The 60948-nt window shown below is 51.3% G+C and overlaps 2 protein-coding genes and 1 long non-coding RNA gene across 24 annotated transcripts; 1 reads left to right on the top strand and 2 right to left on the bottom strand.

Annotated features, from left to right (window-relative positions):
• Positions 1-4918: 4918 nt before the first annotated feature.
• On the bottom strand, positions 4919-18935 carry LOC120597805 (uncharacterized). Its single transcript, XR_005651455.1, has 4 exons — positions 17105-18935; positions 12372-12544; positions 11388-11500; positions 4919-5958 (listed from the first exon to the last, which is right to left on the bottom strand). It is a non-coding gene; the product is annotated as an uncharacterized LOC120597805 (long non-coding RNA).
• On the top strand, positions 13673-16839 carry ISLR (immunoglobulin superfamily containing leucine rich repeat). Of its 3 annotated transcripts, XM_039856480.1 has the most exons (3): positions 13675-13832; positions 13938-14023; positions 14831-16839. In XM_039856480.1, exon 3 carries the CDS (start codon positions 14839-14841, stop codon positions 16123-16125), a length of 1287 nt encoding a protein of 428 aa, XP_039712414.1. In that variant the 5' UTR covers positions 13675-13832; positions 13938-14023; positions 14831-14838; the 3' UTR covers positions 16126-16839. The 3 variants fall into 3 exon arrangements, with proteins under 3 accessions (XP_039712415.1, XP_039712414.1, XP_039712413.1); XM_039856481.1 differs by lacking the exon at positions 13938-14023 and having other exon boundaries at positions 13673-13832; XM_039856479.1 differs by lacking the exons at positions 13675-13832; positions 13938-14023 and adding an exon at positions 14508-14633.
• A 396-nt stretch (positions 18936-19331) lies between the features above and the next one.
• STRA6 (signaling receptor and transporter of retinol STRA6) lies at positions 19332-58321 on the bottom strand. 20 transcript variants are annotated; one of them, XM_039856657.1, is made up of 19 exons: positions 47438-47713; positions 42501-42592; positions 41446-41621; positions 36478-36544; positions 36080-36165; positions 34801-34940; positions 33831-33997; positions 32453-32575; positions 30225-30292; positions 29964-30040; positions 29491-29552; positions 28396-28558; positions 24750-24825; positions 23596-23729; positions 22305-22422; positions 22121-22222; positions 21206-21369; positions 20782-20931; positions 19332-20159 (listed from the first exon to the last, which is right to left on the bottom strand). In XM_039856657.1, exons 3-19 carry the CDS (start codon positions 41553-41555, stop codon positions 19990-19992), a joined length of 1977 nt encoding a protein of 658 aa, XP_039712591.1. In that variant the 5' UTR covers positions 41556-41621; positions 42501-42592; positions 47438-47713; the 3' UTR covers positions 19332-19989. The 20 variants fall into 20 exon arrangements, with proteins under 20 accessions (XP_039712591.1, XP_039712590.1, XP_039712584.1 ...); XM_039856656.1 differs by having other exon boundaries at positions 41446-41602; XM_039856650.1 differs by having other exon boundaries at positions 41446-41576.
• Positions 58322-60948: the final 2627 nt, after the last annotated feature.

The raw sequence follows: 60948 nt of genomic DNA, 5'->3' as shown, positions 1-60948 counted from the left end.
TCACACAAACAGCATTTCAGGGACAAACAGCGTTTCAGGGAGAAGCCTGCACTGAACTGCCTGTCTCCTGCACTGCAGTCCTGACATCTGAGCCAGCCCTTATAAGGGAGTTCATGGAATTGTATTTTCACCAATAGAACTGAGGCTTTTCTCCTTGAATCAGAGCTGTGCAGCTATATTTCACATCAGCATCTTCACTGACCAATCAGAGCAGATCTATTCGAATCAATCAGGACAATGCCTTCTGGACCAATCAAATGTCAAGTATTTGGAGTCCTCATTTGCATGAGGACAGACCAATCATGGACCAGGGGTGGGGATTTCTGTCTATATAAATTGGCTCCCAGGGCGCTCCAATTGTACACTGAGCAGTGGAGCTTGTATTTACTTGGTGGGTGCTGAACCACCACTCCTGCCCACAGCCCGTCCCCACCGCCCCCATGCCCCAGTTAAAAAAAATAAGGAACACCAAAGAGGTCTCAAAGACATCTCACTGCTTCAGACCACAGCAGGGCAGAGTAGAGTAGACTGGAGTGGAGCAGAGAAGGCAGAGCAGAGGAGAACTGAGCTGTGGAGCCAGAGAGGGGCCCCGCCCAGTAGTCCCCTGTAACACTGTTGAGCTGCTTGCAGTGAATAAAGTTTTCTTCTTGGCTGCACCCCAAGTTGGGGATTCCTGCTGGTGTTGAACTGGCACTGAAGAGGAATTTTCCATTCAAATGGCTAACCTTGTAACTAGCTCTTTGTTTGCTTCTGTAGACATACTTGCCACATAGACCGAAGGGCAGGGTGACCTTGAGATCAACTGAAGACTTACCCTCCCCTTTGCTTGTTCTGTCTAGATAACAGATGCATTGCTTTTGCTTGTTAAGCCCTATAAAAGTAAGGTTACCCCTGAGCCTGGGGCCCAGATCTTTAGAGCGCTAGCTCTTCTGGGACTGTTGGCATAATAAACCTGAGTTCTCCAACTCTCGGAGTGGTGCTTGGTTTTTGCCAGTCTGATTTTTCTGCAATAGCATCAACAACCTTCAGATGACAATTTCTACAAGTCTAAAAATCTGCTGATGCTAGTAAGTAAAATCCAGCGTATTCCATGCTCAGACAATTTTGCTGAGAGGGCATTTAATTTGGTGTCATCTAGTGAACTGATTCTAGGAACCAGTGTAATGTGAACTTGAGAAGAAGCAGAGCTTCAAGTTAAGCTGAATTTTACATTGATCTCTATTCAGTTTTACCACTAAAGAAAAGAAGGATGTTCTAAAGGCTGCAGGCAATTCAGAGAAGTATTGGGAAAGAAAGCTGAAAGAGTGAAAATATCCTACCATGGTATGGGACAGAAGGAAACATGTTATTACTTTTAAATTAGGTAATATCTGTTCAATACTATTACATTTACATTTTTCTTTTTGGAAGTTTTACAATGATGTATCTTAAGATATACAGTAATTAGCCTATGCAACTTAAATATCCAACAGAGTTTAAAAAGTTAAAATAAATTGCCATATTGGAGGATAGAAACTATAAAAATATTGTTACATATTTTTCTCACACATATTATATTTAATTAGTCCTTTTAACTAGTACTAATTGCCACTGTTAAATGTTTAGTTTAAATAATGGCATTTATGTAACAAAATAAATAACAGAATATGTAATTCATATAAACACTTATTTTTCATATTTGTGTGGTAACATTTTAAAAGTAATAGTGTATAAGTGTATAATTTATTTTTCATTATATTATGGATTTTGAGGGAGATCTGGCATGGCATGGCCATGTCTTGGATTGTCTTTGTGAAAAGTAGGTCAGCTTTATTGTCACTTAGCATATTGCTTCTGAGATTCATCCATGTTGTGTGTATCAGTAGTTCAGTCCTTTTTATTGCTAAATAGTATCCCATAGTATGGATGTACAAGTTGTTTTTAAATCCATTTACTAGCTGGATTGACTTCATGTTTCTAGTTTTTGGTGATTACAAATAATGCTATTATAAACATGTGTATATACGCTTTTGTATGAACGTTTGTTTTTATTTTGTTTACTAACTACCTAAGAGTGGAATTGGTAGGTTTTAAAGTAAATGTATGTTTCACTTTTGTGAGAAACTCCCAAATTTTTTTCCAAGGTGGCTGTACCATTTTGCATTCACCCAGCTGGATCCCAGCTAGCTCTTGAAAATTTCAGAGTTCAAATATTTTTTTCTTTGTCATTCTGGTAGATGTATAGTGGTATTTCATTATTTTAAAGTTTCACAGCAGCCATTTTGATGGACATTCACAGCTACCTCAAATGGAACTAAGACAAAAAGAATACGTGAAGAAAGAAAATTCCTCCTGTGAAACTGAAGGATGGGACAGGTGTGGAAAAGCTCCTGGGAAATGTGTGTGACTTTGAGCAAATTCTTGGTAAAGAATCAGCGTTTGGCCCAAGGGAGAGTGGGAGGGAGATCAGACTCTCCCTTCTCCCAGAAGCTCCCACCAAGTTTTCCAGAGGAAAGAAACAGTGGGGGAAGGAAGGGGAGTACTCTTGCTCAGAAAGGTCATTCTCAGAGGGTGGCAATCATGTGAGCTCTGGGAGGGCAGTCTGCTATCAACTTTGTCCCCTGCTCTATACCAGAATCGGGCTCACTGCTTGTCTCATAACAGAAGCCCAGGAGATACTGTGGGATCAATGAATGACTTTAGTGTATGTTGCTCCCTCTCACCGACCCTTTGAGCACACCACCCAGAAGCAGTGACTGCACTCCACCAACATAGGGGAAGCCTTCTTTGCTTACCCCAGGCCCAATTTGTGGCCCATCTGGTGTTTCCTCATGATCTCTCACATCAGTACATCCCACTGCTTCTCCTCTGGCAACTGACACAGCCTCCTAACAACTCTCCCTTTCTAATCTACCTTGTCTAGATGCCGAATTCATAAATCCCAGGTCTTATCCTATATCTCTTACATCCAAGCACCTGCACTAGCTCCTAGGTGCCCACAAGAGAAAAGCCAGTGAACAGTCTGGCCCTGGGCTCCCTTCCTGCATCCCAGCTCCCACTGGCCATCTGTGGGACTTGGGATTTTGGTTAAATTCCACCTTCATGTCTTTTATCCTGTCCCGCTGAAGCCACACCCTATCTAGCCAGTAAGGCCCCTTGAGAATAAGACAGACATGAGTTTGAACTCCAGTCCTCTTGTTTCCTAACCAAGGGAACATCAACAAATTCCTTAACCTGAACCTCAGTGTACCCTTTTTTAGAATGGACAATTCAGACACCTTCCTTTTGTGTGGTAGGAAGGAGATGGTATGTATAGAGAGACATAGTAGGTATTTAAAGAATAATAGATATGATTTTTGGTAATTCCTGCCCTAAGAAAAGAAAGTTAAAAATGGGGGTATAATTAATTAACTTTTTTCTAATCTTCTCCCAGCTCAAAACCAAAGTATTCTTCCCTAAAAACATCAGGGGGAACTGCCTGGGAGAGATAGAGGTTCAGGTGTGGGTGTTTCTGCCTCTTAAGTCCCCTCAAGGTGGCATTTGGGGTACCATCAGCCTAATGACTCACACATCTAAAAAGAATCTGGTCACTCAAGATGCTCCCCCAACACCTCTCTACCCCTTTCCTTCCTCCCAGCCCGTCTTTCTCCTCGGGAGAGGCCTCATGAGTTAAAAGGCCAAGTGGACGACAGGAAGTATAAACAGGGAGGGAGAACTTCCATTCTCCAGTGTGGGCATTTGGGGCCACCTTGTGTGTGAGCTTCATGAAGGAGGAAAAGATAATAAACCAACAGAACATGGTCTCTCATTAGCAGCTCTCTGAGGGCAATCCCTGAGCTGGGACTGGGCACAGAGCTGACCAGAAGAGACAAATGATGGTGTAAGTTCTTCCAAGAAGGGGACCCTCCAAAATTCTCCAAAGCAGTGGGCCTCCTTAGAGTAGAAAGTTTCCCGGCATTAATGGTGTTCTAGAAAGAACATTACGACTGAGTATCAGTTCCTTCCCGTGGACTCTTTGATTAGATGACCTCTCAGGCCCCTGGCCTCATTTTGGGTCCTACAACCAAGAAGGCCTTGGGATTTCAAAGGGATTCCAGCTGCTTGAAAAGCAAAAATAAACAGAAGACGCGCATATGTCAAGAAAGCAAATAATTAAGAAAATTAATACCAGGCAATGTCAGCACCAGAAGACATATACAAAGTCAGTTTTAGAACAGAAGGTCCTTAAGTAATATTTCATTATAGCACTGATGAGAAAAAAGCATTGATTCCTAAGAGGGCCACTGTGTGGAGTTTACATGTTCTCCCCATGTCTACGTGGGTTTTTTTCCAAGGACTCCAGTCTGAGTGTGGGTGGCCCTGCATTGGAAGAGCATCGTACCCAGGATGGGTCCTGCCTTGTCCCCTGAGCAATCGGGAGAGGCTCCAGCCACCTGTATATGTATAGCTTACATTTATGTCAATATTAGGTATTAGAAGTGTATTGGGTCTTTATTTAGAAGTTTGGTAATGTTTTTGTGACCAAAAATATTCTGTGAAAACTTAATTCTTACTTCTGTCAATTAGCCTGTGGTTTCCTTATATGTCGTTGCCCTTAAAATCATAGTTTCCAAGAACTTATCTGCTACATTAAGTAAGGACTTACTATATTTGGTGAAGGCACATTATTTTTTGACAATATAATAAAGAAAGCAATTAGAAACTTAAGGAAAATCAAAAGCTGTACAAAAAAGCCATTGCCCAAATATAAAGCAAACAAAATACAGCATGCCTTTGAGCAATTGATGGAGCTTAAGAAAATTTAATGCATTGGACCTCGATATGTTCTTAGCCATCCTTTAAGTGACCTGGGCATCATGACATTGGATTTGAAGGGGAAGACATGTAATCCTTGTGTACATACTCCTTGGCTCAGCAGCGAACTATACCACACAGGCCATGAGCATAATATAGGTTTATTGATTTTTTAAGAATTTTTAAAATCAATCCATGGACAAAATGCAACTGTTGTGTAATTATGATTTCAAAACAGTATTTAAATATTATTATCTTTTAAAATATAAAAGTAAGGCTATTTCAGACAGGTTGAGAAGTAGAAGAGTGGGGAGGGGAAGAAGAATGATGGGAGTGGCAAATTTCTCATTTTCTCCTGTGGGAAGTCATTAGATCCATCCTATGGAGTGGGAAGTCAGGTGTATTGTTTAGAGCAGAGGTCCCCCATCCCTGGGCCTCGGACTGGTACAGATCAGTGGCTTGTTAGAAAATGGGCCACACGACAGGAGATGAGGCAGTAGGCTAGCTAGCGAAGCTTCATCTGTATTTGCAGCCACTCCTCAGCGCTAGCATCACTGCCCCAGCTCCACCTCAGATCTTCAGGCATTAGATTCTCATAGGAGCACTGGTCCCTGGTGCCAAAAAGGTTGGGACCACTGGTTTAGAGCACAAATGTAACCAACAGAAGAACCAAGAAGCTCAGGATGAATAAGGGAAGGAAGAATGAAACATACAAGTAACTAAAAGCTTATTTTTCCATACAAGAGTGTGTTAATTTCCTGGGGCTGCCATAATGAAGTACCAAAAAACTGGATGACTTCAACAGAAATTTGTCACACAGTTTTGGAGGCCAGAAGCATGAATTCGAGGTGTAGGCAGGGATGGTTCCTTCTGAGGGCTGTGAGGGAGATTCTGTTCCATCTCTCCCTCCTAGTTCTGGTGGTTGCTGGCAGTCTTTGGTGGTATTTCCTGGCTTGCAGACGTACCACTCTAATATCTGTCATTTTCACAAGACGTGTCTTAACATTGTGTTCTTCTGGATTCCTTTTCTATAAGGATACCAATTATATTAAATTAGGGCCCACCCTAATGACTTCATTTTAACTTGATTACCTCTTTAAAGACCCTATTTCCAAATCAGGTCATATTCTGAAGTCCTGGGAATTAGGATGTCAACATATGTTCTAGGAGAGAATACAATTCAACCTGTAAAAGAGAGTCATTTGTTATTGTCTAAAGTTTCTAATTAAGACACAGTAGTCTATGCACATAATTTGATGTTTGCAAGTCAATGTCGCTTCATTCTAGGTGAGGTTCCTCTGCCCTGAGCCCGGATGCCTTAGAGGGCTCTACCCTGGCCCTCCTCCGGCCTAGAGTTACCAGATTTGGAAATTTCAGACAAAGAATGAATAGAGCTTTTTTAAAGCATAAATATGGCCATTGTATTACTTGAGACGTACTTATACTAAAAAATTATCGTCCTTTATCTGAAATCCAAATTTAACTGGGTGTCCTGTATTTTATCTGGCAATCCTACCCTGGCCGTGCCTTTCCAAGGGGACCTTTCTAAGGGGACTTTTCCATCTAGAGCTTGCATCCCCACTTCTGGACCCAGTTTCCAGGACCTGGGACCCTGGAATTCTCTGCCCGAATAAAATGGCCTGAGCCTGCTTCCAGGGCCTCTGTAAATCTTTTCACCCTGACTCCTCCTCCTCAGGGAGGACTATATCAAGGTGTGTGTACCCCCAAGGCCTGAGTCAGTTTGAGGGAGATGGAGGCTGTGGAGAGAGCTTGAGTGTGAGGGCTGGGGTATCTACCTACGTAAGCATGGGGCCCCTGGTGATGTAGGATGGAGCCTAAGGTGGGAAGAGAAATAGAACAGCTGCGCAGGCTGGAGAGCTGACTCTACCTGTCTGTAGTTCTGGTGAAGGACTCTGAGGAGTCCAAGAACTCACGATTTGAAGTTGGCCTTAAAGTAGTCATGAAGGTGCATTTGTCAAGGTTGGACAATAGAACATATTACGTAGTTTGCAGGATTTATAACTTTTAAATACTTAGGCATGTGGTATATGCACCTCCAAATGTATCCTTGCCTCAGGCCCTGCACATGTTATGGGCAGACCTGAGATGTGTAACCACTGCAGAACTAAAAACAAACCATCTGAAGTTGTTGCCTCTGGGGAATGGATGGGGGAAGAGAAAGATGGGGGACAGAGAACTGCGGCACTTCGTTATAAGCCTCTGTGTCAATTCGATTCTGTTTTATCATTTGCATTCTTTGTTATGAAAATTATTGGAGTTCCCAGCTCCTCTATCAAGTCTTCCTGATCTTCAGCTCTCACTTCCCTTCTTGGAACTTCTACTCCCCTCGTTGCTCTGCTGCTTTCTGTCCTGCCTGGGCAGCTCTCCCAGAAGCCTCTGCAGCCAACGCCCCATCCTCAGGCAAACTGGCCCCTTTTCTCCCCTGAGAGGTTGCTTTGGGCCATGGCCTTGTGGCCCTGCCTTGCCAGTGGTCATCAGCATCTGGTGGAGCTCCTCTCCTCGCTCCATCTCCAGCTCCCACTTGCATCCGCAGGGTGGGGAGAAGCCTGAAGGCCAGCTTGCAGCCTCTTTTCGGTGGTTGATATGAGGCGCTGTTGCATGGAAACTGCACTGCAGCTTGACTTGTTGATAAAAAGCAGGTGTCTGCTGTGCCAAATGGCTTTCTGCTGTCAGCAAGATGCTCAACCTTCCTCCTGGCTGTCCCCGCCTTTCCCATTTCTGTTCTCTTCATGTCTCAGTCTCTGTCTGCTCCTCTCTCTGCTCAATCTCCCTGTTTCTCCTTTGGTCTCTCTTTTCGCATTGCTTTTTCATCTTCTGCCTATCTCGATTCTACTTTCCCTACAAGGCACAGGGACCATTGCTAACTCTCACATTCCAGACTCCGGACCAGCTTCATACATGGGATTAAACTACCCTGCCCCACCCACTAAACCTGCACCCACATCTAATCCTAGCCTTTCAAACTGACCCTTAACAAATGGCCCTTGCCCCATTCCTAGCACCCCACAGCTAACAAAGGGACTGGGATCCTGACCCTTAACTCCAGCCCCAGTCTAGAACTTTAATTCAACTCAATCTCATAACATTCCCCAATCCTACCCCTAGCCTTTGGGAGGGGCTGGGGCTGAAAGTGGAGATCTGCTATGTGCCCTGGGTGTGTGGCCAAGGTCTGAATTCCTAGATATTGTGAGCTCGACAATATCTGGGAAAGAACAAAAATAATTTCTGTGAAATATGCTCCAGTTAGTGCTGTTGCTAAAAAGAGTCCCTTTGGACTAAGGGAAAGGTCAGGAGAGGGTAGTGAGGAGGGTACAGAGTGAGGAGGGGACAGAAATGGTAGCTGGAGAGGGACCAGTGAGAGGGAGGGCAGTGCCACATGGAAGGGAGGGGGCTGGCCAGTCCCTGGGCAAGTGGAGGAGGGATGGGGCCAGAGATTTCCTGCTGGAAGCACAGGGATCATTCTTCATCCCACAATTATTTATTGAGCACCCACTTAGTTGCTAGCCCTTTGCAGGCTTGGGGTAGAGCAATGACCAAACCAAGAGCCCACTCACATGGAGCTCACATTCAGATTAGGGAGATGGACAAGAAATATGCTCACAGATATGTCAGGGCAGGTGTTGAGAAGAGGAACAAATGAAGCAACGAGAGGGAACAGAGAGCGACAAAGGTTGTTTATATAAGGTGGTCGGGGTAGGCCTTTCTGAGAAACTGACATTTGAAAGTCTCCATAGATAAGAGGAAGCGAGCCCTGCAAAAACAGGGGAACGGAATCCAGTTCGAGAAAAGAGCAAGAGCAGCAGCCCCAAGGTGGGAGCAATGATATTCGGGGCTGGTTACGGTGGGCAGGAAGAGATGAGGCCAGACCACATTTCCAAGGTCTGAGGAACTGAGACCCAGAGAGGTGGGTGTGGAGAGCAGATTGTAAACTGACAAGGTCCTTGCAGTCTGTGAGGTCAACCAAGGGTTGCCTCACCTCAACAAAAATTAATGGAATGGAAAAGTAACAATGCGGGCGTTGCTCTTAAGAATGGAAAAGTAACAAGGCGGCGCTGCTTCCAGGCAGGGAGTGTGCTCATAGCGGGAGCACACGGAACTGCAAAAGATCATAGCAGGGTGTGAACTGAGTGATTGTGCAGAGGATGATCTTATCATAGCCAGCAATTGTATGCTCTTGTATAAAAGCAGCTTGCAAAAATAAAACTGCGCCATTGTCTACCATCAGTGGACAGTGGACCTCCTGATCTCAGCTTTCTGTCTTCTCTCTTTTCTCAATCTCCCACAGTTCCCACTCAGGTTTATTTTCCAGGGCCGCATTGGACATGGCAGGGTTTACCACTTGCTGGATGCAGCAAGTGGGAGAATGAGCCTCACACCTGAGTGAGGGAGAGGGGTGTGAAGAGGAAGGTGGAGGATGGAAAAGGGAACAGAGAGAAAGGGCACCCACTGTGGGGTCAGCCTGGGGCCAGGTCAGCTCTGCCATGGCTGGGGCCTCTGGGCTAAGGCTGATGCAGGAGAGAAGATGGGGCCTGCCCTGCCACCCCTTCCCACAGCTTCAGGTGCCTACGCAATGAGCTTGTACTCATACCACCCTATATACACGCAGGTGTGCACGCACTAACAAACACATGGAAAGCAAGCGCATTCTCATATATGTGCAAATAGAAATAATTGTGCACAAACACATGGGCGCATACAGACACTTCTTGTAAGTGCAGATATTAGAAATTCTAAAATGACAGCCTCAGGGCCAAAAGGCATTAGCCCATCTCATCCAGCTTCCACATAGGACTGAGAAACTGAGGCCCTAGAAAGGGAAAGACTTTCTCAATTCCCATAATTTGGCAGTCTGGGCAGATCTCAACATTCCCCTGACCCACCGTGCACGCACACGCTCACATGCTCCAGCAGAGTTCCGTCCATAGCCTCATGTTCTCATAAGCCATGAGACCCACAGGCTTAAATGAGTCCCTCTCAGAGTATTTGAGCTTCCTCCCAATTATTCCAACAAGCTGTGTGAAGGGAATGTGGGGTTGAGATCAAGACCAACCTGCCCCTCTTGGCATGATGGCAACAGCACCACAACCACAGCCGGCCACACATCTGAGTGCTGCTGTCTCTTCCCTCTTGGAGCTTATTTTAAGGTCCATCAGACCCTCTTTCTCCATTTCTTTTTCCATGTTGCTTCCTTTCTCTGCCTTCATGTCTACCTTGGCTGTTGGTGATTCTTTGCTTTCTCTCATTCTCCCCATTTCTCTCTCAATTTCTCCATCTCTCAGTTTCTCTCCAGTTCTCTCTCTGCTGGGCTCTGTTCCTTTCACTCTATTTTCTCTCTCTCTCTCTCCACGATCTTTCTTCGCCTTCCAGGAAAAGCTGACGTGGCCTCTAGCAGCCCCCTGGTCAGAGGGAGTGGGGCCTCTGGGGCGGGGGAATTCAGGCTGAGCAGTGGCAGCTGGAGAGGGATTGGCCGCCTTGGTGGGAGGAGAAGGAGGGAGGGATGGGAGGAGAAAGGGCTGGGCCTCTTCTGGGCAGGGAGGGATGGGAAGAGGGGCCAGGAAAGAAAAGCTCTTGGGGACGGGCAGTGGGCACCATCTCCCCTACCAGGGTGACCAACTGTCCTGGTTTGCCTGGGACTGTCAGATTTTACTGCTAAAACTCCCACATCCCAGAAAATCCTTCAGTCCTAAGCAAACTGGAGTACTCTACTCTGAGGCCCACAGGCACCAGGGAGGAACTGGCAGAAGGCGTTCCCAGACCTGGCTTCCCCTAATCCTCCCACCCCTGCTGCTAATTTTCTCTTTCATCATAGTAGGGCTCCTAAGGACCCAGGGTTAGTGGAGGGGCCTCTGCCCTCCATCTATAACCTGGGGACAATCAAGGAATCCCCATACTCAACAAGGCCCCCATCTCCAGGCCTGAGCCCAGTTCAGGGAGCCTGGCAGCCAACAGGGAGCTCCTGGGCTAGAATGAGGAAGAGGAATTGACCTCTGGCTTATCTCCTGGCCTGTTTGCATTATCTCCTGTGGGATGGGCTTTTCAGAGAACTTTCAGCCTATGGGAGTAGAGGGGCTGCACAGGAGATAATAAGCCCCCATCCTGGAGGCGTGCATAACCACTCCTTGGACTCAGCAGGGGGTGGCTCTGTGTGTCCTACAGTGAAGAGCCATGGAGGATTCACTTGTTATTAGCTGAGGCCCTCTGGGTTCTGGTAGCCCTTGTCTAGTTGTCCTTTCTGGTGAAGGTGAGATCTGGGCAGATGGGGAAGAGCTGTCAGTGCAGACTCAGTTCTGCCTAGGTGGGCAGGTCCTTCTCTCTTCTCCTGTGCTCAGGCTCCCATGGCTGTTTCACCGTGGGATTCTGAGGGCAGCCATCAAGGTCTCTGAGTATAAGAAATGGGCTCCCCTCCCCCAAGAAGGCTAGTAACACACACACACCCAACAGAGTGTGGGTCTCTCATATTGTGTGAAATATTCTTAAAATGACCTGTCCTAAGGAGCCATGTGACCCTGAACCCCTACCTGTAAAATGAGGATGAGGAGAAGTTGACCTCTAAAGTGCTTTCATTTCTGGCATCTGATGCCCATTCAACTCACCAATTCATCGAGTCATGGAGTATTTATCGAGTATCTTCTCTGTGCCAGGGATCAACAACATCCGAGAGGACAAGATGTCGGTCTTCAACAGGCTTCCTCTCTGGTACAGAGGTCTCACATTAAAAACAGGAATAAATTTCTGCTGAGTGAATTAACTGAGGAAACCTCTGATAGGAAAGACAGAGTCCCAAATAGGCAAGCAAACAGAAAAAAAAAAAATGCAACTTGAAGGAAATGGACAATGCAGATAGGAGGAAACTTAAAAAAATAATAAAAGGGCCATTATTATCCTTAGAGAAATAAAAATGTATCCATGAAACAAGCACAGGATGCAATATATTTTATTTTTAAATCAACTCCAGTTACCATGCAATATATTTTAAAGAAAACATTCAGCAAATGAAAAGGGACCTTTGAAATTTAAAATTTATAAAGCAGAAATCAAAAGGTCTATTAGAAGGGTGGAATGATAACATTGAGGAGGTCTCCTAGAATGAAGGACAGAAAGGTAAAGAGGGAAAAGATAAGGAAGTTGGGGTTCCTCCAGGAAGCACAACATCTGGTTATTGAGGTTCCAGGAAGAAAAAACAGAGAAAATGGAGGTCAGGAAATCATAAAGGAGTAAATCAAACACTTTTCCAGAGCTGAAAAATATGAACTTCCGATTTGAAAGGACAGACCCTCACCAAGGCCCAACACAGTGAATCATCAGAACATGGAAGAAATAAAAGGTCCTGCAGCTTCCAGAAAGAAAAACCCGAGGTATCATGCACAGAATCGAGGTCAGAGAACTGAGGACCCCTCGCACCAGCACTGTGAGCGACATTAAAGCAACAGCATTAAAGAGAGGGCCCCCTTTAAAATTCTTGGGAAAAAAGATTTCCATCTGGATTTCTATACCCAATCAGACTATCAGTCAAGATTCAGGACAGAATGAAGAGTTTTCAGACATGCAAGATCTCAAAACACATATCTCTCACTTACCTTTTCTGGAAGCTATTGGAAGATGTTGTATAGATGTTGATGCAAACAAAACTCACTCCATCTCTGTGTCCCAGATTTTATTTCATTTTTAAGTTTCATGCTGTGACCTTTGACCAACCTCACTGTCTTTAGCAAGCACATCGAAGCTTTCTAGTTGATGATTATCTGTCTTCCTTAAAATGTAGCAATAAATATTTCTGTTAGAATGGCATGACAACCAAGATAAACATTAAACTGGTGGGAGTATGGATTATAAACAATCATCTATCACAAGACCATAATAAAGTATGGCCCCAGGCACTACTGCATTCTTTGTCCCTGAGTTATACTGTAAAAGAAGTACAGTAACGGAAGTCTGTAGTGGAGAATAATCTGTGTAGAATTGCTGGGTTGTCTGTTCCACTCCAACCCAATCTTCCCGTAACTAAATTACCCTATAATAAATTCTGTTATATTCTACGGAGTTGCCTGACTCATTTGTTGGTCTTAATTACCTTCTCATTATGGTGGCCATTATGCCTTTGACCCATCACCAAAATGAGTAAACCAAAGAGAGGACAATGTGAGATTCTGGAAGCAAGACATCCAACCCAAGAGAGGTGACAGGGAGCCTGCGTAAAGGAGGCGCACCCTCCCCGCGAGCCTGTAGCATGGCAGGCCTTTAAAGAAACCGAATCGAGCAGATTGGAAGGCTCGGGAAGAGAGTTCTTCCAGAGGATAAAATTGATAGAGGACTTTCTGTATTTACTTATGTCCAGAGGAGATTTATCCAACTTGGGGAGAGTTGGGAATTGAATTAGTTACAAGTATTATCATACCCGCACAGACACACAGATGCAGAGATGCATACTCAACTTCTACACACAAACATACAACTATATGCCCAAATACGCATACAAACTCTTACACACCTACATAGATACACACACACACACACACAAAGATAGTCTCACACCTACTAAAACACACACACACACTCCAACATTCCTAAACACATGCAAATTCACAGATAGTCTCACAACCACATCCACACAAACACACATGCACACTCATCCCCACAGAGATGTCACATCCACTCTCAAACATGCACACACAAGTACACTCATAATTACTCATACTACCCCAGCTTGGCGAATGGCCCCCTTATTTCCTGTTTGAAATGAGGTTAGAAGTCTCCCACTTTCCTTGAGATTCAATTTCTCACTTGTCCCACCATAAAAACCCTCTGCCCCGTCTTTAGTGCTGTGCCTTTAAGGAAGTTGAAGCTGCTAAAAGTGAGTGAGAGAGAGAAAAAAAAAAAACAAAAAAAAATTTGGCGTCTTTTCCCCCTCAAGTTTCTGGTGTCACTTATGAAACACAGGTCCTTGTTGCTGTAGAGAAGCAGTTGTTTTGCTGGAAGGAGGGAGTGTACAAGCTGCCTGGGCTCCCTTCCTGCAGCCTTTTCTCAGCAGCTGGTCCCAGGTACCCTGTAGGGGAAGGACGGGCTCAGGGTACAAACTGAAGGTAGGGCAGGAACCAAGCTATCCCTACCTCCAGCTACCTCCTCTTACCCCGTTTGCCCTGCAGACTGTCCTGGCCTAACTCCGGCCTTTGTTGCTTTCTGGTTCCATCTTCGGAGAGGCTGGGCTTGGCTAAGAAAGAGTATTTTGAAGGTAAGCCAGCGAGAGGAGGGCTCCAAGGGCCAGTGGGATGAGGGGGAAGCCTGCTGGTCCCAGGGGTCCCTTGAGTACTTTCCTGGTGGTTCGGGGTGTTTGGGACAATCTCTGTTTGGACCTGTCCAGGGAGCTTTTGCTCCTTGAACAACCACAGCCGGGAAATCTCAGAGCATTTGTGTTGAGCTGCTGGCCTCCCCCAAGCCAACTGAGAAGTCCTGGCGGAGTTTATCTAGGCAGCTGCCTGGTGTAGTTTGAACAGAACAGGCCATGGGGGTAAAAAGGGTCTGGTGTCTGCTGTGGTCACAGCCAGTAGGAGCAGGAGTGGGCTTGCGGGGCAGATGGGGGCGGTGTGCACTGCACAAGGGGCCTTGTCTGGGCCAAGGCAAAGCGTACCTATGGGGGGCTCCGGTGGGAGGGACTGTGGCCAGGATGTGGGAGGGCAGGAGGGAGGTTCTGCACAGTGCTGGGGGAGGGGGCAACTGGAAAACAGATTTCAAGTCACAAAGTCAACTAGGAGCTGGCCGAGGCAGGGAACGCTTCCCTTTCGGAGGAGGATCTGGGGTCCTCTTCCGTCCTGTCTTCACCCGCCCTGGCTGCATGATCTCTGGCAAGTTTTGGCCCTTTTTGGGCCTCAGTTTTCCCTTCTGTAGAATAGGGGTAGTGGGTTAGGTGCTGTTGGGTCTTAGCTGGATTACTTGGTGCAGGGCCTTCTGATGGGGAAGAGTTCTGGGCTGGGGTCCTGAGAGGGACGACTGCCTTCCATGGGTCCTTGGGGTCACCTCAGCGGCTTGTCCTTCTCTGCAGGAGGCAGGATGCAGAAGCTGCATCTGCTGTGTTGGGTGGTCCTCCTGGGCCTGGGGCAGGCCTGCCCTGAGCCCTGTGACTGCGGGGAGAAGTATGGCTTCCAGATCGCCGACTGTGCCTACCGCGACCTGGAGGCTGTGCCACCTGGTTTCCCGGCCAATGTGACCACACTGAGCCTGTCAGCTAACCGGCTGCCCAGCTTGCCAGAGGGCGCCTTCAGGGAGGTGCCCCTGCTGCAGTCACTGTGGCTGGCACACAACGAGATCCGAACAGTGGCTGCTGGCGCCCTGGCATCTCTGGGCCATCTCAAGAGCCTGGACCTCAGCCACAACCTCATCTCCGACTTTGCCTGGAGCGACCTGCACAACCTCAGCGCCCTCCAGTTGCTCAAGATGGACAGCAATGAGCTGACCTTCATCCCTCGCGATGCATTCCGCAGCCTTCGTGCCCTGCGCTCGCTGCAGCTCAACCACAACCGCTTGCACACGCTAGCAGAGGGCACCTTCATGCCACTTACCGCACTGTCCCATCTGCAGATTAATGACAACCCTTTTGACTGTACCTGCAGCATCATGTGGTTCAAGACGTGGGCCCTGACCACAGTCGTGTCCATCCCAGAGCAGGACAACATCACCTGCACTTCGCCTCATGTGCTCAAGGGCACCCCGCTGAACCGTCTGTTGCCACTGCCTTGCTCCGCACCCTTGGTGCAGCTCACCTACCAGCCCAGCCAGGATGGCGCAGAGTTGCGGCCTGGCTTTGTATTGGCGCTCCACTGTGACGTGGAAGGGCAGCCAGCCCCCCAGCTCCACTGGCACATCCAGACACCTGGCGGCACGGTGGAGATCGCCAGTCCCAATGTGGGTGCGGATGGGCATGCCCTGCCCGGTTCCCTGGTGGCCAGTAGCCGGCCACGCTTCCAGGCCTTTGCCAATGGCAGCCTGCTCATCCCCGACTTTGGCAAGCTGGAGGAAGGCACCTACAGCTGCCTGGCCACCAACGAGCTGGGCAGTGCGGAGAGCTCAGTGAACGTGGCACTGGCCACACCGGGCGAAGGTGGTGAGGATGCCCTGGGGCGCAGGTTCCATGGCAAAGCAGCTGAGGGTAAGGGCTGCTATACTGTTGACAATGAGGTGCAACCATCAGGTCCTGAGGACAATGTAGTCATCATCTACCTCAGCCGTACTAGGGGCCCTGAGGCTGCAGCCAAGGGAGAAGGGGTCTCTGGGCAACAGCCCACAGGCCTGCTCCTACTAGGCCAGAGCCTCCTCCTCCTCTTCCTCACTTCCTTCTAGCCCTAACCCCACCCGGCTGGGTTGGAGAAGCCCCAGGGCCTCCCTGACTCTTTCCCCTGACTCTGTGGATGTCCCTGCAGGGGTCCGGGGATGGGAACTCCCAAAGCCTGCTTGGGGGACCTCAATTCTTCTTGCTTCCCCTTCTCGTCTCTTTTGGAACACTCACCACCCCAACTTCTAGACTTGCTCAAAGCTAGTGAGTAGGACAGAATTTGATCCCATAACTCACCATTTTCGGTGCTCATTGCTGCTAACCACATTGCCCATGCTACCCTAATGGGGTCAGTATGCTAACAGGGTGCTGCCCTAACCAACTGGGCGAAGCCTCACTGATGGAATTCCAGGCACTGGAACTGACCAGCTGGTGAAGGCTGGGGGCTTGGGGCTTGGCAGGGTGGTAGCCTGAAGCAAGAGCGAGGAATGGGATATAGGGGCAGTGACTGGTATGGTCCTGAGGCTTTCAGTGACCTGCTTGAGCTACCCTTTGGCATTTTCTGATGATTTGAGGTCTCCAGAGTCTCTGCTCTCGTCTTAGAAAGGACTGGAGGATCCGGGATGGCCTTCCTCTCCTCTCACCCTTCCTCCCTCTGCCCATGCTCCTCCATCCTGGATACCTGCCCTGCCTTTCTCTCCAAGTATGTGTCTATAGCCTGCCCCTCCAAAGAGGCCAGCCAGCCTGGAGGGATGGAGAAATAAATAGTATTTCTGATGCTCCCCTGTGTCTGCCTGGAGTTTTATCTGATTAAGAAGTGCCCCCTGCCACCCAGTGGGATCAGGATTGGGGCTGGAAAGTCAGGATGGCCAGCCTGACTGTCCATATGGGATGGGGCCTGTGAGACACACAGAGACTGTATGGTAGGTAAGTGGCATGAGACAGGTGGCCCAGCAATGGACTAGGGATGTTCGCTTCCCCAAACTAGTTCATGGGACAAATGGGGGTGCTAGCCTGACAACCATTACAGAGGCTTCCCTAGGGTACCTGAGTGGTGTTTGAGCCAGCGGGAGTCTGAGGAGTCATCATGGAGAGGCACCTGGACTGTGGGCCCTCTTCGTGGTCCTGTTCATGAGGAGCTGTTAGGGAGTGGAGAGGGAAAGGGGGACAGGAAAGGCAAGATGGAGGAGGAAAAGAAGGGAGGAGATAGGGGACATAGGACATAGGGAAGAGAGGAGAGAGAGAGGGACGACCCTGGGAAACTGAGAATAAGAGAACAGATTTGAGGGAGAAGTCAGAGAAAATGGATGTTCTTCCTCCCACCTTTCCAGGAAGAGGAAATGACATTCCTTGAGGAATGTGTTTCAACAGGAATTTTTCCCCTATAGAGCAGATGGACCAGGAACTGATTTGGTGGGTGAAGGCGTGGCAGCAGCCTGAAGGTCTCTTAGAACAGGGACGAAGTAAACCGGGTCAGGACCTGGGGACTTTAGAACCTTGTATCTGTGCTGGGTCAGATGCGTCTGCCCACTCCCTCCACCCCTGACCCTTTCCAGATCAAAGCGTGCTACACATAGGACAAGACCCTGTGAGGGAGGCTCTGCCAACTCTACCCAGAGCCCCCAGGATTGCTGAGCCCAGCAAAGTGGGAGACCAGCAAAACAGGGAGACCAAGGAGCCTGGGTAGCAGCTGTGAGCTTTGGAGGCTGGCCATCCCCACTCCCCCAACCACCTGGTCTGTGTACAGCACCTCTCCACTCCCCTCATCAGCTCGCAGCTCCCACTGAGCAGATGCCACCAGCCGCACATATCAAGGATGACCACACATCTGGTGTAAAGCAGTAGAAAGGAGCTGAGCCACCGTGCTGTGCCACCTTTGGTAAGTCACTGCCCATCTCTGGGCTTCAGTTTCCTCAAAAAACAAAGGACGGGATAGGACATGGTAATGCTTAAGGGTCTAATGGACTCTGTGATTCCATAAGGCTTGATAATCCTAACCTTACTTGAACCCCTGACATCTCTGGCTTCATTCACAGCTGAACAGGCCTGCCTTTCTGGAGTAGCATGTGGGCCTAAGACCTGAGTCAGGGGCAGCTGAGGAATAGCTGTGCTCTGAAATGAACTAGCTACTCACCTGCTCACAAACCATCCACTGCCCCAGGGTAAAGTGCTGAGTTCCCCAGCCAGCCATTCATGGCCCTTCTGATTGGCTCTCCCATGTGGCCCAACCCTCCCTGCCTCTCTTGGTACTTCTATTCTTTTAATGCTCTGTGATGGCTCACCCTCTGCACCTTTATTCATGCTGTTTCCTCAGTCTGGACACCCTTCCCCTATTCCTTCCATGGCTAAGTCTGCCTTCAAAACTCTGTTCAAGTGTCACTGCTTCCAGAAAGCCATCCTAGATGCCCCGCCCACTGCCCCCAATGTGGACCAGGTCCCCTCCTCTGGCTCATTACAGCCCTGAGTGTCCAGTGTCCCGGCCTCATTATAGTCTATTGTGACTGTTTCTTTGTTAAGGGCAGATACTCAATCTGCCTTCCGTTCTCTGTGACCCTGTCAGTCACTGACACGGGGCCAGGAAGGCATTTTTCAACAGGCTGCAGTGGGATCAGAGCCTGATCTCTTTGCCCTCCTCACAGGCAGCCTGGAAGGTGGGTTCCAGCTCCCTGGCCCCACCCCTGGCTTCGTGTGTGTTTGAGGCTGCAGTTGGGGTGCAAGGCGGGCTGGTTGGTCTCCACTAACTGCGCAGAGATTTCTCAAAGCCCCACTCATCTATATCTGTGGGGTGGCCACATTTTCCTCACCTTTTGTAGCCCCCAGCTGCACAGTAGACCCCATACCCTCACTGACACAGCCCCCAACCTCCACAGTCCCAGCAGAGGAGGCGCCACCACAGCTGCCTTTCCTCTGCATTCTCAGTCTGCCCCCACCCAGGACAGCTCCCTCATCGCCCACCTCTCTGTTATTCACATTATCCCCAGTCTCCCAATCTCCTGCCCCACCCCACCCCACTCCCAAGTCCTGCCCATTCTCAAGGACCCAGAATAAGTCCTACTTCCAAAACTGATGCCCACGTGTTCAGGAGTGGTATCACAGGGCCCCCAGTCTCTCCACTATTCAAAGAGATATGACTATGGGGGTATCCTCTGCCTCCCCATCCAGGGGGGCCTAGCCTAGCATGTGACCAGAATGCCCCACCCCTGCCCAAGCCCCCCAAACCCCATGTTGATTTACCAACAGCTTTCCCCACATGTCCCTCCCCTAAGAAAGACTATTTCTCAGGGACAAGTTTATTACAGGGAACACACTAACTTCTTTCATAATATCTAAAGGCATACCAACTACAAAAATATCAGACTCTCAAGTGTGGGCAGCTTAGTGTGGGGCCTGGTGTGAGCTGTGATTTCGTTGCTGTAGAAGCCCATTTGCTTCCTCCTGGGCTGCCCTGCAAGCTGCAAGGCCCCAGAGCAGAGAAGGAGCTGCAGGAGAGAAGTGGTAACGTCCAAGGCTGAGGTTGGGCTGAGCTGGAGCAAGAAGCTGTCCCAGCCTGAATCACCATCCCCTGATCAACAGAAGGCTTCAGTAAGGCCCTGGAGGCTGACAGCAGAGGGAGAGGCATAGATGTGGCCCCCTTGACTCCACTGGCTCCTGATTGCTTCCTCCAGAGTCCTCTCTCTGGCTTCCCAAGGCCAAGGGGGCTAGAGCCCTCCTGGGGCTTGTAGCGTGAACAGATCTCCACCCAACCACGGTGACCTCCAGCCTCTGGGGCTGGCCACTAGGGCCCTGATCTGGGGAACCTGCTGGCAGAGCTGGTACTAAGTAGAGAGGCTACCATGGCTGGGGTGATGTTGGGAGAGCCAGGGAGGGAGTGGGCTGGGAGAAGGGGAATCACTCGACAAAGACAAGTACATGTGGCTTGGCCTGCCCCACCCTCAGGGCTGGACGCCATTAGCGGGGGCACCTGATAGGGCCCTCTTCCGGAAGGCCTGTAGAGCTGGGTTGTGCAGCAGAGTGTAGGCCAGACCCCAGCGGGCCCTGCCTTGGCGAGCCCTGGGCCCTGTTCCCTTGGCCACAGAGTCCTTGGTCTGCAGCAACTGCATCCCTGAGAAGGGGAAACCTTCTGTGAGTCACTCAGCAAACCCAGCCAAGCCCCCTCCACATACCCAGACCAGAGTAGAATCTGAAAATCCCCTGTGTATGTGGGAAGGCTGGTGAGACTGGGGTTCTAGGTGCCAGGAGAAGCGTGGGACTGAGAGGGGTCTCATCCTGTGGGTGGCAGCCAGAAGACAGAAAGGCCGAGCTCTGTAAAAGGGATTGGAGGTGGGGCTGGGACAAGAGCTTAGAACCAGCTAAGTGTCCTCCTCCCTACTACACATTCCCTAGGCAGTAGAGAGGGGAACATACTGCCTGAAAGGGAGAAGTAGGGAGTGGCTTGGGGTGAGAGGCATGACAGAGCCCTTTAGCAAGACAACCATCTCATTTTCTGTATGAGAGGGGATGTGCATGCACACATGTGGAATGAGAAAGTGTGTGTGCGTGCATGTGTGTGTGTGTGTGTGTGATGAAAAGAAATTAGTGAAACAGACCAGGAAAATTCTCACTTCCCCTCTCTCACAAGCACTCCCAGGACAGAGGAAGTCAGCATTTTCCTGGCACTCACTCAGCGGTGCATGTTGGAGGGAGCAGGTGTGCTCATTTCTCCCATCCCCAGTAGGAAGGCATACCTTCTTCCTCTGCCCCCACTCTGAGGCCATCTTGGGGGATCAAGAGGGGCTGGGGCTTCTGCGTTCGCAGGAGCAGGGCACAGAAGGTTATCATGGCTGGATGCGACTGGCTGACTTCGATCTTCAAGAAGTTGCGGTACGTGTGGTAGCCTGGGGTGGGTGGGAGATGGCAGCGCTGGGCAGGAGGGCCCCAGACAGTCCCTAACACATACACAGGGGTGCCCGGCACACTCCGCGTGAAAGCACATGGACACCTGAGGATGTGGCACATGTACTGTACATGGGCCCATTGCACACACCTGCATGGTGGTCCCAAACACCCTCCGTGAACAGATCTGCACATAGACCAGGTCCAGGCAGAGACTCCCTTATTGCTTGGGCAGCCTGAGCAACCCCCACCCTGCTTCCTGTTCTTTAACCTTACCTGGGTCGAGAGTGGCAGCTCTAGGTGGCAGTAGGCTGAGGTCCATCTGGCCAAGGTGGACAGCATTATAGAGGGCAGAGAGGAGCACTCGCCAGGTGGCCACCACGGTGCCCACCAGCACGTTGATGGGAAAGAGAAGGAAGGTGGCTGCATAGAGCACGCGCCTGCAATGGGGCAGAAAGAAGGCTGAGGTGGGTTCCCACACATGTAGCCCCTTCCTCAGGGTCAGGGTCAGACCTAGATGACCACAGCTGCTGTGTATTTATTAAATACCTACTGTTTATTGAGTATGCCTTGTGTGGGCCTACTACTCTCTCTCAACCCAGCTGGCCCTTCCAACCACCCTGGGAGATAAGCCATGTTACTCTATAGAAGGGAAACTGAGGCTCAGAGAGATTAGGTGACTTAACTAAGTCTGTCTAGCGAGTCAGTGGCAGAACTGGGGTTTAAGTCCAGGTCCACTTGGATCTTTCTATGACCTCAGTGTCTCTAACCTCCCTCCTCTGGGTCCCTGTCCACTGATTCTGAGTCCCTCTTAGGGCCAAGGTCTTCCCATGGCCTTGACATCTAACACAGAATAAGGTTTCTGTTAACCATCTTCCTGCAAAGAGGGAGGCATGTGGTTTTGAGGGCACAGAGGATCCAGGGGAGAGCAGTGCTGATTCCCAAAGCAGAAAAGGCTCATGGACTATTTCTGGCCCCGTGACAAGTAAATACAGAGGTATGTTTACTTGGAGTAAGCTGGGCTGCTGCCCCCTTTCTCTGTGGGCAAGGCAAACTCTCTATGCTACCTACAGGGCTCCCTGAGAGAGAAAGCGAGGAGATGGCAGTGAAGGGAGAAGAGCACAAAGAGAGAAACACCAAAGGAGGAGAAGTTGAGGCCTGAGAGAGCCACAAGCCCAGGAGCTGCCTTACCGGTTGGTCAGCTCTGCCCACCCACGGTGAGTTGCCAGGAAGACCCAGTGAGCTGCCATGTTCTGCAGGGTCACAGCCAGGGCCAAGGTCAGCCAGAAGGGCCTGCAGGTGAGGTGGGAGGGTGTCACTGTTAGGGGCCCTCTGCAGAGGGATCCCAGAGCCCTCAGTCCCTTGCCTCTCTCACCACAAATACTCCAGGGATCGAAGGAGTAGGAGGTTCCTGCCGTGGAGCACAGGCATGAAAACCAGGAAAGCCAAGGCCATGGTCCCCAGGAAGAAGATAATCTGCTGCACCAGGAGCCCTGCCAGGATGAGAAGAAGACAAACATCAGCCTCTGGAGGACCCAGCTCACCCCTGCTACTTCTAGGAACCCAAGCGCTTTGGAATCAGGTAGACCTGGTTTCAGATCCCGGCTCTGCCACTGCCTAGCTGTGCCTCCTTGAGCAAGTTACTTTGCTTCTCTGAGCCTTGGTTTCTTCCTCCATAAAATAGGAAGAGCGGCCCCTACCTCGGAGGTTTATTGGAGAACCCAAAGAGATTGCGTCTGTGGCAAGTCTTCGAAAACCATAAAGCGCTTTGTAAATGTTATTTTATCCCAATTGCTCCTGAGTCCTTAGGAACAAGATCGCATTGTATATTAATGTTTGCATTCCTACTGGCCAGAGTCTGGTACACGGTAGGTACCCAACAGTTGTCTATTAAAACAACTGGCTAATTGTTTATGTGGGATCATGTGCACAAGAGGGTTCGGGAGGTATAAAGTCTACCAAGATGAGGAATTATGACTTCTAGTGCTAGTAATTTCCCTACTCCCTGCTCATCCTTCTCTTCCTCTACACCGCCCCCCTCCCCCCAGGGGATTGGGATGAGAACTGAAGGAACCGGCAGGGAGAGAAATCAGGCCCTTGCTTTTGCAACAGTGGCCCCAGCCCCCTCACATTTCAGAGGGCTTTATTCACCGCAGTACCAAAAGGGAGAATCAGAAACTTGAAGCTGGGAATTCCTGGAAGTTAATCTACTCCAACCTCCTCAAGACAGTACTCCCTTTGCAGTCCCCATCTATGGCTATGAAACCCTGCTTGCATACCCCCAGTGACAAGGATCTCATTACCTCTTGAAGCAGTCCATCGTGGCATAGAACTCCCTCACGAAACAGGAATGTGCCTCTTTGAACTTCCCACTTTCCAGCCCTGGGTCTACCCCCTGTGTAAACACCTGGTGGCACCCAGGGGCCATCCTCATGTGAGGAGTATCCTTTCCCCAAGGGTTCCTGTGCCCCCATCCCCCACCTGAGTGAGCTTCCTGAGGGCAGGAAAGGCCCAGTGGGTCCTTTTTCTCAGTCTAGTCTCATAGCTTGCCCGGCACAGGCAGACATCCAGGAGCAGTCAAGACCTGCTGAGCACTCTCCCCTCCCTCACTGGAGTCGGTGTCTGGGGCCGGTTGAGGCCCAGTAGGGCGGGTTAGGGGGGCTCACCAAGGCAGGTAAAAGCAGTCTGGTAGGCGCTGAAGTTCATCCAACAGAATATGGCCTGGCGGGAGGGGTGGGGGCTCTGAAGCAGGAGGCCCAGGTCCAGGGCAGCCCCTCGGTGCAGAGCTCGCAGGTTGGCCCTGGGGTGAGGGTGCAGAAGGCACGGATCTCAGGGAGGACACCCCCACTACATTTCTCCTCTGGACCAGTCTCTAGGTAAACTCCCAGTCTAATTACAACCCACAGCCACAGGCAGGGAAGCCCAGGGCTGTGGGAGCCCAATGGACATTACTAAACCAGCCTGGGAGGTCAGGGAGGACTTCCCGAAGGAGGTGCAGTCTGAGTAGAATCTTAAAGGATGAATAGGAGTAAGATGGTAGGGTGGGGATCAAGAGAGACAAATTCAGGCAAAAGGTGCAACCTGAGCCAAGTCAGAAAAGTGAGAAGCAGCAGAAGAGTTGGAAAGTGACTTGCAGCTTGGACACCAGGACGGGAGGCAAGGTTCCAGGCAGGCAGAAGTGTGAGGGCCTTGAATGACAGCCTAAGTAGGGCCTACCCTGCAAGGAAAGATCCCTGGGTAGGACCTCGGAAGCCTAATGAGTGCACAGGGCATAAGGACCTGTTGCAAAGTGCCTGGACCTCTCCTCCCACTCACCCTTCTCCCAATCAGAACCTTCTGTCTCTCTCTGCTCACATTTCCTCAGTGCTCCTTATCATTCACATGAAAGGGCAAGGTGGGCAGCCTGACCTTCAATGTACCATAACAATCTTTCCAGTGTCCCAACACCAGCCAGGCCACTCCCTCACCCAAACTCACACAAGTCAGGTTTACCCAGCCTCTGTGCCTTGCTCACGTAATTCTCTTGTCTGCGGCACCCTTCTTCCCTAAGCTCCTGCCTCTTCTCTCATTCCCAGCTTTCTTAGGCGCCTTCCCTATTAAATCCAGCCCACCCAGGTGGCTTCCTCTCAGAGGGCAAACTCCACACTCCAGCACCTACTCAGTTGTACAATAGATCACTTGCAGACGTTTCTCCACCCAGGCTGGAACACCCCGCCTTCTCCACCCACAACAGGGCAGCTGGGCATCTGGACTCAGTAATGGCCTGGGCCTGCAGAGACCCTCCCCACATCCGCACTGGGGGTCAGAGCCTGCCACTAACCTGTGTGTCACCAGCGAGCGGATCAGCACGAGGAAGGTGAGCGAGCAAGACAGGACCAAGGCTGAGATGTAGCAAACTGGAGGGCAGAGAGAGAGCAAAGTGGGAGCCCAGACCTGGAGGGTCTCCTGAGAGCCTCCCAATTGCTGTCAGGGTGTGTGTGCCTGGATGGGAGTCACCCCTGCCCCAAACCCCACTCCGAGCAGAAGCCTCTTGCTACATTTCCTGTTCTCAGACCTGGTGTAAGTTGATGACTATAGCCAGCCTACACTGCCAGGTGACACGGTAGTCAAGATGTGGAGAGGCCACCTCTGAGGCCTTCACTCAGGTTTTGCTGTATCCATTGCTGTGTGACTCCTAGCAAGAGACTCCAACCAACCTGGCATTGCCCTCCAGCTCCATGGCACCCCAGCTGTGTGGCCTTCAGGGGTTCATTTCATCTCTAAGCCTCGGCTTGCTCATGCCAGGCATACTGCTGTGCTGCCCATCTTCCAGCATGACATGGGCCATAAAACCCCATCTATACTCATGTCAATGGCCTTTGTTCATGGCACAGACAATGTGAGTACATTTCGGTGTGGCCCGATCCATCAGACTGAGGGGAGATGACCACTGCTACCTATCTCCTCTAGGTGTGGCCTCCCCTCCCTGGTTCCCTGCCCACACCAGCCATGCGCACAGATCATGAGTTTTCTGTCTCACCAGCAGCTGGGGAAGACAGCATGATGTGTTGTGAACAAGTCTAGTATTTAAGTAGCAGAGATGAGGCTGTACCCTTTCCACTCTACATCCACATCCAGCCTTGCCCTGTACCCTCATAGCAGCCCCGAGGAGAGGCCTAGGAAGACAAGACCAAGGAAGAAGCTGAGACTCAGAGAGTGCTTGACCTGCCAGCTGCACACTAGAAAGTAACAAAGCCAGATGTGCAACCATTTCTAGGCAGGCCCAGAATGAGCCCAGGGTGCCTGTACCCTGATCTCATCAGTGAGCTCAGGGAAGTGTTCCTGGTTTCTGTGTCCCCACCAGAGACTTGGGGGGTGGGGGCAGGGGAGCAAGCCCATGTGAAAAAGGCAAGTGCTAGTTTCATATAAACATAGGTGCTGGAGAAGTGGGCTCAGCACTGGCAGCACATTAGGATCACCTGGAGCTGTTAAACCCCAGTGGCCCAGGATGCACCCCTGACCAATTATTCAGAATTTCTGGGCATGGAACCCAGACCTTTGCTTCTGTGAAAGCAACCCTGGCGATTCTGACATGCAGCCAGCACTGAGAACCACTATACTGGGGTCTTTCCGAAGACAGAGACTTAATGGTTTATTTCAATCAGCAACTGATTGAAATCAATCAACCAACTGAGACTGCCACAGTGGTTTTCAAATGTAGGCTGGGCTCATAGGCTCACATCAGAATCACCTGGAGGGCTTGTTCAATCAAGCTGGGCCCCATCCTCAAGGTTTCTGAAGCTGGGCATGGGGCTTAAGACTTGAGATTTTTAAAGCTACCAGGTGATTCTTAGGTGAACAACTGCTCCAGAAACCCAGGCCTCCCTGCCTCCCGGGCTAACTCCTCCAGTGTCAGGAGGGGCACCTTTCTGAAAAGTAAGGCTGGGAGGAAGCTCTGGGTATGCACAGCTCTGCCCTGCTCCATCTACCCTTTGGGAGCCAGCTCAGAGCCAACAAAGGTCCATTCAGACCGTTTCTACCAGGAGATGAGGAGCCTGCTCAGGTTAATGAGGAGTGAAGGGTTAGCAAGCCCCTAGGCCCCAGGCCTGCCTTTGATCTCCATCTGTCTACCTCTTGCTCCTCTTTCCCTTCAGTTGGTTCCAAACTTGGGTCTCTCCCAATCCTGGTGCCCATAACATCTTCCTTCACTTTGCCTCCTCAGGGACCCTACACCTGCCCCTTTCTGGGACCTGCTTGGTGACTCTATCTGTCTTTCCCCCACCAGATCCAGGGCCTCATGGACAAGGCTGCTCTTGTCACTTTTGCACTTATTTTGCAGGTAGGGATTGAGATCCAGAAAAGTGAAGTGCCTTGCCCAAGGTCACACAGCTAGTAAGTGATGGAACAAGAATTCTAATCCAATCTGCCTGACTTGGAGTGTGAGCTTTCTGTGAATGATGCCAGGCTTACTATCCAAGTGCTAGAGGTAGCAGGGGAGACATCCTTAAAACTGACTCTTGGAGCTCAGAAGGCATTAGTTCCTTAGGCTAAGAACAGACCAAAGGGCCCCAAACCCAGGTCTGACCTCATTTCCACCCTGGCTTGCTGATTGCTTTGGACATATCTCTAATGCCCCCAGGGCCTCAGTTTTCCTCATCTGCAATCTAGGAGAGTAAACACTGCTTCGTTTGGCCCTGCATCCAAGAAGATCCAAAGAGGAAAGCTCTGGGCTTGGAAACTGTAGCATGTGATTATAAAAACCATGTGTGCTGAGTAGAAGCAGAATCCATCGTCCTGGGCATGTCACTTCCTGCCTAACTCTTGATTTCCTGCTCTGAGAGATGGCATCAAAGATGCTAACCTAACAGGGCTACTGTGAGTGAGGTCTGAGCTTGGATGTGGGCCGATGTGGCCCAGATTGCAGCCAACTTGGAAAATCTCCTTGGAGATGTCATTTCAGCTCATCCAGAACTTGTCACCTGTCCAGCTTATGGGCCTCAGTTGCAGTTCCAAGGCAGCTCTGATGTGGGAGCAGAGGAGCTCAGGAAAGTGGTGTTAGTTATACCAGGGAAAAAGTAGGCACTGTACACACCTCTGCTCCCAGCAGCCTGGTCTGAGGATGAGGATACTAATGGTCAGAAAGAGCTGCAGAGCAGTCACACCTCTACCTACAGTACTGGCAGCCTAAGCTCCAACCATCACGGTACTCCTCAGGAGCCAGGGTGCCCATACTAGCCAAGGACTCCCACGTCAGCAGAGGGTACAGGCCCCATGACCTTTGACCACCAGCTTTGTCTTGAGGTGGTGGAGAGAGTCCCAGCAGAGGCTTCAGGAGACTATGTTCTTCTCTTGGTTCTACTTCTGCCTGACTGTACAGGCAGTCCTCAGGTGAGTCCTTCCCCGTGTGTCAAGTAGGGACACTTCTCAATCTCCTCCACAGGGCTGTTGGGAGGGCCTGGGAGGTGGGGGATGTGGATAAAAGGGCTAAGGGCTAAAGGAGGCATCTAGCCCCAGAAAGGGAGGCTGGTATGGTTCCCCAACCCAGGGGCTCATTGTCAAGGGAGGGAGGAAGAAAGGAGGTGGCCAGGGAGGACAGAGATTGAGGACGAGAAAGCCTCTACCCTGCCCAACTCCACCCACATGCCATGAAGATGAGCTCAAAATCCTGGCCCTCAGTCCCACATCTCTGCCTCCTCTCCTCCTTCCCCATGCTCAACAAAGGCCCGGGGGCTGTCCTCTCAGCTCAGACACATCATGGCCTTCCCTATCTCCAGCCTGCGGAGCTGGGCAGAGACACGGGTGGTGGGGGTGAGAGACACCACATACGCTGACAAAGGACTACTGAAATGACCCCAACCACCCCAATTCATAGATGAGGCAATCAAGACTCAGAGAGGGGAAAGAACATGCCCAACAGCACCCAGCACAGGTAGCCCACCCAGCTCACATTCCCTCTGTGGGCCCTCAAGGACCCCCAGGGGCCTCACCTTCCAGAGCCCACAGGTAATACTTCACCAGCTCTACCACCTCCTGCCTGTTCTCCGAGAGCACGATCCCAAAGCCAGCCAGCAGGTAGGAGACATCTGTGGTGATCCCCGCCCTTACCTTCTGGATGGTGGGTATCACGCTCACCAACAACAGCAGGCCAACCTGGAAGAGCCCCAGAATGAAGGCGCCAGGGCCCAGCTGTACTGAACCAGGCACTCCCATCCCAGGAAAAGTGTTTTCTGAGTCACAGGGAGGGAGACTTTAGGGGAGAAACTCTGGCAGTGCACTGGCTGCATCTCTGTGCCCAGCACCCATTAGTGTTCTAATCTGCCCCATAAACAGCCTCTGATCCTCGTGCCTCTGATTAGCAGGTTACAAACAGATCCAATTTTAGCATAATAGGCCGCAGGTATAATTTCAAGTAGCACAACTGTATATCTATACCTGTTTATCAATCATTTCTAAACTTCAGAGTATATATTTTCCAATTTTTCCAAGATAGAGAAAGCAAAGTGTCACTGGCATTGAAGCTGGACAGACCTGGATTCAGATATTTGCTGCCCTGAGATATCAGCTATGGGAGTTTGGCCAAGTCAAATCCACCTCTTTGAGGCTCAACTTCCCTATTCCATAAAATGGAGAAAATCATACCTATATCCCAGGATTTGGGTTTGTTTGTTTGGGGTAGTAGTAATGGTGGTAGGGGTGGTAGGGATTTATCAAACACATATTGTTTCACTAAATCTTCCCAGCTACCCAAAGAGGAAGATAATTCCATTTCCTTCATTTTCAGCTTAGCTAATGGCTTCAAGGATGTTGAGTAATTCGCCCAAGGTCACAGGAGGTAAGTAATGGAGCTAGGATTTAAACTCATGTTGATGTGACTCTGAAACTCATGCTCTGACTCTTTGTGAGCCCAACAAGAGTTAATACCCACTCCCTTCTTGGTAGGCCAGTGTTTCCAAGACACCAAAAGCAGAAGGACAGCATTGTGGATGGGACTTTTGGAAAGCTGAGCTGGGCCCAAGCTGTCCAGGCTTTGGGGTCACGGTCAAGGGTCCAGAGGCAAATGGTACTGCAAAGGCAGGGCATACCTGGTAGATAGCCGTCCCTGTCAGGGTGGCTGAAAGCACCAGCTTCAGGGGGAGTCGGAATCCTGCAGTTCCCAAAAGGAGGGGTATGATGAGCCATGAGGATGCTGCCCCATGAACAGCATCCTCATGCCTCTGATCAGCACGTTACAAACAGATCCCATTTTAGCGTAACAGGCCACAGGTATGATTTCAGGTAGCACAATTGTATATCTACACTTGGGGTGGTGACCCAAGCTCAGAAGCCCTATCTCTCCCCAGAGGCCCAGGAAAAGGGCCAGAGCTCCTATGACCCTGGACAACCAAGGCCAGGCCGGGCCAGGGGACTTCCCCTTGTCATAAGCTGGAGACCATTCCTCTTGATGATAGGGTGCGGGGGGCAGGGCGGGCAATAGCTGGCCTTCCACTGCAGCTGTTCTGTGAATGGGAAGGAGGAGGTCACTTGCCACTCTTGACCTCAGCTCCCCACCTCATACCTTGCTGTGGAGTGTAGATGTAGTGTCTGAAGCAGATCCAGCCCCGGAGCAGAAAGCCATGCTTGGAGGTGTGGGAGCTGCAGAAAGACCCAGGTTGGGGAGGTGGCTTAGGAGAAGCCCCTGCCCAGAGCCCCATAATTTGGTTCATTCCTCATCTCTGCCCCATCAGGCTGTACAGTGCTAGCCAGCACCCTGCCCCCCAAAACAAGCCTGCCTAACCAGCCCTGTCCACTGGCCCAGAGAGTGTGCCTAGAACCTCACCTGCTTCCCAGCTTCTTCCGGCAAAGAAGAGTCCTCAGATATTCCTCAGGATAGCTGTTCTGCAGCCCCTGTGTGGACACAGATGAAACCCGCCTTGAGCCATCCCTGGGGCCTTGGTCCAGGATACCACAGTGGGCACCTAGTAGGTGCTTCATAAAAACCTTTTGGTTGTAATGAAGTACAAAGCAAGGCCAACCTGGAGAACAAAGCCCGTGCCCCCAGCCCTGCCCTTTCTTCTTCTACAAATACAAGACGAATTAGTCTCCTATCCAAGAACATGCAATGCTGGCAAGCTCTTCCTAAGGGCACCTCCAACGTCTCCTGCTTTATTTAGTCATATCTCGTCACTACTTCCCTCCTGGCCCCCTGGCCTCTGCTATCTGAGACTAGTGCGAAGGGAGCCTATGTCTCATGCGCACATCCCTGACCAGGACACAGAACGGGGCCATTCCGGGTCAAATCCACCAGGCTTCTCCTCCTACTCAAGGAGATCACAAGGGTGACTGGATTTGTCTAAGCCACATTCCAGGCCTTAAGCTGACAGCCAAATGGCAGAGGCCCATGGAAAGAAGGGGTGAGGTTCTGTCCCCATTATTAGGAGAATATAGGCCATTGTCACCTATTGCCATAGGATCCAGGGCAGGTGTGGGTCAGCTCAAAGCTTGACTGTGTCTTTTGAGGCTTAAACCTCTTTGACTAAGGGCCAAAAAAGATTTTACTTTCCCCAAGACTTCTCAAGAGGAAAAGTATGCAATGGGGAGAGAGGTGAGGCAGAGAAGATGCCTGGAAGAGGAAGGAAAGGGATTCCTGAAACAGAGAAGTGCTTGGTGCATTGTGCATCCTGGGGAGCTGCTCCGCTCTTATGAGCCAGCTGTAAAAATGAGGGAACAACAGGCTTCCCCAGAGGATCAGGAGGCAGTGGCGACAAATACTCAGAACCCTACTGCTACTACATGAAAGCCAAACCCAGAGTCAGGTGGGCCCGTGGGGACCCAGGGTGGTCCCTGGAGAATCTGAGCCCATTTGGCCTATTCTCCCTTCACCCTTCATCCCCGCTTGGGGATCTCACTCCTTCTTGGACTTCACTCCCAGCCCCTCTCCCGAACACCAGGCCCATGGTCCAGCTCCCTAAATGCTACATACTCACAACTGTACATCACCCCTGCATACCTGCTCTCATCCAGCATTCCACATGTCAGCAACTGGCACCACCATCTACCTGCTGTCTGTCCTAGATGCCACCCTTCAAGCCTTTTCTTCACTTGCTGCAGCTTAAGAGTAACTAGCCCTTTGCATCTGTATCTTCACCCTTTCTCAAGGGCCTCTGTGAAGCAGATTTCCTCTTCCTCCTCTCTCGCCAGGAAGAATACTTGACCCTTCCACCACCCACACTCCAATGGCACTTGGATGAGCCCCTGTTGCACTTTTCACATTGCTGTAAATATATGTTGCTGCATCCATCTCCCCCAGCACAATGGGAGCTCCTGGAGGTCAGACACAGTCAGTCAGCTCTGAGTCCACAGTACCTAGCCCAGGTCCTGGCACTTGGCAAGTGCTCAGAAGGCTTCTTAATAAGATTGCCATATCTTATAAGACCTCTCTCTCGACCTCATGTACCCATCCATCTATCCAAACTTCAGAAATATTTGCTGAGTGTCTATTATGTGCAAACACCAGCCAGATGCTATATATCAGGCATGAACAAAACAGATGCAACCCATCCCTGCTCCTTTACTCATGCTCTTTTCTGTGCCTGTAGTGCCTTTTCCTTATTCTTGCCCCATTCCAGATCCTCTCTGTCCTTCAGGCCCCTGCTCAAGTTTACCTCCTCCAGGAAGCCCTCCCCTTTATCTGACATCATCCATCCAAGAGTTGATTCATAACACAATTTTGCCCTGAGTGCTTCCTGGATCATGTCAGCATCTGCAGAGCTCCTATCAGGCACAAGCCTCCTGGCTTATCTCATGTCTCCAGCTGAATCCCCAGTGGTTCAGAACCAGAGCCCCCTTCTTTGTTGAGTCCCTTCTGAGCACACAGCTCAGTGTTTAGAGTATCCTGAGTGTCAGCCAAGGGCCTGCCCTATCCTTTGTCTGGGGAGGGAGGACTAACCAGTCACTTGGAGATTCAGAAACCTTTTCTGAGCACCTGCTATGTGCTGGGCCCTCCAACAAGCATGACCAATGTATAGGGGACTAACAGACAAGGGGAGCCCAGCCCGGCCCCTTTACCTCAGAGCGCATTCCTGTCCTATGACCGAAGCTTCTCAACAGCTGCACTGGGTACCAAAGGCTCAGGAATCCGAGGCCCAAAAGGAGAGGCAGGGAGGCCAGCAGGGAGTAGTACTTATAGATCTGGATAGACAGACAAACATCAGACATACTAACCTTCTACCTTCCTTCCCCAAACAAAGCCTAGTATCCATTTCCCTTCCCACCCCGACCTCAACCTGGGCCATTAAGGACAACCATTCTCACTTCTCTTTCTTGGAACCAGCAGAGGTGCCTGTCCCTCAGCCCCCGCCAGCCCCTGGATTCCCATGGTCCTTAGAGGAACCGAAGGGAGGAGATTATATAACCACCTCCTCCCCACTCAGAGGGCTGCAATGGGCCTGAAACAGGGATACCCACTTTCTGTTCCTATGTTCCTGGCACTTTGAACATAGGACCCTGAAAATTAGACAAAGGCCTAATTTCGTCTGTGTACAATTTGCAACCTGGGCATCGGAGAAGTACCTGCCCTATCTCCTGGCATTGAGGTCTTCATCCCTGAAGTCTTGGGGTTGGAACCCTTATACATTCATTTATTTATTTGTTATGCAATACATTTTAATTGAGAGCTTGGTATGTGCTAGGTTCTGGGTAGTAAAAAAGACCAATCAACTCCCAGCTCTCAGAGAAGCCTGTTTATCTTTACCTCTAACCCGAGGGATTGGTAATACCATCTCCATTAACAGGTAAACTGAATCTCAGGAAGGTGATATGGTTTCCTCAAAGCACTTAGCATCAACTGGTATCATTTTGCACATTTGTTTGTTTGGTTGTTTATTGTGTCTCCCCTTCTGGAATGGCAGCTCTGGGATGCCAGGGACCTCATCTGCCTTGTTCACAGCTGTCTTCCAGTGCATGAGAATGTCCCTGGTACAGACTGTGTGCTTCAAATATCTTTGTTAAATTAATGGATAGATGGATGGATGAGTGAATGAATGAATGAAGCTAGACTCAAACTTGGGTTGTCTGGCTCTGAGGCCTACACCCCAGCTTCATATCCCCAACCAGCAGCCAGTGAACCAGGTGAGGTTCTCAAATTCTCATTTTAGCCCTCTGAGACCATTTCCTGACTCAGTGCTTGCCATCCTCTATCTGTCTTCAGTTCCACTCCAGCCTGGCCAAGGGAAGGCTAGGGAATCAACAATGGGGAGATTTCAAGCTTCCTCTTCCTTTTCCTCTGCCTCTGCCCCTGCCCCATCCCTGTCCCCTCCAGACTGGAAGCCCCTGAGAGCTGGCTCAGCTGCCTTGTTTCATAGAGGGGCCTCGTGGAAAAGGAGTGGAATCCCATGTACAGTGGAAGGCAGCAGAAAAGCCCAGCATACGAACAGGCCATGGTTACCTTGGGTACCTGGGGACACTCTGCCCTCTGCCAGACCTGGACCCCAAAGTGAGCCCAGGACAGTACGCTGCCAAGTAGGTGTGAGGCTCCATGCCTGACTGTGGCACAGGCGGCCAGGGGATAGTAGAGGGCAGGGTAATAGAGAAGCGCCAGCATCTTCCAGGGCCCTGAAAGGCAAGATGGGCAGAGAGAAAATGATGGAGGGGCAAGGCCCACTCAGGCCCCTTTCCTGTCTCTGTCTTCCAAGCCCCTTGGCTGGTTCAGTGAGCGAGGGCCCTGTGTTCAAATCCATGCTCTGACTAATATCAGCTCTGTGATCTTGGGCTAGTTACTTCTTGGAGTCTCAATTTCCCCCTCTGTGAAATGGAAATAATAGCACTAAATTATCAAAGACAGAACGAGAAGGTACATGTACAGTCCTTACCATAGGACCTAAGTTAGTACTCAATATATCAAGCTACTACTTTATCTCCTTCTCTGACCCTCAGCATCTTCCACTGTAAAGTAGGGCTAATATCTATAATTTGTAGAGTCACTGTGGGGATTGGATGATCTAAGGAGGTCATGTCACAGGACAGTGGCTCCTCTTGAAGGCAGCTATCCTTGTTACTATCACCTCTGTGAGCCCAACTCAATTCTCCAGGACTCCTCCCTGTCCCCCTCTCACCCTCCTTCATTCCCATGGGGGGAGGGCTGTCTAGGGGACTCAGCCTGTGCCCATGAATGTTCCCTTCCTCCTGGGGGTGGAGTTTGCACAAGAACAGAGGAAGCAGAAAGGGCAGTATTGACCCAAGGACTGGGAAGAACAAAGGGAAGGGATCAGATCTTGAGGCATAAAAGGGAGAGTAAGCCCATGACTGGGATAGGGAGTTCCTTAGCTCCCTACAGAAGAGCTCTGCCCCAATGCTCCAGATTTCCACCCCAACCCCATCCCATCAATCCAGGCCCAGGCCTCAGCTGCACTGGGTACCTCCGCTGGGTGGTGAGGCCAGGGTCAGGAAGGGCAGTGGGGCCTCAGCAGGGAGCAGCAGACACAGGGAGCTGAAGAGAACCATGAAGATAGCAGCAGGCACGGTCCGAGGGCCATCACCAGCTGAGAAATCCACAGGGCTGGTACAGTGAGAGGAAGAGGGACAGGACAGAAGGGAGCTGCTCAGGCCCCGCACGGCCATGACGTCATGTCATATTCCATAAACCAGGGAAGATGAGTCAGTTCCACTTCCCAAACAAGGAAATGAGGCCCTTCGTCCATTCATTTCACAGATATTTATGGATTGCCTTCTATGTGCCAAGCTCTGGGCCCTGTGGCAGAGTGACTTGGGAACATACCCCCCCTAATACACACACACACACACACACACACACACACACACACACACACGAACAAGCCTGAGCACAGCTCCCTCCACCCACCCTGGATGCTCCAGGAAACAGCAGCCTCCACACTAATTGGTCTGTCTGGGCTGGCAGAACTTCAGAGAGCTCAGAGAGTCACAACATCCTTGCACAAGGGCCGCCACCCTGGCCTGGGCGTGTCCTTAGGGCAGAGGGCAAACAGCGGACACAGCTGTTCCAGGCATCATCCCTCTGGGCTTAGGGCAAACCAGTCAGATGCTCTACTTCTGTGATCCAGCTTGCCCTTGTGTCCCGACAGCTCCATCTTGCTTCGCTCTCCCCCAAGCCCTTCCTCATGCAGGGTAGAAACCTCAGGCTGGTTTCCCAAAAGCCAGCATATAGAACCCACCTTGGTGTGCAGCCCAAGCCCGGGGTGCAAGGCCATCTAAGTTGGGATCCCACCCACCACCGCCCCAACCCTTCAGTCTTTCCCACACAAGCCTGCCCAGTCTCATCTCCTCTGGGTCATTCCTGTCTCGGGCTCTGGGGTTGCAGGGCTGAGGAGATGGGGGAGAAAGTCCCTCAGGGGCAATGAAGGTCACAGTGGTGTCAGGTAGCCATGGCCTGTCCAGACTGTGGGCCGTCTTATGAGGTGTGTCCTGGAGCTGGACCCTATTGAGATTGTGGTTCTTTGGGGTTTGGAACAGGAGCAGGTAGACCTAAGCGGGTCCCTCTCCCTCTCTCTGGGGGTCCTGACTAAACCTGGAGATCTGATCTGAGTGGGGATGGGGAGAGCCCCAAAGCTGAGGGGGTATCACTGAGGCCAGAACTGGCTTCTAGGTACCTAACAAATCACCACCCCCAAGAATGGCCCTGTCAGCTGCACTCCCTGAGTTGGTTGCTATAGCACCAACCTGGGCAGCCCGGGCCTGCCGTGCCCACAGCGGGGCCAAAGCTGGCGGCGCTTCACCAGCATGGCCAGCAGCAGCAACACAAGGATCTGAAAAGAGAGCACAGCAGAGGGAAGGGTTGGGGTGTCCAGGTGTTCCTTGAGGAGCTGAGTCTGAGGGCTCGGCCTCAGTAACCAGGAAGCCACCTATTCCCCGGAGGACACTTATGTGGCATCTTAGGGACTGGCCAGGTGGTGACAAATGTCTGAACTGTTGGGTTGGCCTACATCCTGATTTGAGTACCCTCCTCCCACATTTTGGGCTCCCGGGGGCCCCCCGTACCAGCCCTACCAGGACACACAAGTCCCCCCGCCCGGGCTGGCAGCAGGTTGCAAGCCAGTCTGGACTCAGGTTCGACTCACCGACAGCACAGCCAAGCAGGCGTGGAGGAGGCTGGGTGGCACACTGGGATGGCAGGAGGGTACTGCCCTGCAGAGTGAGTGAAGGTCAGGCCTGGGTAAAGAACCCCTGGGTATACACCCAGGTCTAGGGTTCCAGGCTGTCTACACTGGAGCTCTACCTCCATCAACTCTCTGATCTCCCCTATGTACAAGTCTGCCCCGTTCTACCTTCTCAGGGTCATTCTGGGGCTCTCATGCCTCTATGGTATGTTAGCCCCCTGCCAAGCTCTGAGGTTCCAGGACTGAAGGAGACAGGGAACTCTTAGGGAAAGAGTTAGGAAAAACAGAGTGGGCCAACTTGGCCTGAACTTTTCTTCTTTCTCACCCAGATCCTTCTGAGCCTTCAAGACCCACTTCATCCCTCCTTCCTTCAAGGAGCCTCCCTGACTGCTCCAGGCCTCACAGACTTCTCCTCAGAACTGTGGCTGAGCATACTGCCTGGGTCAAACAATCAAGTGTTTGGCCCTACAATTTGCCTTCCACTCACTGGTGTCTGAGTTTGATCTGTGTCTGACTGGAATGATCTTCCTTGGTCTTCTAGGACTTACGTCTCTTCTTTTCCCATTTCCCTTTCATGTAAAGCTGAGCAGGTTGCACACTGTACAAGGACACCCAGACAAAGGGACAAGTATGGTCTGAAATCCAAGCCACACTCCTCATCAAGCCCTGCACCTACTGAGCTGCGTACATCTAAATGGGGGTCCCTCTTTCTAGTTACCACAAAGGCTTCCTATGGCCTGCTCTCACCATAGCTGAGCACAGAGGTAGGCCCATGGTACAGATAAAGAGATCAATGAGCACAATGAAGGCTTCAACTTTCCTGGCTAGGTCATGTGGCAGAGAAAGGGGTAGGAGTCCTGAGCTCAGAGCTGGACCTGGACGTGGAGGCGGGTGGGGCAAATAGGACTGGATCCCTGGAGGTGAGAGAGACTTCTGGGTTTGCCCAGGTGGAGCCTGGGAGTGCCAGAGGGAGGACACCAGTGCGAGCAAGTCCAGCGATGCCTTGCGGGGTGAAGCATCAGAGGAAGCCCTGTGCTACAGCTGGACCCTCCCTGCCTAGGAGGCTCATCCCCTCTCCTGGGCACCCTCCTTCTATGTGAAAAAGAAGACTCCTAAGGCCTCATCTGCAGGGTGAGCTTGGAGCACTAGGACTCTTCTGGGATAGCCCAGTTTCCTTGGAGCTTGCTTTCTCTCAGGAGTGAGAAGAGAAGAACCTGGTCACCTGGGCTTGTCCTTGGGGTAGAGAAACAGAAAAAGTCTGTTTTGTCCAACTTCTTGGCCAAGACAGAGCTAGCCTCTTCTCAAAGTGGAATTGTGCTCATGGGTAGAGTAGGTGTTATGTAGGGGGTCAGGTTCCCACTGTCTGAGCTCAGGCCTCACTCACCTTACTTCCAAATCTGAGGCCTCCTACTCCAGCATGTGGGGTGGGGTTTGGGCAAGGCAGGGCCCCTCTTAGACCCAAGAGCTCAAAATCACCTCTCTAGGCTCTCTCAGCATGCATCTCCTGCTCAACCCTGCTCAACCCCTAGGTCCTGCTCAACCCTGTCCCTCAGGCCAGTAGCTCAGCAAACTGTCCCTCGGGCAGCCTGACCATTTTTTCACTCACCGCAAACCAGGAGCACCACCACCCCAATGAATCCTCTCCAGAGCCCTGACTAGGGGAACCTCTGGCCCATTCTGTAGCATCTGGAGTCCCCATCTACCCCTTAGTTCAGTTCAGCCAAGGCTCACGGACCCTCATGTTTGAGGTCTGAGCAACAGATATTTGGCCGATGGCTCACGGACCTATGTTTTGTGCTGTGGGATAGGCAGGATGGCATGGACACAAAGAATACCACCTCAGACAGGGTGGGGAGCTTGATCCTCAGGTGGTAAAGGATGCAGGGGAGGGAGAGAACCTTGAAGCAAGGAATCAGAGGCAGTGTCATTTGCTTTAAGTTTTAAAGATGATGAGAGCATCTCTTTAGGCAAAGAAGGGGGAAAGGAGCTCCGCGAAGAGGGAAGAGCAAGGGGAGTGACAAGCAGGTTGTGTGACTGAGGCCAGAAATGACTTTCAGGTTGATTTTAACCCAGAGGGCATGCCTAGAGCAGGTTATAGCAGGCGTGGGAGGCACTGAGGGCATCTGAGCAGGGCAGTGTTTGGGATTTTAGGAGATATCTGTGGCTAAATTTGAGTAACAATAACAGTAGTAACCAGTACTTACTAAGCACTGACTAAGTGCTAGGCACTCTTGGTTCCATGTATTAACTCAGTTATTACTCGAGGTGTGTGCTATTAGTTTCCCCCTTGGCAAGAAGCCAAGGCTCAGAGAGACTAAGACTCTTGCCCAAATCACACAGCTAGTAAAGCAGTAGACCAGGATTCGAACTGAGGTTGTCTGGCTCCAGTGCCTGTGTCTGACTGGGAGGTGTGAAGTAAGGAGTATGTAAAAGAAGATATTAAGTTGAAACATATGAAATTGCCATTTCCGTAAATTAAAAATAGTTGAATATAAGCATTTTCAAATGGTTTGGCATAAATAGTCACCAGGGAGTGGAAAATGGCAGGCTGCATCTCAGAGGTATTTAGGAGGAAGAATGTACATGCCTTGATGTGGAGGAGCAGAGGGGAGGGGAGTTTCCGGAATGACTGTGGGGTTCTGGGCCTTATTCCAAGACAAGGGTTGAGCACCAGAGTCAAATGTAGCCCAAGGAGCTAAGGCTTGGTCTTGGACACTCAGGGACAGAGGCCAAACAGCAGTGTGCTGAGGACACCGAGACAAAGGGACAAACAACTGTTTCCAGAATTTGGCTCTAAACAGGAGCCTGCAAAGGGCCCCATCCAGAGGCTAGGGCAGAGCACATCTCTGTGGGTAAGAAGGAAGGGCTGACTGTCTGGGGTGGAGGTCTGGCGGCATGAAGTCCTGGGTGGCCTGGAACCCTGCTTCCTGACCTCCCCTACACACAGAAGAAGGGCCTGCAGATGACCCTGGCATGGGCCTCATATGGTAAGAGGAAAGGCCATGGGATGAGCGTCCAATTTCACCTTCCAAGCAGCCCTTTAAAGTGGGGGGAAGTAAGTGACATCATGGACAGCTGCCACAGGCATATTTGTATCCTCAGGCCCTGGCTAGGAAGCTCAGAATTGATGATGAGTGGATAGCACATGGGCACATGTTAAGCTGGGCACATAAGTAGCCAGAGAGGCTTCTGAGGGAGAAAAGGGCCAGCTCACCTTATGCCAAGCAAACCCATGCCCACAAAAGACCCCAGATGACATATCCCATCCCTGTCAGATTCAACCCCCAATCTTTTCAAACAGGTCCTGGCACCAAAGGGGCACAGGAGACTGAGTCCATCCCAGCCACTGTCAACAGAGCCCACCTTCCCCAAGTCCCAAGCATGCTGGGGCACACTAAGGCACAGAGGAGGACCACTGTCATGGCTCCTCAAAGCTTTGGTGCCCAATCTCCCTGGGGCATCTGACTCACACAGGGCGAGATGAGTTCGAGTTCACCTCCATGGGATTCACCTGGGCTCCCTGCTTCCTGCTCCCACCTTTGAGGGGGTGGTAGGGAGGAGGCAGGCTCTGCTTGGTTTGGCTAAGTAAGTAGGTTCAAACAAACCTCTTCATTCTTCCCTGCAGTGGAAGAAGCGAGCTGCAAATTCTATATGCCACCCACATTAGAGGCAGTACCCAGTCCCTGACACACACCCAACTTTATTCTAGGACCATATATAAATACCCCAGCTACAGAGCTGGCTGTAGGCGCCTGGCCCCAGTCAATGACCAGACCCTGAGGTCCCCAAGGACACAGTTTCTGATCAAGGCCTTAACTTAGGCCAGGGTCTGTGTCCTCCAAGGTCTCCTGAGCCCCTCCCCCTTCTGCTGCTCCTCCTTCCCCATACATATGTTGGGGGGGCGGGGGTCAGCCAGGGATGGGGAGAAGGGGCACACCCTTGATGACAATAGGGCTGCTTACCAGGTAGTCAGAGCCTGAAGTCCTGCAAACAGTTCCTTTCCCCAGGCCTGGGTGGGGCCTCTGTCCCTGCTGGGTGACCCAAGTCTGGCTTGGCCCCAGCCCCAGCCCCTGGGGAGGCATGCAAGCATTTCTCCTTCTCCAGTTTCTTGTTGATGAAGAACAGATGTGCACACATCTGGCTCGGCAACTCCTCAACCTCACCTTACCAGTTCCTCCAACTCTCACGCAGAGCAGGGAGGTGGGGGATGGGGTCAGGGATAGAAGCAAAGAGGGGAGAACTGGGCTCTGAGGCCCTCAGAGGCAAGGTGTCCTTGGCAGCATGTGGTGGCACAGGGAGGCCCAGCTCCCTCTCCAGGGCACCCAGATGAAAGAAAGATAGAAACAGTCTGGAAAAGACAGCTGTGGCCTGAGTCCACAGGGCACACTGGGTTGGGCTGAGGCCGCCTCCCTTCTAGGGCTCGCCAGAGCACTCCTGCTAGAGGGAACAGGACCTCCTCATCTTCACAGAGACCCTGAGGCCGGCCAAAGACAACAGGGGCGGCCTGTTTCCTCAAAGATTCCCCCACCAGGCTTTCTTACTTGGTTCTCTGCCTCCCCCTGCCCCCCAGCATTGCCCAGAGAACCTGACACTTGCTAACACCACATCCCAGATGGTCACCACAGGGACCATTAACCCCTTGAAGGCAGGACTGACTTCTCTCAACCACTCATCCATCACTCTGCATCCTGGCTACAGGCCAGAGTTGCCCATTCCAAGGATGGGGCCCGGGAATCTGTAGTTTAAACTCACCACACAGGTGCTTTTAAGGTGACCACCTGGGCAAGGGCTGGTGGACTCATGTAACCTATAAGGACTCTGAAGCCCAGAGAGGTTGCGAATTGCCAAGGGTCACACTGCAAATGAGTGGCAGAGTCCAGAGTCTTCTCCGTACTCTCTGCTGGCCACAGAGCCAGGGGTTCCACTTACCCCTCGTGCTGGAGCTCCTGGCCACCTTGAGGCTCGTCGATATACCAGCTGCCATAGGAATAGTCGTCTGTGTCCCCTGAGGAGGTCTGGTTCCCGGCTGCCTCGGACATTCTCCGGTCCTTCTCCTTTGACTCTCAGACAAAATGAAAAAAAGCCACTACAGATGTGAAAAGAAGCTTAGAAGAAAAAAAAAAAGAAAGAAAGAAACCCAAACAAAGAAACGTTTCTCTTTAATCCTAAAGGTTACTTTCTTTCTTTTAGCTCTCTGGGAAAAGTGTGTCTGGGAGTGAGGGCCTGGTCTGGCTGGCAAGGGGAAGGGGAGGGGGAAGAGGGGAAGGACTTCTTACGTCCCCACCCGGTGCCGCAGGAGGTAGCTGTCTCCTTAGGTGTCCTTGAGCTCTTGCTGGATCACCTGTCTGTCTAACTGTCTGACCACCAGCAGGCTTTCGCTCAAAGGATCATTTTCAAAGAAAGTTTGTCCAATCTGAGCTGCCCACAGAGGACCCCTCCTTCCTTCCCCCTCCCCAAACCCACTCAGAGAGACCCACAAACACATACTCAAGGAAGGGCCAGGGAGGAAGGAGCTGCAGAGATGAAAGGGTGTGCTGGCTTCGGGGCGGACTCGGCTAGTCTGCTGGACCCTCCCAGCTGGACTCCCAGCCCGTTCAGCCCAATCCCCCTCTTTGTTCAGGCTCCCTGGAGATCACCCCTTTGGGTCTCAGTGGTGGGAACACACTATGGTCCTGTCGGAGCCCCCTCCTTGGGGGAGGAGGCCCCAGCTCCACTGGCACCTGGCCCTGCACTGACTGGCACAAGTACCTGCCTTCAGCACCTGCCCCAAAGCTACCACACCTTTGCCCACTACATCTGCAGGGCCTCATTCTCACTCTAGTCGCTCTGGCATTCTGCAACCCAAGGAGATAGCTGGGGCTGGGCTAGGCAAAGACAGGAAGGGAGCCTATCTATTTCTTCTCCTGGGTTTCCATGAAGGAGGCAACATGTGTCTGGTAAACTTTTTTGTTTCTCCCACTTGATTTCACAAGAAGATAACTCACCCCCACAAGGCACAAATTAGTCCTTTAAGCACGAACCAGACCCATGTGTAGGCAAGGAGAAACCCTCCTGCTTTTTGCTCCTTCCAGGGTATCTGGTGAAGGTAAGGATGAGTAAGGCAGGGCCTTAGTAAGGGCTGGGGTTCCTCTCCATCTTCCTTCCCCTAAGAAGCTGCCCCCCAGCCCATTTCCCTCCCCTTCCTGTTCAAGCCTGGATGGGGAGTAAGGGCATGAGACCAGATGCAGAGGAAGGCAGAGAGCAGTTCTCAAGCCCCCTACCCCTGGGTGGGGATCAGGACTCCTGAACCTTTGAGGGTCCATTCTTCCAGTAACCCATAGTGGGCCTGGGCCATGGCCCTACCTAGCTTAGGCATCCATTCAACAGAGTTTTTAAAAAGATATTCATCTCCTTATTCTTTTAACACCTACTAAGTGCCAGCATTGTTCTGGGCCATGGGATGTGAGCGTGTACAGTTTAGGGGACACAGACAAGTAGGTAAATGACCTGAAGTGTCTGAAGGTCATAAAGGGAAAGCAGAGTGCCCTAACATGTGTACCACGGGAGACAATTTGGTCTGAAAGAATGAGGGGATTCCTGAAGAAAGTAACTTTGAGTGAAGATCTGAGAGCAGGAAAAAATCAGCTGAGCAGAGGGTGGGAGTTAAGAGGAGGAGGAGGAGTGTGGAGAAGCATGATCTCAACAGAGGGAGCAGCATGGGAAAAGGCTCAAAGGGGACAGGGCTTGAAATCTTAAAGTCTTCCCATCCAAATTCCGTAAGCAGGCCCACAAAGCCTTTCAGGAAGAGGGCCTTGGCTCCTCCCGCTTCTTCCCAAATGGCCCCTCTTCCAGGAAGAGGGCTCTGACCATCCCTCCCCAACCCACGGAATTTCAGTGTCTGCTGACTCAGAGCTGAACCTGAACTTTATTTGATGCAGTGCAGGAGCCCATACCGCCTGTCTAATCCCAGGGATTTGGGGTGAATCCTGCCTCCCAGGCCTGGCTGTGAGCTCCGAGGACATAGTTCTGCCTCTTCTCCTCCACCTCCCCGCTTCCCCTGATACACAGTGCTTAGGTCAGAGGGACTTTATACCTGGACTTGGCAAAGCTATGCTCTTTCTGGAGACCATCACTCCTCCATGGGCCTGTCCTGTGCGTGCTACTGTTATGCCCTGGTTTATCCAGTAGGGCTTTCTAGAGCCTGACAGCCCCTTCACTGCTCATAGGCCTCAGACAGGTAGCTTAGGGAGCAACCAACTCCTATTTGATTTTAAATCCGCCTCATGATACCTCTAAAAATTAGAGTCCAGTCTGTGACAGGAAGCTTACTTCCTCTACAAGGCAGAGATGTTCATGGTGGGACATCTGTCTGTCAGAAACTACTTCCTTCCCTGAAGGGAGCCTGAATCTACTCCCCAGCCTGGTTAATTCATTCATTCACTTATTCAACAAATGTCAATTGCAGGCCGACTGTGTGCCAGCCCAGGTTCCACATGCTGAGAATACAGCAGCAAGCAAGAGAGATCAAGTCCTGTACCTCGGGAAACCTGATGTGTGGTGGGGGGAGCGGGGAGACAAAATGCGTCATGAGTGCTGAGAGGGAGAATAAAGTGGGATAAGAAAAGAGATAGACAGACAGGAGTTGGCTTTTTTAGGTCAGGAAAAGCCTTGCTAAGGAGATGTTATCTGAGCAGAGGCCTGAAGGAAGAGAGGAAGGTACCCAACTGGGCACTGAGGAAAGGCATTAGGGCTGCCTGCAGGAGCCTCCAACAGCCTCGGGGGCCCCAGGCAAGATGAGGCACAGTCCCTTCCCCACAACACCCCTCCCTGAGCCAAACCCTGCTCTGCCCCCAAAGGTACTTCCAGCGGGACCACCCCTCCCCCCAGAGATAGTGCAGGGCCCATGATATCCCCACCCTCCTCAGTAGAGTGATGCAGAGGCCACCCTCAGGGAGGCCCTCAGCAGAGGTGAGAAAATGGTGAGCTTCATCCAACTCCTAGGTGTGGGCACAGGGGCCAGGGAGCAGTCTTGTGCCCAGCACCATGGTCAGGGTCAGGACTGGGCTGGGAACAGAAAGGAGAAGGTCCAGGAGGTAACAGCACGGTTTCTACATGGCAGTGGAAAATACTGCTTGGGGAGGCAGCCTACCTGGGTTTGAGCCCTGGGCTGGCCCTGTGACCTTGAGTAAAGTCCCTTCATCTCTCCAGAACTCAGCCCTGCCTCTGACCCAGGAAGGGTGGGTCATCCAGCCTAGAGACTCTTTTATTGTGAACTCTCCTATCCCCCAAGGCCCCCACTCCCCGCCCTCAATGACTTCATGGTCCCAGAATGTGGAGCCAGCATACCAGGTTAAAGCCACAGAGAGCAGCTGTGACTGTCCAGGCATCTCCCATTGCCTTATACCCAGATTCCTGGCCCCTCTTCCCCTATCCACTCTTACAGGGGCGGGAAGACAGGCTAGATTGGAGATCCATGGATACTGGGTGGCCGTGTAGCTCAGGATGGGAGGGGGACCCCACTTCTTGATCCTAAAGTATCTCCTCAGCTTGGAGCTAGAATAGCTTGGAACTTGCATCTGCAAAATGGGAGGGTTAGCTCTGAGGTGTTGGGACTGCAAGCTGGCAAGGAAAAGTAATAAGAGGAGAAAGGGTAATGAGGTTCTCCTAAAGAATTTCTCCCAAGGCCTGGCGGCAGAGTCCAGGACCTGCCCTCTGGAGTTCGCTTTACAAGGGGAGGCACACTTGAAAGAGTAGGAAACCAGCACCTGCCACCAGAAGAGGAGGGGCCAGAGAGTGGAGGTACTTGAGAGACAGACTGCAGAAGCTCAGAGGAGAGGAGTGGGGAGGAGGAGTGAGGAGATGGTTTGGGCAGTCTTGAAGGCTTCCTCCTGGAGGAGGGGTCCTGGAGTAGGGGCTCTAAGATCAGACATGGTCAGCAGTGGTAGCTGGAATGAGTGTAAGTGTCTTCGGAGAGCAGAGAAGGGGAGTCTAAGAGGCAAGGAGGGAGCAGGGCAGGGGGCACGGCTTCCCAGCTGTGGCTTTCGAGAACCCATGCCGATGAGGCTGATGCCATATCCAAGGAGCACCCAAGCCAGCGGGGCTCTCTCTGCTGGGTGCAGATTAGGGTAGCTTAGCCCTGCTCACTGTGGGAGGAGGCTAGCAAAAAGCATCCGGGCTCTGAGCAGACAAAGGCAGTCTGCCCTGCCCCTCTGGCTGGAACTGGCCCAAGAAGTCCTTGGGACTGGGCTTCCTTCCTCCCCCTGTTTTTCTTCAAGTTGATTAAATCTGGGGAATTTTTGCATCCAGAAACAGAGGCCCATGTGCGTGTGTACCTTCCTTGGCCTGTAGTTACCAGAATCCTCAAAGGGCAAAGTGTTACACTTAAAAGGAGTGGACCAGAATGAATGCCTAAGGTCAGCAGCAGACCCGGGACTCAGAAACACCCCCAAGTATGCCCAGGACCCCCAAAGCATCTCAAGAATCTCAGCAATAGCCCCAGAATTTTAATAACACAACAAGAACCCCAGAACCTCAATATCACCTCAATATCACCCTCATGAATCCCCAGAACTTCATGAACACACCAGGACATCTAAAATACCTCAGGACCTCAGGACCTCAGCCACATTTCAAGGACCCTCAAACTCTGGCAAATCAGGCAAGAAATCTCATTGAAACCATGGTGAGCAGTTACAGAAACCCAGAGACCCCCATTGCTCACCATCCTCCCATCCCAGCCCTTGGCTCTCTAAGTCCAACTGCTCCCTTCAAAAGTTTTACACCACCCAAACCTCAGTAAAGCCTCAGAGCCTCAGAAACACCTCGAATGCCATCAGCACAACAAAGAATCACCAAGGGGGGCTCTGGTCCAGGAGTTGGGGGGATAGCCCATGTGCCTGCTTGTGCAGCCTGTCCCCCCTGTGAACCCATGGATAAAAGGGTTCCACCCCATGCAGGCCAGAGAGCTAGGAGGTTGTACCCGTCTACACAGTACACTCACACACCTATGGAAATGCCCCTGGTAGACATATGTGCCTAACCCTGGCTCCAGACCCAGCCTGAACCCACTCGGTGCCTGGAATGCAGTGTTGCTGGCTGCAAAGGTCATGAGGGGAGAGTGTGGACAGCTCTGTACCCCTTACCTCCCTTGCTATGTAGGAGTATCAGAAGCATCATGTGACATGCCATTTCTAGAACTCTCCTGCTCCCTCACCAACAGCATCATCAGAAAATAAGGGACTTAGGCCAGACCGCTCTGGTATGAGTGTGGATACTGGTGAGGAGGAGGAGGGTAGCTGCCTGTTCCCAGAAAGCAGGCTGTTCTTCCCCTCCCAGAGGACTAGGCTAGAACTGACTCAGAGGAGGGAAGGCAGGGAGACAGATTTCAGCTCAAGACAAAGATAGTTTTCCTACTTCACAGAGTAGTGAGCCCCCCATAGAGCGGGGAGGCAATCACGAAGAGACTGGTATCAGGATGCTACAGAAGTTTTCCTGTCTGCAGAGGAGGACTAGCCCGAAGGCCATGACAATTCCCTCAGCTATAAGAGCCCTGGATTCTCCCTTCCCAGCACGTCCTCCCTGGGGTGGTGCCACCACAGTCTGGCCTTGACACGCAGGCTTTGTGCTGCCCTCCTTCCTCACTGAGGACACTGACTGCTGGGCAGATCCCCTGAGTGCTCTCTCCTTGTTCCCATAGGACAGGACTCTCCATCAATCTCTTGCTCACAAGCAGATCCTATTCAGACATGACTCTTCTTGCCTTTTGGAGCTCACGCTAGCTCCCCAGTATCCACCAGTATAGCCATCTCCCGGTCTCCAACCTCATCTGTCGGAATTGCTCAGCCCTACCATTCCTGCCCGCTTCCTGCCTCCAAGCCTTCGTTGGTGCTCTGTTCCCCGCAGCATGCCATCTCCCTGCTCCCCCCACCTGTTTCAGTCCTACCTGGCCCACCTCCACCAGGCGTTCTCTTGGCCTCTGCCTTCTGTATCTCTTCCTCTCCTTATTGATCACCCTGGGAAGTCCTGTCCCTCCAGGCAGACAGGGTGCTCCCCAACAACTAGAGCCTCCTCCTCTGAGCGCCAGCACAGGCTCTGGCTGGGATCCCAGAGGGCTGGCTGGTTGTGCAGTTTCAGCACTTGGCCCTGAGCAACGTCCTCAGCACCTGCTTTCAAAGGTGTTTGATCTCCTCCCAGAAAGGCAGCTCCTTCCTTCCCACCAGCTCAGGCCAGGCCCCTCCTCCAGCCCCCAGGCCTCCTGCCTGTGATTCAGAATCAGAGAAGCCCACCCCACCCCCACTTCTCCAGCTCAGGCCTACAGCAGGGCTGGGGCCCCACACCACACACAGGACAGCTTGTCTCCGGAGGAGCGTCTCCACCCCTCAAACCATTTGCCCGAAACTTGATCTCCTTGGCCTTCAGAGTCACCTCGGTGGAGAAGCCTGCTCAAGGCTTTGATGGTTGAGTTCCCCAGCTGTGGCCCTGGATGGGCTCCGGAACCCCCTACCTACCCTCATTTGTCACCATCCATCACTGGGGGCGGGGCAGATTGCCTGATGAATTGCACCAAGCTGGAGGGGAATCACCAGCTAAGCTTTTAATAACTTGATCAGCATTCCTGCTGCTGCCCAGCTGGGCTGAGGGCCCTTGATCAGGAGAAAGGGGAAATGTGTCACATTTTCTTGGGGCTTTGGGGCTCATATTTCAGGTATGATCCATTCCGAGGGGAGAGCCAAAAGGCCCACTCAGAGAGATTTCTCCTCAACTCATAGCCCAGTCTTTCCCTAGAAGAAGGCTGGGGTTCTGGGGCAGTCATGTATCCCAAGTACACTCCCGCAGCCCCCGAGGCTGCAGAGACAGACCCCTGATCCCCGTCGCTGAGCAGGGGGTGGGCTTAGGCACACTATGCTCTCCCATCCCCTTCCTAGAAGGGTATAAACAGGACTAAGGAAAGGAAAAGTGCTCAGAAGATGCTAAAATGTGATGCTGGGGCACGCAGGAAGGGGTGAGAAGGGATAAAAGTGTGGCCCTAAATTCCCAGGATGACTCTTGGGGAAGGGTCTTCTTCCTCCTCTCAGGAGAAAGGGAGTATAGTCAATAAAAGGATGGGGCAGCCCAAGGAGCACAGACTTTAGGATGTGAGGCTTCAACAATGGTGAAGCCTCCAAAATAGTGGGCACAGAAGCAAGGATAATGTCAGGGCTATGCCTACTCAGTGGAAGAGAAGGGGAGAGGGACTAGCCCAAGCCACATTGGAAGGGGTCCCCTGGCTCTGACCTGACCAACTGTCTTCCCTATGGAGAAGGGTTTTAGACAGAAAGGGCTCAACGCACCACACAAAGAGAATTAAACTTTGGTCCATTTTTAGGAATCTATCCTCAAGGAACACTTGCATTTATATATGCAGAGAAGACACCCATTGTTGTTTGTAACCAAGTCCAATACCCATCAGTAAGCTCTGATACATCGGTATGGTAAGGTACCACTCAGCTGTCCAAAGGAGGTACTTCCTTGTGGACTGGCATGGTAGAGCCCCCAAGACATAGTGCCAAGCAGCAATAACCAATAATGCAAGTTGCTGTATAATGTGCAAATTATTTTGAAATGTATATTTATGTAAATGTATATTTAAAATCTATCTAGTAAGCAAAAGGAAAACATCATGAGGCTGTGTTGAAGCCTGCTGTGAATAAGGAGCTGTGAAGTCATTACTGAGCTGTGTGAAATGGATTCTGTCCACAGCCTAGTATTGTACATTCCCTAGCCTCCTCCGAAGCTAGATGCAGCCCTGAGACTAAGTATTGGCCGATGAGATAGAAAATAAAGTATTTAGCCTAACTTCCAAAGAGAGGTGTTCTTTAAAAGAGAGATGTTTTCTTTACTCTTTTCTTCCTTCCAGTTAGTTGAAATACAGTTGCAATGGCTGGATCTCAAGCAGCTATCTTAGACAATGAGGTAGAGATTATTAGTTAAATAGGATAGAGCAGTTAAGTTAGCTACAAAGACAGAGCCTGCTAAGGCCAGATCTGAGGGCTGGAGGAGACCTCAGAGACCCCTGCTCTACTCACCTTCACCTCCAGAAGAAACAGAAGCCCAGAGAAGCCACGTGATATACCAGGGACAATAACTAAGCTAAGAGACGTTTTGTCAGAGATCCCCACCACCATCACCACCTACGTGGCTGTTCCTCCACTTTGCCACCTACATGGCTGTTCTTCCAGAAACCTCCCTTCCCAGATCTTGGATGCTGCTCCATTCTGTGGCTTGGGGCCAGTCCCTGGGGCTGGGCAAAGGCCCCCAGAGTTGATTAAACAGCAGGCCCGAGACACACCTCTCAGCAATCTGTCTAATGAGAATACAGCAAAACCTCTGCCCACTCAAGGATCCGTCTGTCAGCATCTCCTATTTCACTTCTTTTTCTCTTTCTTTCTCTCTCTCTGTCCTTCTGTCTGCCTGTCTGTCCCAGTCTATCAGTCTATCTTTCCATTCCTATTATTGTCTCTCTCTCCCACTCTCTCTCTCTGTCTGACTCAGCCTGCCTGTCTCCTATGTTACTGTCTCTCTTTCTCTGTGTCTCTGCCTCGTTCTCTGTCAATCTCTACGTGTCTTTCTCTCTTCTCTCTTTCCCTTTCTCTTCCTCTCTCTGTCTTTCCCTTTCTCCCACTGTTCTGTCTCTCCGTCTCCTTCTCTCTGAGCCTGGCTGTGAAGTTGGTTTCTCCTCCTAAAGGTTTTGGGCAGTGCCTTTTCTTGGGCTGTTATGTGCTGACTTTGTGCTGCCCCTGCCAGTTCCTGCCCCCCTCCCCCCATATCTGCTCTGTCCGTCTCCAATGCTGTAGGAGAATGGGCACTGGTCTCAGAACCCTCAGATTCTGCAGGGCCCCCAAGCAGGGGTTTGAGTCCTTGGAGCCAGTGGAGCAGCTGGGCAACTGAGCACATTTCTGAAAGGCAAAGTCAGTGCTGCTAATGCTGCCAGAGAGGCTGGCACCCTCTCACTCCTGCCACCCCAGGAACTTTATCCCTTCCGAGCCAAGGCTGGCAGAGCAGGGCTGCCACGGTGATTCCAGAGATCATGGGTGCAGCCCAGCTGCTGCTTGGCTGAAGGCCAGAGTCAGAGGGCTTCAAGGTTGTCCCAAGACTCTAATGACAGTGCTCTGTGCTGGAGCCTGGAGCAGGAAGTCATGTGGGGTTGGAAGCATGGGCACTGGATCAGAGTTACCACTCAAAGGGGAGAGTTTCAAGGTAACCACCACAATCAGTGTAGGGAAGAGACTAGGCTTCTATTTTTTCCTTTACCACTTACTAGCTGAATGACCACAAACAAGGCCCATTCCTGCTCTGGGCCTCAGTTTTCCCACCTGCGCAATGGGGAGAAGCTGGCCGCCTTGCTCCACTTTGCCAGTCGGGTCTGTGATTCTATCACCCCTTGAGCCTCTGGCCCTGTGGACTTGGAGGGCATGGGATGTGGGCCTGGGACAGTCCCACTGTGTGGGCGGGAAGGCTGCTGGAGGGCACTGGTTACTGAAGTCCCACCGTGGAGCAGCAGTGATCATATGATATACTAGCCTGGGATTAGGAGGCCTGAGGTGCAGGTCCAGACTTTCACTCATCTACTTGGTTTCTCTGTGCCTCTCTTTTACCATCTGTAGAAGCGAGTAATAGCCCCAGCCCCCAGACCCTTGAAGGGTCCAGTGAACTCACACATGTTCCTTCAGGGAGGATTCAGCTCTGAGCAGAGGCCAGGAATGGGAGCAGTTGGAGGTGGGTCCTTCAAACAAGGGTCTGAAGGCACATAAGAGCCATGGGAGGAGGTGTCGTGGGGGAGGCTGAAAGGAGCTATTGTGGGAAGCAGGAAGAGAACCCTCTGGGGTGGGCTAATTGCAGGCCCAGGCTCTTCCAGACAAAGCCAGCAGCCTCTGAGTAAGCCATTCTTCCAGGAAGAAAGAAGACTGGAGGGCCCCATTAAGGCCTTTCATGCTGGGGCTGCGGAAGGAAGGAGGCTTGGAAGTCAGCGCTGTTGCCTCTTCTGCTCACCTCACTCCCTGCCCCACCCCCTCTTGACTTCTGTGGAAGTCAGGCCTCTGCCTGGAGTTTAAACCTTTTGAAAACCACAGGAAGCTGAATCAGGGAAGCAGCTGGGAGTGAAGTGAATCCTGGGAAAGGAGTAGGGATCTGGTCTTACTCTGCTATCCTGGGCTCAGTTTCTCCATCTGTAAAATGGGAGTGCTATCCACCTCTGACCTGCTAAAATTCACTGAGGTTTACAGACATGCTCCATGGAACTGAGGCCAGGCGAGGAGAAGCTTGAGCTTTATGAACCACTGTCTCTTTCCTGACACTTACCCCCAACACTGCTGCCCACACTCCTGGGCACCAGGATGCATCTCTGAATCCAAGTGTGAGTCAAAACCCCAAATGGTCTTTACTTCTCACAGATGAAATCCAAATGAAACAGCCAAAAGAACCATTTCTTATTCTTTCTGCACAAGCAGAAGTAGGGTCGGTTTTGTCCATTAATTCATTTATCCTTCCATTCATTCATTCATTCATTCATTCATTTGTTCATTTATTCATTCATTCTGTAATGCTTTAATGGTCCCTTAGGCACCTACCCCTTGCCCAGTCCTGTCCTGGGCAAACAACATGATCCCTGAAGGATGTTCAGTTGAGTGTAGGAAAGTTATCATTTGAGACAGGAGAGGATGGTGCAGAGTGTTGCAGAGGAAAAAGTCACTAACCCAGTTCCAGAGAAGGAGGTTTTTAACCGGTCTGAAGGATGAATAGGGTGACAGGTAGTACTGCAGTTTGAGCAGAGGAATCAGCACAAGCAAAGGCAGGGAGGGGAGACAGGGCAAGTCTGGTGTGTGGCGAAAGTGAGCCTTCCCCAGGACATTATGCTGACTGAACTCAGCCAATCACAAAGGGACAAATACTATGTGATTCCACTTACATGATGTCTAAAGTAGTCACAGTCATAGACTCAGAAAATAGAATATTGGTTGCCAGTAGCTGGGGGGAAGGAAAGTGGGGAGGTGTTGTTTAATGGGTGTAGAGTTTCAGTTTTACAAAATCAAAAGTGTTCTGGAGCTTGGTTGTACAGCAATGTAAATATACTGAACATTACTGAACTGCACACTCGAAAATGGTTAAATGTTAAATTTTATGTTGTGCATTTTCCCAGTCTTTTTTTTTAAAGTACCCATATACACACACCAGAAAAAATGAGCTTGCCACAGGGATTGAGTGGGAGAGGGCAGGCCGGGAGTGGGAAGGATGGGGTGTTAGATGTGGAGGGCCCTCAAACCATGCTAAGACCAACACAGTCAGAAAGAAGGAAAGAAGAAAGTAAGGGAGAAAGAGGGAAGTGTTGAGGGAAGAATGGTTGCATGTACAGGGCCTGTTTGTCTCCATGCCCCTCCCCAACTAGAAAATAAGCTTCAGGAGGGCAGGAATCTTTGTTTGGTTCACTGCTGTGTTCCAAATGCCTAAAATAGTGCCTGGCAACAGTAGATGCTCAGTAAATATTTACTGAATTAACAAATGCTAAAAGGCAGGGGTTAGTGGCAGTCTTTATTCCCTGGGACAGGCCTAACTTCCTGGCTTGTTACCTGGTTTCTCCTCAAACAGAGAGGGATGGGGTGTGGCCCTGAGTGCCCAGCATGGAGGCTTTCGAATGGGGCCCAGGCTGAGGCTGTGGGGTAGGAGGAGGCAGCGCTCAGTTCAAGGGCCAGTCCCTGACATGGCCATGGCTTTCAGGGGGTCCGAACCCTGGGTCCCTGCATCCATGCCCAGCCAGGGGCCAAAGGCCGAGGATAAGACACTGGACCTGGCGTTTGAGGTCTTGAGTGTTGGGTTTAACAATGAGGATAGATATACCCTGTAGCTGTCAGCTCGTAACCCTCAGCAGGCCAGCTCTAGGGCTGGGGTGCAATTGCAGGGAGCCCCCGCTGCTGCTCTGCTGTCTCTGAAGTCATTGAGCAGCAGCATCCTGGCTAGAGCCTCACCCACACGAGGAACAAGTTTGTCTTTACTTTGCCCAAAGGTACAAAGTAAGGGTGGGGATTGGGAGAAAGAAAGACCCTTCAACTCCTGCCCCAGGCCCTGTTAGGGACCCCGGATAGCCTCAGGGGAACTAGGAGGGACAGGGTCAATCCGGAAGCTCTGCCTGTGTGATCTGAGGCAAATGCTAGCCCTCTGTAAACTCCTGCCTCCTTCAGTGTGACATGGGGACCTTAATGCTGGTCGCACAGTGTCAGGTGAGGAGGAATTGAAAGGACTGGTGAAAAATGGCTTTGTGAATTTACAAGGGCTGAGCACACAGCAGGTTTGTGGCCAGTACTGGCAGTGGACGGCTCACTGAGTAACATTAGAGCCAGCACCCTGAATGCCCCGCCATGAACACCATTGGACTGTGGGTATGGGGGGTGGACAGAGAGGTAGAGACCAGGGCATTGCTTTCAGGAAGTTTCCAGATCAGGTGGAAAGGCAGGAATCCCAAAGAAAATAGTTAAGTAATCTGGAAGGAGCAGAAGATCCATGCCTAGATTGTGAGTCCATCCAGACAGGTTTCCTGGAGTAGAAGGGATGTGAAGGAATGAGAAAACCAGGTTCCAGGCCTTTAAGTGGCCAGAAATCAGAGGCAGGTTGAATTCTTCCCTCGGGGTGGTTGTAGGACCCAGAACTATCTCATAGGCTAGGAGCCCTCTCCTTGCCACCCCACCCTGTGGGCCATCATTAAAAGGATGGGCCATGGGCAGGTCCTAAGAAGGGGCCACCCAGCGGAAATCTTAGCTAAGCCTGGCTTCAATTCAAAGGCTGGGAACTCAAGTTTCCTGACACCCCTGCTTGTCTTCCTCATCCCTTGGGGGAGGCAGGGAGACCCCAGAGGTATCTCTGAGTCCCATGTTCCCCACCCAGGTTTCTGCAAGAACGATGGGCAACACAACACACAACTGCAGGTGGAGGCACTGAGGTTGGAGGGGCCTTAGGCCAGGAGGCCCTGTAGGTGGGCGAGGCCATCTTTTCTAGCTGCCCGCACCCAGACCAGCCCCTCGTGAACCTCTCAGTGCAGGAGCATGAGGACCTGTACTGCTACTGTGCAGCCTGGCTCTGCTCCAGGCCAGAGTGGACCCCACGGCCACCACTGTGGGGGCTTGGCCTAGAGTGTGGCTTTCCATGTGTACTGGGCCTATCAGCATCCGTAGTCAAACTGCCCTCTAGGGGCCAGCCAGCCAGAACCTATGTCACCAAGTCCAGAGCCCCAGCTGCCCAGGCTGCTTGTGGGTATTCCCTGGGTCCCAGCTCAGGTTCTGGCATTACTGACTCCCCATTTAGGAGACCCAGCATCTCTGATAAGCCTGACTGTCCCGAATCCCTTGCTGAGCAGAGCAGCAGAACTTTCTCAGGTTGCCTTATTCGGTTCTGGAGAACCTGCTGTCTGAGGATGGAGACAGGGAGTCCCAGCTGGAAAGGGGAGACAGAAAATGGAGCGAAGGCTACATAGAGCAGGGACACGGCTGGCTGTTGTTTCTTTTGCCCAGTAAGTGAGTAACCTCCAAAACCCTTCAGTCCCCAACTCAATCTCATACATTCCTACTAGGTTTTGAGGGAGGCTCCAAGTGACCCCAAGACAGAAGTCTTTGTGCATCTGCCCTCAAGTCCATCCAGCTCCCACAACCATGAGAGACTGGGCCCTGAACCCAAACCCTGACGGCCTCAGGCCCAGGTGAGGGAGTCTAGTTTTTGTCCAAGCTATAGAAGGGTTCTCCACGGTAGCTAGTTCTGCAACCAGGCATGTGTCTGGTAGTCCTCACAGCCAGTACAAGTGGGAGCTAGTAGGGAGCTAGTAGCAGCCCATTTTAGAGGTGGAGAAACTGAGAATCACCCCCAAGGATGCTTGATTCCATTTAATGCCAACATTTCCTCGGGAGCTTAGTGCATCAGAGTGCATGGAATCCAAAGCTAGTTCAGTCTCTGGGCTCAGGTGCCACCTGGCTTGAAGACAGCCAGACACAATGTGGGCATTGGATGGTCCTCCAAGGTATGTGCTAGGAGAGCTCTTGTGAGGAATGTGCATGTCTGATTTTGGAGCCTAAGAAAGGCTTCTCAGAAGAGATGTCATTTGAGATGAATCTTCCATTCATTTGTTCATTCATTCATTTATCCATTCATTCACCCATCAAATTTTTGTTAAGTGCCAACTCTGTCAGATCCCATTTAGGGATGGCTTTGGGGAGGTTATTCTAGGAGAAGGGACCAGAATAAGCTGATTGAGAAGAAGAAAAGGGCTTCGCTGGCAGCAGGAAAAAGAGCTGAGTTTGACAAAAGTTTACAGCCAAAGATGGGTGGCTCTCCTGCTGTGCCAGTCTCCCAGCAGTGCATTGGTCTGGGCTGAAGTGGAGCCCGGGGTGCTGAGCTGAATCAGGCTGGGAGGGGGAGGATAGGTGGGAGAAAGTGGAGAGAATTGGGGTACGGCGGCAAAAGAGTGAGGTGGATGTTCACTTGAGGAGGCAATGAGGGGCCACCAGAAGGGTCTATACAGGAGAAAGACAAGATCTGAGCTGTAGTTTAGACAGAGTGATTTGGAAGCATGTGCCAGAAGAACTGGAAGGATAGACCAGAGATGCAGGGACCGGCTTCTCTTGTATAGGTCTCAGCCTGCTACGTGGACCACTTTGGCCTCTGTTCATTCATTCATTCTTATATCAACAAATAGTTTTGACAACCTACTATATGTTCTGCTCTCTGCTGGGTGCTGAGGATACAGCGGTGAGCTGGTGACTGAGCTGGATGATACCTGGGTTCCTACCTGCCTTCTTTTCCTTCAGATTGCAAGCTCCCTGACTTCAGGGCCTGGGCCTTGGCCTTCGGTCCTAGAATTTGTAACAGGACTAGGTAGACAAAAGGTTCAGAGCTCAGGGAGAAGCAGTCCCCTGCTCTCCAGGTCCCAGCACGGCCTGGCTACCCTGAGCCAGGGACCACGTGGACAGTGCATTGCAAGCTGCAGCTCTGAATACATGTAACACATGTGAGGGAGGGGTGGGACTGCTGTGGGGAAGGGGACTGTGAGATGGCTGAGCCATCTTAGGCAGCTCTAATTTCTGTTATTTAATGCCATCAGCTCCCTGCCATTCTCCCTTTTAAAGTGTCAGATGTCTGCTTCTAGCAAGACAAGAAAATGGCTTTAAGGAAAAGGAAAATCACTTCCCTCCTGGGGGCGGGGGGCAGTCAGCAATCACAACCCTGACAACAGGGCCAGGCAGCTGGTGGGGGACAGACAATGGAAAGGGGTCCTTCAGAGAAGAGAGGAACTGCTTCTTTCAGCTCAGGCAGACTCATCCAACTGTTCTGCCTGAGGAAGGCAGGCACCTTTCTGGGGCTGCGACTTGGAGACTCAAAGACACAGCTGGAAGGACAGCAGCGAGACCAAGAACCTGGCTTTTCTGTGAGAGGTAGGGCTGCAGGCTGTCCTTCAGGCCTGTGGCCAGCTCCCTGGGCAAGTGGATGTGGCCTAGAACCACAGAGATCCTTGAAACTATCCTCCCTCCCTTCTTTGTAGATGGGAAAATGAAGCCCAGGAGGAAAGGACTTAACCCAGACCTTTTTAGTTCTCAATTGAAGAGGAGAAAGGGAGCTGAAAAGGGGTGGGGGTTGGGGGTGTGAGAAGAAAATGTAGTAAGCAGAAAGGATGGAGAGAAGAGGAGGGAATTGCATTCTTGAGCAGAGCCCGACTTCAGCCATATTCAGTTCAAAGCCAAGAATGGATTTTGGGGTTCCAGGTGCAAATGGATAGGCTCAAGATCACCTCCTCCAGGAAGCCTTCCCTGTACTGATTTTTGTCTCTTCCAAACTATCCTGTCTTGTCTATATTAGGCATTTCAACCATTGAATCTATTCAGTTTAGAACATTATGGTAAGCTTACAAGTTGTTCTTCAACTTGTGTGTCATTTTTTTAAACCAGAACTGCTGATGGTCATGGGATGAGGGATGGGGTTAAGGGTGGAGCAGGGGGGCAGAGGGCAGGGGGATCAGGAATGCAATGATCCAGAATAAGTAGGGAGCAAGAGGCAGGGCTCAGTGTGAGCTCCAGTGACTGGCTTTGAATTTGAATCACTTCACTTCTTAGCCATGGCCCACAGGTCACTTAGCCCTAAATGGCCACACTAATGCTGGTCACAGCTTTCGCTGAATTCTGGAGACTGCACTAGACAAGCGATTCCCCTGAGCTAACATTATATAGGCAGTGAATACCTTCCCTTCTCCAGTCCCCAAGTTTCTTCCCCTGTATGTGTGTGTGTGTTGGAGGGTGGAGAGGGTGGTGAAAGTCATATCCCTCGTGAATATTTCTAGCATGTACACTCACGGACTCCAGGATAAAATCACTCCCTCATCCCCAGACCCACAGATGGGGACTGGGGCATGCAGACAGAGCTGCAGAGGGAAGCTTACCCAACAGGAGGGAACCAGCTCCAGGTTTCCTGCCAGCTGCACAGGGTGCTCAGGGGCTTCCTTTCCCAGCAGAGCTCCATGGGGACTCATCTTGTCCCTGGCGCTGCCTCATTCACCTCTTGGCAGGTTTGAGACCACATGGCTACCCCACCCCAGCACACCTGAGGCCCTCCTTCCCTGGGTAGGAGGGAGTTTATCTGACCAGAATGAGGGTCATCTGTCCAGAGCTAGGCAGAGTAGGTCCCTGAGGGTAAGGGAAGCAGCAAGGTGCTGGTCAAAGTCTGGCAGCCTGGCCAGCTGGGTGACTCCCACTCAACTCTTTGAAGAGCAAATGAGGCCTCCTGGGGAATTGGGGGGCAGGGGTAGGCCATAACAGCCTTGGGCCTGGAGCTGTAAGGCCTCAGCGGCCACATCCCTCCCAGCACCTAACTCACCTCTCTAAGAGATCTTGAAGGTTTAAGGACAACCTCCCACAGGCAGAGCTGTTTCAGAGGGAAACTTTGGGCTGGAAATTCCCCGTGATGAAATTTCTGAAAACATGAACTTAAAAATTCCTCGCCTGTAGGTCTGGGAGCCATCCTGGGGGTTCCTTCACCCTAGGCCCTGGAGCTTCCTCCCATACAGAGAGGAGCGGGAGAGGGAGAAAGAGGAGGGAGTTTGCGGTGCGGCCCTCCCCCATTCCATCCTGGCATTTACCTCTTCCAAACAATCACACTTTTGTTTCATGGAAATGATTCCATTCCCCAGGAACCTTTTAAATGACGCTTTCAAGGATGGTTTTTTTTTTTTTTTCCATTTAAACACCTTTTTTTTTCACCCTGAGGGGAAAATAAGAGAAGAAAAAGCTAATAAAGCAATCACCCAACTCCGAGCACCAGCCTCCACGCCTGTGGATTCCGATTGTGGCTTTGGCACCAACAGGCTGGGGGATTTCATTAAGGAGAAGTAGAGGGAAACAGAGCAGTCAGCGGCTTGCCTAGCGCCCTCTGCCCTCTGTCCCTAAACCTATCTCTGAGTCTCTCTTCTTTTGTTCCCTCCCTTCCTACCTCCCTCTCCCCGTCTCCCACCCTCCTCTCTGACTCTTTCTGGTCCCAATTCCGTCTGGAGCTCCAAGTCTGCACTTTCCCAGCCCCAGGCATCCTTCTGCCTTGGGGCCAACAGCAGATCTTTTCCCTCCTCCTCTCTTTGCTCTGCTTTTAAATTCATTATGCCTTTTATTGCTTCCTATTGCATACACAATTTCTATTGCCCTGGAGACTGGAATAGTGCAGGCAGGGGAAAGGCACACGATGTGGATTTCATTAACTTTACTGCCCGGTTCACCTCCCAGTGGGGGTGGGGTGCTGGCTTGGCTGGGGAACTGGGCACTTCTTTGCTCAGGGCTCTTCGCCTCAGTGCCTGACCTTCCCTGTGGGTGTCCGCTTCCCATCTTGTGTTGCCGCCCCTTCTGCAGCTTCCTCTCTTCTCCCTGGCCCATTTCACAGGTATGGAAACAGAGGTTCCAGAAGGCTGTGCTTGGACTGCTACTAACAAAGTGGTGAGAGGTGGGAATGGTGAGAACAGATCAGACCGGGACTGCTAGCCCTCTCCCAGGCTGATGCTCCAGTCCCTCTGCTTTGGGACCCCAGTGTCACCCCTCCTCTTCCCTTCCTATGCTGCATCAAATACAGAGGATAAAAACAGGTCAGCTCCTCTTCTCCAATGAGGCAGTTTTATGGGCTTTAAAAAAACACTCCAATTGTTCCCTCAATTACCCTTAGCGATTGAATATATTAATCTCTCCTCTAACTGAGTGAGACTCTGCTGCTACCCCTCCCCCAGCCACCATTGCTCCTCCACTGCCACGTGCCACGGAGTGACTTCCAGACCCCTCCCTCCCCCCACCCTCCTGGCCTCCAGCCCTAAGCAGGTCAGCCGGGGTCTAGGCAGCATGATTTTTGCACTTACACACAACACACACACACACACACACACACACACACACACACACACACGGTGGACAGCTGCTTTACATTTCTCTATCAATTTTCATTGATTTTCTCCTTTGCCGCTATTTGGAAGAGCCTTTTCCTTGAGTAAACTCAATCACAGAGGCAAAAGGGAGCAGGAGGGGGACTGCGGGTGGCTCCTCCTTCTGTTCCTGTGACAACTGCCTCCAGCTTAAACACACTCTGCCCCAGGCAGCTGAGCCCCGTTAAAAGCTACCTGAGGTTTCCCTTTGTAACTCCATTTTCTTTTATTTCAGGAGAACAAAGACACTGTCAAGACGTTCCAGAGTGGCTGTCACCCATGCAGGGAGGGGTACATAATCATCACCATGGCAGAGGGCTGAGGCGGGGCTGGCTGGTGCTGGCCCCAGAGAGGGCAGGGTGGGGGACATGACCAGCCCCCTCAGAGAGAGAAAGGCCATAGCTAAATGTACCACAATTACCCTGCAGGCCTCCTGCTGTCCCCTCTTCTTCTTTGGTGGCACTGAAAGACTTTCTGCCTGCAGGGGCCTCTGAAGGAGAGGTAGGAGGTCCCTGGGCATAGTAGAAGTTGGCCGGGGGTGGGGGGGGCGGGGCGGGGGTCCTACTATTTCTATCCTTGCCCAAGCCTGTCCCTTCAACCCACCCTGCCTGATTTCCAAGTCTTCTACATATGCCTTTAGAGTCCTATCAGGGTCGGTGCCTGGAGCTCAGCAGATCAGATATAGGAGAATCTTGGGGTTCAGTCAGCTTACAGTGAAAGGCAGGTGCACTGGAGTCAGATGGGCCTGGGTTCAGATCAGTCTCTGTGCAGGTTGCATGACTTCCCTCAGCCTCCATTTCCCCATCTCTACAATGGGGGAGAGCAAGTACATTTCCTGTGTCATCTATTGCTCGGAAGATTAAATGAGCTAGTTTACAGCTAGCCCTCCCCTGAAGGAAGTGTTTAACTGGTTCTAGTAATGAGTTGGGATGTCTACATTGGGTAAAACAGCTGGGGCTGGGCCTCAGTTTCTACATCTAGAAGATAGTGTTGCTCCTTCT

This window comes from Pteropus medius, unplaced genomic scaffold (assembly GCF_902729225.1).
Source record: "Pteropus medius unplaced genomic scaffold, Ma_sr-lr_union100, whole genome shotgun sequence".
Classification (NCBI taxonomy): domain Eukaryota; kingdom Metazoa; phylum Chordata; class Mammalia; order Chiroptera; family Pteropodidae; genus Pteropus; species Pteropus medius.
Note: the sequence above shows the minus strand (reverse complement) of the source record. Positions and strands in the feature narration are given on the sequence as shown.

Coding starts and splice junctions, on each gene's coding strand:
- STRA6 (XM_039856644.1), bottom strand. CDS start 58,027: ATGAGTCCCCATGGAGCTCTGCTGGGAAAGGAAGCCCCTGAGCACCCT. Junction 36,545..41,445: donor CAGGAGCTCCAGCACGAGGG/GTAAGTGGAACC, acceptor CTCACTCTGCAG/GGCAGTACCCTCCTGCCATC. Junction 24,826..28,395: donor TTACCTGTGGGCTCTGGAAG/GTGAGGCCCCTG, acceptor TCTGCCCTCCAG/TTTGCTACATCTCAGCCTTG.